This window comes from Dendrobates tinctorius, unplaced genomic scaffold (assembly GCF_039654945.1).
Source record: "Dendrobates tinctorius isolate UK_male_01 unplaced genomic scaffold, ASM3965494v1 ptg000059l, whole genome shotgun sequence".
In the NCBI taxonomy this organism is placed as follows: Eukaryota; Metazoa; Chordata; class Amphibia; order Anura; family Dendrobatidae; genus Dendrobates; species Dendrobates tinctorius.
The window spans coordinates 25,229,221-25,301,309 of record NW_027361727.1 but is presented as its reverse complement, the minus strand read 5'-3'; positions in this window follow the sequence as shown (position 1 = coordinate 25,301,309).

The following is a 72,089-nucleotide window of genomic DNA, read 5'->3' as shown; positions in this document are numbered from 1 at the left end:
CCCAAAGATAAAAGTTTAATGGGGTCAGATCGCGAGACCTTGGTGGCCGTTCAACTGGCCCACGATGACCAATCCACTTTTCAGGAAACTGTTCATGTAGGAATGCTCGAACCTGACACCCATAATTGATGGTATAGTGTGGTATATGGGGTACAAAGATAGTGGGGCCATTCTTCATCCATGGAAACCTCAATGCCACTGGATATCTGAAATTGCACCATGATGATGCGTTGTGCTCTTTATGCAGTGAAGATGGCACGTTCCCTGAGTTTTTCCAGCAAGATGGAGCACCACCACATTATGGGTGTCAGGTCCGAGCCTTCCTGCAAGGAATCTGACCCCCGTAGACTGTTGCTATCAGTGTGTCAAGAGTGGCAGAAGAGGGTTGCATTGACAAGCCAACACAATGGGCAGCACTTTGAACACATTTTATAAGTGGTCATAAACTTGTAAATAACTCATGAAACAATAAAGTTACGTTAAAACCAAGCACACCATTGTTTTTCTTGTGAAAATGTATGCAAACTGTAAAGCGCTGCGGAATATGTTAGTGCTATATAAAAATAAAGATTATTATTGTGAAATTCTCAATAAGTTTGATGTGTCACATGACCCTCTTCACCATTGGAAAAAATAAAGTTGGATCCAAAATGGCCAACTTCAAAATGGCCGCCATGGTCACCACCCATCTTGAAAAGTTTCTCCCCTCCCATATACTAATGTGCCACAAACAGGAAGTTGATATCACCAACCATTCCCATTTTATTTAGGTGTATCCATATAAATGGCCCACCCTGTATTTATTCTGGATAGCTCTAAAAGTTTGTGCAGATTAATTTATTATTGCGGCATAAAAATGAAATCACTTTTTCTGAAACAGATTTCCAACTCGCCCACATATACATAGATGCAAATGCTAAAATTTTGCCTGTTTGGAGCTACCACTAGAGGGAGCAGAGGAGCTGACTGCATACTGATATCAAAATATTATGTAATGAAATCGTTAAAATAGAAGTTGTTTATGTAGGCGATTGGAAGCTGAGATGCAGATATTTTAAGAAGTTAATTAGCATCTAAATTAGGACCTAAAAATGACATTGCTTTGAAAGACAAAGAGATCCATTTTGCATAGTCACTATCATTTTAGGAATTTTTCATATAATTGATAGTAAAAGCAAATATAAGAACCTTAATAACACCTTAACAACCAGAGGTATTTTTGGTTTTGCATTTTCATTTCTTGCTCCCCTTCTTCCCAGAGCCATAACTTTTTTATTTTTCGGTCATTGCATTTTAATGCAATGTCGCAGCGACCAAAAAAACCATAATTCTGGCGTTTTGACTTTTTTTCTTGCTACGCCCTTTAACGATCAGGTTAATCCTTTTTTTATTGATAGACCGGGAAGTTCTGAATGCGGCGATACCAAATATGTGTATGTTTGATTTTTTTTTTTTCATTGTTTCATTTTGAATAGGGCGAAAGGGGGGGGTGATTTAAACTTTTATATATTTTTTTTATATTTTTAAAAACATTTTTTTTTACTTTTGGCATGCTTCAATAGTTTCCATGGGAGACTAGCAGCTACCATAACCTGATCGTCTCTGCTACATACAGGCAGCGTCGGACTGGCCCACCGGAGAACCGGTGGATTCTCCGGTGGGCCCTGGCATCTGGTGGGCTCTGGCACCTGCTGGCATACAGGGCCAGCAGTTGCCTAGGGCCCCTGCTGCTCCAGGGGCCCCCAGTCAGTGGTGTGTCGCACACCATGCAGCTGCTATGGGGGCCCCTGCCAGTGGAGCAGCAGCGGGTGACAGGAGGCAGGAGCCCCTGTCCCCGCTGCTAAAGAGAAATGAATATTCACTGCGAAGCAGTGAATATCATTTCACAGTCTCCACCCCCAGAGGCCCCGCCCCCAGCCCAGTAAGCCGCTCTGCATCTGTAAATCAGGGCCGGCGCCGCCCTCAGTCCTCTCTGCTCCTGACTCACAGCCAGTGCGCGATGACGTCACTACATCGCGCACCCGCTGTGTGTCTGGCAGAGGGGGCAGCTCCTGACACTGAGGCCGGGATCAGCGTGGGAGCGAGGAGGAGAGGTGAGTTATCTCTATCTCTATCTCTATCTCTATCTCTCGTTTATCTATCTATCCATTATCTATTTTCTATCTATCTCTATATCTATCAATCTATCTCTATATCTATATTTCCATCTATATCTATCTTTATATCTATCTCTATCGATCTCTATCTATTATCTATCTCTATATCTATATTTCCATCTACTATCTATCTTTATATCTATCTCTATCGATCTCTATCTATTATCTATCTCTATCTATCCATTATCTACTATCTATCTCTATATCTATCTATTTCTACATCTATCTTTCTATCTATATCTATCTAACTCTATATCTATATAGCATTATACCCTATGAAAGGGCTATATTCTATGAGATGGCTGCATTATATTCTATGAGGGGGCTGCATTATATTCTATGAGGGAGGCTACCCCAACTCCTGCTACATAATTAAGATTTGTACTACTTTATATTATACCCTGATATTAGTGTTTTACCACACAATTGGTGGTCTTGTATTTATTTCTATGTAGCTACATAGTGGGCCCCAAGAATGATTTTCTCTGGTGGGCCCAAGGTGTTCCAGTCCGACGCTGCATACAGGTGATGCTCAGATCCCCTGTATGTAGCAGAATACCTCACTTGCTATAAGCGCCGACCACTGGGCGGCACTCATAGCAATCAGGCAGTGACAACTATAGAGGTTTCCAGGAGATCTCTAGTTGTCATGTCGATCCATCGGTGACATGCGATGACGTGACAGGGTCACCGGTGGGCAGGATTGCTGGCACGGTTGCAGGAAGCGCATGTTAAACGCCTCTGTCAGCGGCATTTAACGGGTTAACAGCAATAGGTGGATCGCAATTCCACCCGCGACTGTTCCAAGCACATGTCAGCTGTTCAAAAGAGCTGACATGTGCTGGAAAAGATGTGGGCTCACCGCCGGAATGCAGATCAAAGGGAGGGTGTCTAACATCGGCGTACTATTACGCGCTATGTCTTAAAGGGGTTAAAGTTAACCTGACAGATGATGGATGCTGCATGATTTCAGCCACATATGTTTAAATCTGAAACAATGCGAGGTTTCAGAGAAAAAATATAGTTAAAAGCCACTGTGGACTGAGCTGCACAGAAGATTAGTCAGGCAGGAGGAGGTCGCTGGGGGTTTCTCCCCGCCCTCTCCATTTGAGTGATAGGTCTCTCCCTAAACATGCACAGCGGGAAAGATCTGTTACTCCAGGGCAGCGAGTGGAGAGAAGACATCAGGGACCCAACTGTCTGACTAGTCTCCAGTGCAGCTTGGTCCCCGCCAGCCTTCAGTTGTTTCAGAGTTAAAGGAGGTCTGTCCCAGGTTTTTGCTATGTAATATGGAGCAGCATGATGTAGAGGAAGAAAGCCTGATTTCAGGGATGTATCACTTGCTGGATTGCTTGGTGTCGTTTTTACAGAATCCGTGTTTTCTCTGCTGTACATGTAGCGGAGCTCGGAATGCTGAGCTGCACATATCCCCACCCACAACACTGATTGGCATATTCCTGTGCACACTATGGATTGTCAGCAAGCTCCCCATCAGTGGTGGGGGCAGGGTGACACAAATTAGCTGGACTGGCTTGCATGTGGGAACTAGTCCTAATTTCCTGTTGATAAAACTGATTGTATTGAAAATACAGCACACAGCGCAATTATTGACACATTGCTGGAATCAGGGTCTTTGCCCCTGTGTCATGCTTCTCTCAGATTAAGGCCAGGGTCACACTTGCAAGTGCAATGCGAGAAACTCGTGAGAGTCTCTCGCCTCAATACCCGGCACTGCTACCGACACTCGGGAATGGAGAGTGCGGCTGCATGTCTTTCTATGCAGCTGAACGCTCCGGTCCGAGTTCCGGCGGCAGTGCCCGGTATTCAGGCGAGAGACTCTCGCAAGTTTCTCGCATTGCACTCACAAGTGAGACCCCGACCTTAATAGCAAAAACCTGCTGACAGATTCACTTTAAACATACTTGGCTGAGATTGTCAAGAAAAAAGAGGGGGAGAAGCCAGCGCTGCTTGTGGTCAGAACGTAATACATAAAGTGTGAAAACACACATTGGTTTCTATCTGTATTCAAAAATGAGACATTTAGCAAAAAATTGATCAATTGTTTGAGCTACCCCGCCACGTCAAGGCAGTCTCGTATGGGGAGTCCTACTCTACGTTTTTTATGTTCGCTGTGCCATAGCGGCCTCCTAAATGTATAAAAGCAAGACCTCATTACATGCACACTGTACCTCAAGCATTTCAAAATCGTTCCTATTTCATTTCAGGTCCAACCTCCACACTGCCTGACCAGCACCACAGATAAAGGACGATCCAGGCCCAGATACAGGTGCGTAATCAAATACATAAAGTGTGAAAACACACATTTTCTTAGTGATTGATCTAGGCTGCTGTTCACATTAACAGCGGCCCTGCCCTGCCCTAGGCTTTATTTGATTACGCACCTGTATCTGGGCCTGGATCGTCCTTTATCTGTGGTGCTGGTCAGGCAGTGTGGAGGTTGGACCTGAAATGTCTGCATGGACCTGGCTAACCTTTATCTGCGCTTGTCCTCTGGTGCCATAGGAACGATTTTGAAATGCTTGAGGTACAGTGTGCATGTAATGAGGTCTTGCTTTTATACATTTAGGAGGCCGCAATGGCACAGCGAACATAAAAAACGTAGAGTAGGACTCCCCATACGAGACTGCCTTGACGTGGCGGGGTAGCTCAAACAATTGATCAATTTTTTGCTAAATGTCTCATTTTTGAATACAGATAGAAACCAATGTGTGTTTTCACACTTTATGTATTACGTTCTGACCACAAGCAGCGCTGGCTTCTCCCCCTCTTTTTTCTTGATATTGGTTTTGTGGCTGACCACCACTGTAGCCGTGCGCGCTGGGTCATGTACGCTATTCTTTCTGTTTTCTTAGTTATTGATCTAGGCTGCTGTTCACATTAACAGCGGCCCTGCCCTGCCCTAGGCTTTATTTGATTACGCACCTGTATCTGGGCCTGGATCGTCCTTTATCTGTGGTGCTGGTCAGGCAGTGTGGAGGTTGGACCTGAAATGTCTGCATGGACCTGGCTAACCTTTATCTGCGCTTGTCCTCTGGTGCCATAGGAACGATTTTGAAATGCTTGAGGTACAGTGTGCATGTAATGAGGTCTTGCTTTTATACATTTAGGAGGCCGCAATGGCACAGCGAACATAAAAAACGTAGAGTAGGACTCCCCATACGAGACTGCCTTGACGTGGCGGGGTAGCTCAAACAATTGATCAATTTTTTGCTAAATGTCTCATTTTTGAATACAGATAGAAACCAATGTGTGTTTTCACACTTTATGTATTACGTTCTGACCACAAGCAGCGCTGGCTTCTCCCCCTCTTTTTTCTTGATATTGGTTTTGTGGCTGACCACCACTGTAGCCGTGCGCGCTGGGTCATGTACGCTATTCTTTCTGTTTTCTTAGTGATTGATCTAGGCTGCTGTTCACATTAACAGCGGCCCTGCCCTGCCCTAGGCTTTATTTGATTACGCACCTGTATCTGGGCCTGGATCGTCCTTTATCTGTGGTGCTGGTCAGGCAGTGTGGAGGTTGGACCTGAAATGTCTGCATGGACCTGGCTAACCTTTATCTGCGCTTGTCCTCTGGTGCCATAGGAACGATTTTGAAATGCTTGAGGTACAGTGTGCATGTAATGAGGTCTTGCTTTTATACATTTAGGAGGCCGCAATGGCACAGCGAACATAAAAAACGTAGAGTAGGACTCCCCATACGAGACTGCCTTGACGTGGCGGGGTAGCTCAAACAATTGATCAATTTTTTGCTAAATATCTCATTTTTGAATACAGATAGAAACCAATGTGTGTTTTCACACTTTATGTATTACGTTCTGACCACAAGCAGCGCTGGCTTCTCCCCCTCTTTTTTCTTGATATTGGTTTTGTGGCTGACCACCACTGTAGCCGTGCGCGCTGGGTCATGTACGCTATTCTTTCTGTTTTCTTAGTGATTGATCTAGGCTGCTGTTCACATTAACAGCGGCCCTGCCCTGCCCTAGGCTTTATTTGATTACGCACCTGTATCTGGGCCTGGATCGTCCTTTATCTGTGGTGCTGGTCAGGCAGTGTGGAGGTTGGACCTGAAATGTCTGCATGGACCTGGCTAACCTTTATCTGCGCTTGTCCTCTGGTGCCATAGGAACGATTTTGAAATGCTTGAGGTACAGTGTGCATGTAATGAGGTCTTGCTTTTATACATTTAGGAGGCCGCAATGGCACAGCGAACATAAAAAACGTAGAGTAGGACTCCCCATACGAGACTGCCTTGACGTGGCGGGGTAGCTCAAACAATTGATCAATTTTTTGCTAAATGTCTCATTTTTGAATACAGATAGAAACCAATGTGTGTTTTCACACTTTATGTATTACGTTCTGACCACAAGCAGCGCTGGCTTCTCCCCCTCTTTTTTCTTGATATTGGTTTTGTGGCTGACCACCACTGTAGCCGTGCGCGCTGGGTCATGTACGCTATTCTTTCTGTTTTCTTAGTGATTGATCTAGGCTGCTGTTCACATTAACAGCGGCCCTGCCCTGCCCTAGGCTTTATTTGATTACGCACCTGTATCTGGGCCTGGATCGTCCTTTATCTGTGGTGCTGGTCAGGCAGTGTGGAGGTTGGACCTGAAATGTCTGCATGGACCTGGCTAACCTTTATCTGCGCTTGTCCTCTGGTGCCATAGGAACGATTTTGAAATGCTTGAGGTACAGTGTGCATGTAATGAGGTCTTGCTTTTATACATTTAGGAGGCCGCAATGGCACAGCGAACATAAAAAACGTAGAGTAGGACTCCCCATACGAGACTGCCTTGACGTGGCGGGGTAGCTCAAACAATTGATCAATTTTTTGCTAAATGTCTCATTTTTGAATACAGATAGAAACCAATGTGTGTTTTCACACTTTATGTATTACGTTCTGACCACAAGCAGCGCTGGCTTCTCCCCCTCTTTTTTCTTGATATTGGTTTTGTGGCTGACCACCACTGTAGCCGTGCGCGCTGGGTCATGTACGCTATTCTTTCTGTTTTCTTAGTGATTGATCTAGGCTGCTGTTCACATTAACAGCGGCCCTGCCCTGCCCTAGGCTTTATTTGATTACGCACCTGTATCTGGGCCTGGATCGTCCTTTATCTGTGGTGCTGGTCAGGCAGTGTGGAGGTTGGACCTGAAATGTCTGCATGGACCTGGCTAACCTTTATCTGCGCTTGTCCTCTGGTGCCATAGGAACGATTTTGAAATGCTTGAGGTACAGTGTGCATGTAATGAGGTCTTGCTTTTATACATTTAGGAGGCCGCAATGGCACAGCGAACATAAAAAACGTAGAGTAGGACTCCCCATACGAGACTGCCTTGACGTGGCGGGGTAGCTCAAACAATTGATCAATTTTTTGCTAAATGTCTCATTTTTGAATACAGATAGAAACCAATGTGTGTTTTCACACTTTATGTATTACGTTCTGACCACAAGCAGCGCTGGCTTCTCCCCCTCTTTTTTCTTGGCTGAGATTGTGTAGCCAATATCTGATAAATTCTGCCTGTTGATTGGTCCATATATTACAGCTGCTAGGTTCCCTTTAATGTATCGGATCAGGAAAATGTAATTTTTTTCTCACCCCCCCCTCTGGCTCCTGAACTCTGTAAGCTCACTCAAAGATTAATTTACAACTATCTGTTAGGGAAAGAAAGAGAAAAGCAGAATGAAAAAGAGACAGAGATGCACATTGTTACATTCTAGTGTTTGATCTAATCTCAGAGATGGATTTACATCTACACTGCTCAGTACTGCTGTCTAATGTCCTCCATGCTGCATCTTCTGAACATCTTCTACATATAGACAGGAGAGCAGGAATTTCTCCTGTCTGTCTGCTGTGAATGGGAGACATCATAGCAGCTCCTCTCCACCCACTAGCTCAAGGACAACTGAAAATCAGAGCTAGAGCCTGCAACAGAGGAAAACTGGCGAAAAATGCAGGATACAAGTTATATAATGGCTATAAATACTGTTATTCCTCTTGTATTCAGTGAAGAAGAGAACCGGAACTGTTGTGTCCCCTATTGCAAGTAGCAATCTTAAAAGTCAATATTGACTCTTTCTTGACTTAGGATGAGATTCAAAACCAAAAACTCCATTTGCCGAGATGCGTTTTAGGGCATTTTCCTTAATAGTTATCTAAGGGGTAATGTTTGTCCTTGTGGAGAGTGATATATAAGGAGGCTTGTAAGCCCTGCAATGCTCCTCTGGGAAATTTAAATATACAAATTGCCCATTCAGAGAGGAAGAGGACAGAAACTCTAATGCCACTTATTGGAAGCAGGAATCCTAAAAGTCAATATCAACCCTTACATGAGACTAGCAATATGACTCAAGGTTCAAGCTTGGCTTTTATTCTTAGTCATTTGACAAGGCTTGTTAAAGGCTCGTTAAAGGGTTCATAATGACTTTTAGGATTGCTACTTCTTATAGGTGGTGCTAGAGTTCAAGTAATCTTCCTCCCTGAAGAGACAATTTGCATATTCCCCAATAAGTGGGCAATACAATTTCTATCCTTTTGATCTCTGAAGAAGATATTTGCCTATTTAAATTCCAAGAGGTGCATTGCATGGCCTATAAGTCTCCTTACATTCTCCACAAATAGAAACATTGCTATAAGTCTCCTTACATTCTCCACAAATAGAAACATTGCTATAAGTCTCCTTACATCCTCCACAAATAGAAACATTGCTATAAGTCTCCTTACATCCTCCACAAATAGTTTAACATAGTCCAACATAGCAATGAACATAGTACTTTTTCCTATCTAGAAAAAAGGAAGTTCAAAATGGAATGAACAAAAAGGCAACTCCCTTAGAAATATATGGACCTACATAGAAGACGGAGTATGACGCCATGGAGTCAATAACAATAATTAGTTAATGTCAAAAATTATTCGCTCTTTATTAATACAGGTGCATAAAAAGTGTACATTACATAATACAATTATATGATCAGATGTCGGATATGACACTACAAAGAGAAGGGGATGGATGCACCGCACATGTATGGTAAATGCAATAGTACAAGAAATGAGTTTTCAAAGCCCCAAAAAAATGCATGAAAACTAGTACCCACGCAAAAAAGTCTCACACTTAAACATCTAGTGTTGCTGTCGGAGTAAAGTGCATGGCACAAGGCATGGGGAATTCATGCAAATGCTTTACAATAAAGTGCTGTGTGCAAAAAAAGCATGGGGGGTTTTGCAGAAAAGTGATCATGCTTACCCATAAAGAAAGTGCATGTGCGTGGCGTCCAGCCCCAAAGCCCCTACGCACGTTTCGCGCTAGGCTTCATCGGGGGGCATGTGTGGTACTGCTAGAGGTGCGGGGTATAAATGACTAAAGACCAGGTGTCCGAAATTAGCATCACTGCGGGAGGAAGTGAGCGCATGAGAGGCGGGCCCCGATCGCGGCGCGTCACATCCGGCCGTCATTGCCTGTGGGAGGGACAGGGAGAGATGCAGCTCTCCTGACGTCATTGTCCCGCCCCAGGCAGAGCTGACGCCTTCAGAGACGCCCACTAACCATGGGACCAGCCGCGCATGCGCAACCACGCAGCGGCCATTTTAAGTACTGGCCAGAAGAGAGGGCAGATGGGAATAAAAGCGCGGAACAAGCGCAATATAGAAAAATGAAATCACAAAAATATCTAAGCAAATCTTCTGTATAGATAATGTCTGATAGTGATTATAGCACCCTCTTATTCTTTCAATGTAATGTCATCATTAAACTGGGACACAGCCCACTTAAGATTAAACATAATAATCAGTCAATCATAGATCATAGTATCTAAGGGGTGCAATATATCCTGCTATCAAAAATCTCACTTAATATATTATAAAACTGGACAGAAGATTACAAAACTAAGGTAATTTGTAAAATCAAGGAAATACAACATTGAAATATAATTCCAAAATTTATATAACGAGCAAGGAAAAATAGCGATAACATATCCTTCCGCGCAGGAAAATGAGGTTCCACGCAATTGAATATCCACAATATCCTCCAACATTCCAGATAAACTTGATAAGGACATATGGTCAAGAGTAACCCCGCATAGAGCATCCAATAGCTCAAACTGACTGTACACTGAGGAAGGATGAATAAAAACAAAAATTAAAAACAAGAACAAAAGCAATTTACACACGAAAGTGTATGTGGCAGCAGAAGGACATAATGAGACTAAAGAAAGGGGGCAAAAGATAGCTTTTCATTGAGTCCATGAGGTGTCATGGAACCCAAAGTGACTATCCATCGGCACTCAAGTTGGGCTAAAATCTTCTTGTAATCTCCACCCCTAGTCCCCAAGTGTACTCGATCGATCCCCTTGACTTTAAATGACCGTGGGTCACAATTATGGACTTGCTTGAAGTGCCGAGGGATAGTCTTCAATGTTGTGACATCCAAAGTCTCCTTAGCCACCCTTATATCCCTAACATGTTCCCTAACTCTAGTACGAAGCTCCCTGGAGGTGAGGCCCACGTAGATCAGGTTACATCCACATACAGCATAGTACACCACATAAGTGGTGCTGCAGGAGATATAATTTGTAATGTGGTATTCCATACTACCATCAGCCGCCTTGAAGGTGGTTGCCCTAACGATGTTTTGGCAAGCCACACATGAGCCACATGGGTAACACCCCCACCTCTGGGGCCTAGCACCGAAAGGGTTAGTGGGTTTAGCCACATAATGACTTCTCACAAGAAAGTCTTTCAAATTCCTGCCCCTTCTAGCACTCAAAAGGGGTCTTTCAGGTAGAATTCCCTTTAATGTCATGTCTGTTTGTAAAACAGACCAGTGTTTACCCATGATCTCTCTAATCCTGTGCCACTGATTGTTATAAGTCATGATGCACCTCAGTGGTTGTTCTCTAGATGTATTGGCACGCTGTTTAGAATCAAGGAGTTGTTGGCGGGGGGTCCTCCTGGCACGAGAATAGCCCGACTTAATGTTTCTCATACTATATCCACGATCTCTGAATCGCTGGACAAGGTCCCGAGCCTGATCCTCAAAGATCCCATCAGTGGAGCATATTCGCTTCATTCTCAAAAACTGGCCCACAGGAATGGCCCGAATGGTTGAAATATCATGGGCAGATGATGCATGTAGTAAGGAATTGACAGACGTGTCCTTCCGAAATACATCAGTTTGAATTGCACCATCCCCACATAATTTGATCTTAACATCCAAAAAATCAATCTCACCCGCCGCCACCCTGTGGGTCAGTTTAATATTACGACAATTTTGGTTTAAACCACCGATGAAATCGAGGAGGCCAGATTCGGTTCCCTGTCAGATTATAAAGACATCGTCGATATAGCGATACCAGCACTGCACATGGGACGCGGCACATGCACCATCTCCGAAAACCTCGCGCTCCCAGTGTCCCAGGAAGAGGTTAGCGTAAGATGGCGCACAGGCCGCGCCCATTGCAGTGCCGCGTCGCTGTAGATAGAATTTGTCTTTGAATGTGAAATAGTTGTGAGTTAAAATAAACTCAAGCAGTTCTAGGATCAATGATCGTAGAGCCAGGTCTAAATTACTCATGCCAAGGAAGAACCCCACAGCTTCCAATCCATCTTTATGTCCAATACATGTATACAGAGATTCTACATCAATCGTAGCGAACAGCATATCTGATTCAAGATGGAGACCATCTAATTTCTTCAGGACGTCCGTAGTGTCTCTGACATAGGAGGGCAGCGTCTCCACTAAAGGGTGAAGATAATATTCAATGAACTTACAAATGGGATCGCAAAGCCCTCCCATGCCAGAGACAATCGGACGTCCAGGGGGATCCACTGGATCCTTATGTATCTTCGGCAGAAGATAGAAGGTGGGGACCACCGGATTCTTGACTAACAATCCGTCAAAATTTTTTTTAGGAATAATACCCTGATGAAGTGCAAAATCCAAAATATCATAAATGGCTGCACTGAATGAACTAGTGGGATTATACGGAAGAATGGCATACGACTCTTGATCTCTCAACTGCCGAAAGGCTTCTTTTTCATACTTTGATGTTGGCCAAATGACCACATTCCCCCCTTTATCTGCTGATTTTATAACAATATCCTTTAAGGATTTAAGCTCTTTTAGGGCAACTCTATGGGCCCTTGTCAAATTATCCCCCTTATGTGTCCTTGTCAAAGCTTTTATATCCTCAACTACCAATTTATTGAATATCTCGATCGATGGACAGAGGGAAAAAGGGGGGAATGTGGTGGCCTTTGGCACAACAGAAGTAGGAAAAATACCTGAAGGGTTGAGTGATCCCTCCTGTTCTAATTCCTCCAATATGCCCAACGCTTCCTGTTCTGCCGACGAACATAAGGTGGTACTATCAACCGATTTCGTGTGAAGTTTGCGTAGTAAGACTTTTCTTAGGAATAATTGTATGTCCTTCATAGCTGAAAAAAAGTTAAAATCATTAGTAGGAACAAAATTCAGACCCAGACTCAGAACCTCAAGTTGATTTTTAGTCAAAGAATGGGTGGAAAGGTTAATTACCTCTAAGGCATTCCCAGATTTGGTTTTTTTCTCCAGTGATTGTGGTGGAGTCATTTTACGTTTATTAGAGGATTTACCCCTAAAATGCCCTTGTCTCCCCATAGCAAATCTTTCTTGATGAATATTAACACGATGGCCACTACTTTGTGGCTCCTCGTCCATAGACGAGGCTGACGAGAATGAATTGTGATGAGTTCTGGGCATGGATTGAACTGGCATTTGTTTCTTTCTCCATCGATATACCTGATTGTTCTTATAATCTAACTGATCCCGCTGATACTTTTTAGTTTTTGAAGCCACAATCTCCTTCTCCCACTTCGAAAAATCATTTTCGAGCTGTTTTAATAATTGTGAAGATTCTTCTGTAGAAAGTGTGCTATTAAGGGATTCCTGCAGATTATTAATCTCCAATTCAATTTCTTGAAGGGAGGTTGTATTGGATTTTATGAGTAACCCCATATATCCCTGTGAACAGCCCGAGGACAGTTCCTCCCACTGTTTTTTCAATGCTTCGTCTTCAATAGAAAAAGAAGGAAAAACTTGTACACGGAGGCCTCTTGGAATCAGACCCTTATCCAGGTATCTTTCTAGGAATGCCTTATTCCACCACAAACGTATTTTCTTATTACATAGGTATTTGAGTCTAGATACTGATTCATCCGTTACTCTTGTATTTAAAACCACACTAGTGTCATCACCAAAAACCTGATAAAGTTTAGAAAGCCACGTCTTTTCACGTGCCTTGTAATCCATGCTGCTGGATGAAGCTGTGAATACACACAGAAAAATAGACAGTTTAACATAGTCCAACATAGCAATGAACATAGTACTTTTTCCTATCTAGAAAAAAGGAAGTTCAAAATGGAATGAACAAAAAGGCAACTCCCTTAGAAATATATGGACCTACATAGAAGACGGAGTATGACGCCATGGAGTCAATAACAATAATTAAGGGTGGCTAAGGAGACTTTGGATGTCACAACATTGAAGACTATCCCTCGGCACTTCAAGCAAGTCCATAATTGTGACCCACGGTCATTTAAAGTCAAGGGGATCGATCGAGTACACTTGGGGACTAGGGGTGGAGATTACAAGAAGATTTTAGCCCAACTTGAGTGCCGATGGATAGTCACTTTGGGTTCCATGACACCTCATGGACTCAATGAAAAGCTATCTTTTGCCCCCTTTCTTTAGTCTCATTATGTCCTTCTGCTGCCACATACACTTTCGTGTGTAAATTGCTTTTGTTCTTGTTTTTAATTTTTGTTTTTATTCATCCTTCCTCAGTGTACAGTCAGTTTGAGCTATTGGATGCTCTATGCGGGGTTACTCTTGACCATATGTCCTTATCAAGTTTATCTGGAATGTTGGAGGATATTGTGGATATTCAATTGCGTGGAACCTCATTTTCCTGCGCGGAAGGATATGTTATCGCTATTTTTCCTTGCTCGTTATATAAATTTTGGAATTATATTTCAATGTTGTATTTCCTTGATTTTACAAATTACCTTAGTTTTGTAATCTTCTGTCCAGTTTTATAATATATTAAGTGAGATTTTTGATAGCAGGATATATTGCACCCCTTAGATACTATGATCTATGATTGACTGATTATTATGTTTAATCTTAAGTGGGCTGTGTCCCAGTTTAATGATGACATTACATTGAAAGAATAAGAGGGTGCTATAATCACTATCAGACATTATCTATACAGAAGATTTGCTTAGATATTTTTGTGATTTCATTTTTCTATATTGCGCTTGTTCCGCGCTTTTATCCCCATCTGCCCTCTCTTCTGGCCAGTACTTAAAATGGCCGCTGCGTGGTTGCGCATGCGCGGCTGGTCCCATGGTTAGTGGGCGTCTCTGAAGGCGTCAGCTCTGCCTGGGGTGGGACAATGACGTCAGGAGAGCTGCATCTCTCCCTGTCCCTCCCACAGGCAATGACGGCCGGATGTGACGCGCCGCGATCGGGGCCCGCCTCTCATGCGCTCACTTCCTCCCGCAGTGATGCTAATTTCGGACACCTGGTCTTTAGTCATTTATACCCCGCACCTCTAGCAGTACCACACATGCCCCCCGATGAAGCCTAGCGCGAAACGTGCGTAGGGGCTTTGGGGCTGGACGCCACGCACATGCACTTTCTTTATGGGTAAGCATGATCACTTTTCTGCAAAACCCCCCATGCTTTTTTTGCACACAGCACTTTATTGTAAAGCATTTGCATGAATTCCCCATGCCTTGTGCCATGCACTTTACTCCGACAGCAACACTAGATGTTTAAGTGTGAGACTTTTTTGCGTGGGTACTAGTTTTCATGCATTTTTTTGGGGCTTTGAAAACTCATTTCTTGTACTATTGCATTTACCATACATGTGCGGTGCATCCATCCCCTTCTCTTTGTAGTGTCATATCCGACATCTGATCATATAATTGTATTATGTAATGTACACTTTTTATGCACCTGTATTAATAAAGAGCGAATAATTTTTGACATTAACTAATTATTGTTATTGACTCCATGGCGTCATACTCCGTCTTCTATGTAGGTCCATATATTTCTAAGGGAGTTGCCTTTTTGTTCATTCCATTTTGAACTTCCTTTTTTCTAGATAGGAAAAAGTACTATGTTCATTGCTATGTTGGACTATGTTAAACTGTCTATTTTTCTGTGTGTATTCACAGCTTCATCCAGCAGCATGGATTACAAGGCACGTGAAAAGACGTGGCTTTCTAAACTTGATCAGGTTTTTGGTGATGACACTAGTGTGGTTTTAAATACAAGAGTAACGGATGAATCAGTATCTAGACTCAAATACCTATGTAATAAGAAAATACGTTTGTGGTGGAATAAGGCATTCCTAGAAAGATACCTGGATAAGGGTCTGATTCCAAGAGGCCTCCGTGTACAAGTTTTTCCTTCTTTTTCTATTGAAGACGAAGCATTGAAAAAACAGTGGGAGGAACTGTCCTCGGGCTGTTCACAGGGATATATGGGGTTACTCATAAAATCCAATACAACCTCCCTTCAAGAAATTGAATTGGAGATTAATAATCTGCAGGAATCCCTTAATAGCACACTTTCTACAGAAGAATCTTCACAATTATTAAAACAGCTCGAAAATGATTTTTCGAAGTGGGAGAAGGAGATTGTGGCTTCAAAAACTAAAAAGTATCAGCGGGATCAGTTAGATTATAAGAACAATCAGGTATATCGATGGAGAAAGAAACAAATGCCAGTTCAATCCATGCCCAGAACTCATCACAATTCATTCTCGTCAGCCTCGTCTATGGACGAGGAGCCACAAAGTAGTGGCCATCGTGTTAATATTCATCAAGAAAGATTTGCTATGGGGAGACAAGGGCATTTTAGGGGTAAATCCTCTAATAAACGTAAAATGACTCCACCACAATCACTGGAGAAAAAAACCAAATCTGGGAATGCCTTAGAGGTAATTAACCTTTCCACCCATTCTTTGACTAAAAATCAACTTGAGGTTCTGAGTCTGGGTCTGAATTTTGTTCCTACTAATGATTTTAACTTTTTTTCAGCTATGAAGGACATACAATTATTCCTAAGAAAAGTCTTACTACGCAAACTTCACACGAAATCGGTTGATAGTACCACCTTATGTTCGTCGGCAGAACAGGAAGCGTTGGGCATATTGGAGGAATTAGAACAGGAGGGATCACTCAACCCTTCAGGTATTTTTCCTACTTCTGTTGTGCCAAAGTCCACCACATTCCCCCCTTTTTCCCTCTGTCCATCGATCGAGATATTCAATAAATTGGTAGTTGAGGATATAAAAGCTTTGACAAGGACACATAAGGGGGATAATTTGACAAGGGCCCATAGAGTTGCCCTAAAAGAGCTTAAATCCTTAAAGGATATTGTTATAAAATCAGCAGATAAAGGGGGGAATGTGGTCATTTGGCCAACATCAAAGTATGAAAAAGAAGCCTTTCGGCAGTTGAGAGATCAAGAGTCGTATGCCATTCTTCCGTATAATCCCACTAGTTCATTCAGTGCAGCCATTTATGATATTTTGGATTTTGCACTTCATCAGGGTATTATTCCTAAAAAAATTTTTGACGGATTGTTAGTCAAGAATCCGGTGGTCCCCACCTTCTATCTTCTGCCGAAGATACATAAGGATCCAGTGGATCCCCCTGGACGTCCGATTGTCTCTGGCATGGGAGGGCTTTGCGATCCCATTTGTAAGTTCATTGAATATTATCTTCACCCTTTAGTGGAGACGCTGCCCTCCTATGTCAGAGACACTACGGACGTCCTGAAGAAATTAGATGGTCTCCATCTTGAATCAGATATGCTGTTCGCTACGATTGATGTAGAATCTCTGTATACATGTATTGGACATAAAGATGGATTGGAAGCTGTGGGGTTCTTCCTTGGCATGAGTAATTTAGACCTGGCTCTACGATCATTGATCCTAGAACTGCTTGAGTTTATTTTAACTCACAACTATTTCACCTTCAAAGACAAATTCTATCTACAGCGACGCGGCACTGCAATGGGCGCGGCCTGTGCGCCATCTTACGCTAACCTCTTCCTGGGACACTGGGAGCGCGAGGTTTTCGGAGATGGTGCATGTGCCGCGTCCCATGTGCAGTGCTGGTATCGCTATATCGACGATGTCTTTATAATCTGGCAGGGAACCGAGTCTGGCCTCCTCGATTTCATCGGTGGTTTAAACCAAAATTGTCGTAATATTAAACTGACCCACAGGGTGGCGGCGGGTGAGATTGATTTTTTGGATGTTAAGATCAAATTATGTGGGGATGGTGCAATTCAAACTGATGTATTTCGGAAGGACACGTCTGTCAATTCCTTACTACATGCATCATCTGCCCATGATATTTCAACCATTCGGGCCATTCCTGTGGGCCAGTTTTTGAGAATGAAGCGAATATGCTCCACTGATGGGATCTTTGAGGATCAGGCTCGGGACCTTGTCCAGCGATTCAGAGATCGTGGATATAGTATGAGAAACATTAAGTCGGGCTATTCTCGTGCCAGGAGGACCCCCCGCCAACAACTCCTTGATTCTAAACAGCGTGCCAATACATCTAGAGAACAACCACTGAGGTGCATCATGACTTATAACAATCAGTGGCACAGGATTAGAGAGATCATGGGTAAACACTGGTCTGTTTTACAAACAGACATGACATTAAAGGGAATTCTACCTGAAAGACCCCTTTTGAGTGCTAGAAGGGGCAGGAATTTGAAAGACTTTCTTGTGAGAAGTCATTATGTGGCTAAACCCACTAACCCTTTCGGTGCTAGGCCCCAGAGGTGGGGGTGTTACCCATGTGGCTCATGTGTGGCTTGCCAAAACATCGTTAGGGCAACCACCTTCAAGGCGGCTGATGGTAGTATGGAATACCACATTACAAATTATATCTCCTGCAGCACCACTTATGTGGTGTACTATGCTGTATGTGGATGTAACCTGATCTACGTGGGCCTCACCTCAAGGGAGCTTCGTACTAGAGTTAGGGAACATGTTAGGGATATAAGGGTGGCTAAGGAGACTTTGGATGTCACAACATTGAAGACTATCCCTCGGCACTTCAAGCAAGTCCATAATTGTGACCCACGGTCATTTAAAGTCAAGGGGATCGATCGAGTACACTTGGGGACTAGGGGTGGAGATTACAAGAAGATTTTAGCCCAACTTGAGTGCCGATGGATAGTCACTTTGGGTTCCATGACACCTCATGGACTCAATGAAAAGCTATCTTTTGCCCCCTTTCTTTAGTCTCATTATGTCCTTCTGCTGCCACATACACTTTCGTGTGTAAATTGCTTTTGTTCTTGTTTTTAATTTTTGTTTTTATTCATCCTTCCTCAGTGTACAGTCAGTTTGAGCTATTGGATGCTCTATGCGGGGTTACTCTTGACCATATGTCCTTATCAAGTTTATCTGGAATGTTGGAGGATATTGTGGATATTCAATTGCGTGAAACCTCATTTTCCTGCGCGGAAGGATATGTTATCTCTATTTTTCCTTGCTCGTTATATAAATTTTGGAATTATATTTCAATGTTGTATTTCCTTGATTTTACAAATTACCTTAGTTTTGTAATCTTCTGTCCAGTTTTATAATATATTAAGTGAGATTTTTGATAGCAGGATATATTGCACCCCTTAGATACTATGATCTATGATTGACTGATTATTATGTTTAATCTTAAGTGGGCTGTGTCCCAGTTTAATGATGACATTACATTGAAAGAATAAGAGGGTGCTATAATCACTATCAGACATTATCTATACAGAAGATTTGCTTAGATATTTTTGTGATTTCATTTTTCTATATTGCGCTTGTTCCGCGCTTTTATTCCCATCTGCCCTCTCTTCTGGCCAGTACTTAAAATGGCCGCTGCGTGGTTGCGCATGCGCGGCTGGTCCCATGGTTAGTGGGCGTCTCTGAAGGCGTCAGCTCTGCCTGGGGCGGGACAATGACGTCAGGAGAGCTGCATCTCTCCCTGTCCCTCCCACAGGCAATGACGGCCGGATGTGACGCGCCGCGATCGGGGCCCGCCTCTCATGCGCTCACTTCCTCCCGCAGTGATGCTAATTTCGGACACCTGGTCTTTAGTCATTTATACCCCGCACCTCTAGCAGTACCACACATGCCCCCCGATGAAGCCTAGCGCGAAACGTGCGTAGGGGCTTTGGGGCTGGACGCCACGCACATGCACTTTCTTTATGGGTAAGCATGATCACTTTTCTGCAAAACCCCCCATGCTTTTTTTGCACACAGCACTTTATTGTAAAGCATTTGCATGAATTCCCCATGCCTTGTGCCATGCACTTTACTCCGACAGCAACACTAGATGTTTAAGTGTGAGACTTTTTTGCGTGGGTACTAGTTTTCATGCATTTTTTTGGGGCTTTGAAAACTCATTTCTTGCACTATTGCATTTACCATACATGTGCGGTGCATCCATCCCCTTCTCTTTGTAGTGTCATATCCGACATCTGATCATATAATTGTATTATGTAATGTACACTTTTTATGCACCTGTATTAATAAAGAGCGAATAATTTTTGACATTAACTAATTATTGTTATTGACTCCATGGCGTCATACTCCGTCTTCTATGTAGGTCCATATATCCTCCACAAATAGAAACATTGCTATAAGTCTCCTTACATCCTCCACAAATAGAAACATTGATATAAGTCTCCTTACATTCTCCACAAATAGAAGCATAGCTATAAGTCTCCTTACATCCTCCACAAATAGAAACATTGCTATAAGTCTCCTTACATCCTCCACAAATAGAAACATTGCTATAAGTCTCCTTACATTCTCCACAAATAGAAAAATTGCTATAAGTCTCCTTACATTCTCCACAAATAGAAACATTGCTGTAAGTCTTCTTACATCCTCCACAAATAGAAACATTGCTATAAGTCTCCTTACATCCTCCACAAATAGAAACATTGCTATAAGTCTCCTTACATTCTCCACAAATAGAAACATTGCTATAAGTCTCCTTACATTCTCCACAAATAGAAACATTGCTATAAGTCTCCTTACATTCTCCACAAATAGAAACATTGCTGTAAGTCTTCTTACATCCTCCACAAATAGAAACATTGCTATAAGTTTCCATACATCCTCCACAAATAGAAACATCGCTATAAGTCTCCTTACATCCTGCACAAATAGAAACATTGCTATAAGTCTCCTTACATTCTCCACAAATAGAAACATTGCTATAAGTCTCCTTACATTCTCCACAAATAGAAACATTGCTATAAGTCTCCATACATCCTCCACAAATAGAAACATTGCTATAAGTCTCCTTACATCCTGCACAAATAGAAACATTGCTATAAGTCTCCTTACATTCTCCACAAATAGAAACATTGCTATAAGTCTCCTTACATCCTCCACAAACAGAAACATTGCTGTAAGTCTTCTTACATCCTCCACAAATAGAAACATTGCTATAAGTCTCCATACATCCTCCACAAATAGAAACATTGTTATAAGTCTCCTTACATTCTCCACAAATAGAAACATTGCTATAAGTCTCCTTACATCCTCCACAAGTAGAAACATTGCTATAAGTCTCCTTACATCCTGCACAAATAGAAACATTGCTGTAAGTCTTCTTACATCCTCCACAAATAGAAACATTGCTATAAGTCTCCATACATCCTCCACAAATAGAAACATTGCTATAAGTCTCCTTACATTCTCCACAAATAGAAACATTGCTATAAGTCTCCTGACATTCTCCACATTGCCCCTTGTTCCTCATGACAACGTATTCTGAAACGTTGCATGTAACTACAGGTATGCACTAAATACTTCTATTTTGTGTACAGTCCGTGGGATGTGAACAGTAAATTCACTGCTAGAATTTGTCATAATTACCTAATAAATACTCTTTATCATTTTGAAGTCGATGGAATTTGGCAAATTCGCGCTCACATTTATATTCTGTCAGGGTGATTTAAAGATCCGCAATATTAAGGCGAAGATGCTATCGCTTGACAAGTTATAAACACAATATAAATAATACAATGTCTACACGCCGGGTATTGTTTGTATTATCATCCCACGGTAAAATGATGATTAGATTTTATCGGAAACGCAATATTAAAAGACGTTCCATATATATTTTCTCTAGGCTAAGGTTACAGGTATTTATCTGCAATATTTTTGCTGGCTCTTTTGTTTTTCTTGCAGAGTAGTTTTATTATGTACTGGGAGACTTGATTTAATATATTTCATCCTATTAGGTTTATTATTTACACCTTGTTCGCTTCTAGCATGACAGAAGGCATTGATTTTTCTAATAATATTATTATTACGACTCTTTGCTTTGTATTATTTTAGATGATTTCTTCCTTTGGCTGTAAATCTGCTCTGCAATTACTTTACATGTTTACATTTGTAGCTGCTGTAGTGGAAATGTAGCATTATTTGGTATCCCCAAGGGTGTAACTACACTAGGCACAAGGGATGCAACTGCACTCGGGTCCTGGAGCCAAAGGTACCAAAATTAGGTACAGCTGCGTCGAGGTAGAGGCGTGACGCATAACTTGTCTAATTTATGATGAGCTGTAGTGTTCCTGACTGGAGTAAGATTGGCAGCAGATCCCACGGAGGCACTCGGCACATGTCAGATACACATGATTCATTAAGAATCGGAAGCCTTTAAAGGGAGTATGTCACCCCATTTTAGCGCCATCAGCTGCCGGCACTGTAAAGTACTGCAGTGCGCAGGAGTCGGACCTCTCTGACCTTTCCCGCCACCTGCACACTGCAGTACTTTACCCTGCCCTTTTACAGATACCTTGTAAAAATCCCTGAGTTCCCCTGATTCTGCTGATATTTTCTTTTATGTTTTGTGTTACTCCATTGTAGAATTATTCATATCTGTTGCTTTTATGGCACAATATGTGAAATCTCTGCTTGCAGTTCAACTGGCCATTTCTTCAGTGCTTTCTTTAGGGTCATGTGCCTACACACATATCTCCCAGATGTTGCCAATCACCGCTCAGCACTTGATCTATTAGTCTCAGATGTTGACAAGCTGTAGTTGTCAGTGTCTGAGAGGACTGGGTGTAAGCGGATGACCTCACCACTCAACACTTGATCTATTAGTCTCAGAAGTTGCCAAGCTGTAGTTGTCAATGTCTAAGAGGACAGGGCGTAAGACGATGGCCTCAGGGAAGACTCAGTGTCCCAGATGAACTAAAAGCAGAGATTTCACATGCTGCACTCCAAAAGAAACAAATGAAAATATCTCTACAATGGAGTGATGCAGCGAAAAACAAAAAAAGAGCAGCAGAATCAAGGGAGCTCATGGATTATTATATGGTATTTTTTTTTTGCAGGAGACAGGTCTTTAACAAGGTATATAACAAAGAATTATCCTCCTAGGACAACCAGGGATACAAAGTCAATAAACCAAACATCTGACTCCAACAAATCTATTTTTTCACAGATTAATGGCGCATATATAAAAATTGATCAGCAATAATAGTCCATTTAAAGTGTAATTCATGGGTTTCTAGAACAGCACTTCAACACATAGGCTCAACAACCACTGCCTGAGAATAAGTAAATCTCAAGGAGATAGAAGTGTGCACTTATGGCCAAAAAGTAGTACATCTTTATTAAATAGAAATAAAATGCCAAGGTAATATTCACTAAAAAGGTGCCTCACAAAGGTGACACAGCAATCAGTCCGAGGAACTATGCCGTAGTACAGAGAATCAAAGTGGGAATCATATCAGACAAAAATTACACCGGATAATCCAGACAAACATATGAATCGCTGTGCTGCCAAAGATAGTGTTATGGAAGGCGAAAGTGGCTAATTAAGAAAGAAAATACTACCTTTAAAAGATGTTAGCAGCCGCAATAAGGTCTATCACCGCATGCTTCCACCCTGACGCGCGTTTCGCCCTGCTTCTTCGGGGGGCATGTCAACATTGCTACTATTTTTGTTTAGGTCCTTATCCTCAGATTCAAGCTGGGACTATCGTTCACAATGCAGATGAATAATACAATTGTCCAACACTGGCCTAATTAATCTTTTTGGATCCAACCCCTTTGAAAATGATTTTCAAATAATGTCTTATTACAGACGCAAATAATAAGGCCACCTAGAAATCCAATTGTCTAGTAACCATTTTAATCAATATCAATCCAAGTGCTCAAAATCCTACCAGAAAGCCAAACTAATCTTAAAAAGCATTCCTCTCAATGCAAAGTCTGTTTTTTGCTCTTTCCATTGTTTTACGGCACTTTGTTACATTAGCTATCTTACGAAAGCTGCTGCGAGTCTTTCTGCATCACAGTCTACAAGAGTAGCTGGTTGATTAGGGATTTTAGCTTAAACCCTTGTGAGGGCTATAAACTTCTGTCCGGAGTGTTTACTGTTCTCATAATCTCTAAAAAACCACATCGGGAGAAAGTTGTGAAATCATCCTCGGAAAAAAATCGCCTTCTATATCCCCCATTGGCTTCCTCCAGCCCGGCAGACTCGTCACATACACTTCTTGTCACACACCAGAGTTTAAATGCATTTCATTTTTGCCCAAGGCTAGTAAAGTTTGCTTGTTTTGCGGTGTACGCTCCCATTCTCCAAGCTCCCAACTGTACTCTTAATCAGAAGCAAGGTGTTGCATTGAAATTCTACCGTGCCGCAGGCAAAGTAAGACCCCTCAGCTAGAAGAAATGATTTATCTATCCGGTCTACTTTAATTAGGGCCCCTGTCACATTCATCATGCATTCTTCTTCATCAAGCTTTCTAATAAAATTGTTTCTACATTCAATACATTACTATATTGATTGGGTGGAGGCAGACGATCCAACACGAGTATCATATGGTACCAAGAGAAATAGTAGATTTTCATCAATTGTGCTTCGTTTTGATAGATGGTAAGGGCTGGCTACAAAAAAAAAAACAAAAAAAAAATATGGCACATGGTTTTAATTGTTTCAGGTTCATTGATACCTCCAATTTTATTGCAGCAGTGCTTCAATGTTTGTAAATTAAAAAAATGCATTACTCACAAGTCCAATGCTGGACTCCTTCGCTCCCCACCGGTCTTTGTCGAAATGGCTGCAATCCTGACATGACGTCGAAATCTTATACTGTAACCACTGCAGCTTACCCATAGGAAACTAAATTTGATCTGGTTGTCATTGTCCACCCCTTTTTAGATTATCCAGTGCCCAACTTGTCTTTGAAAATAATAAAAAGCCCATATTAACCTTTCCATCACCTGTTGCCACTCAGTATTGCTGCCTAGGTCCCATGCCGGTCTCTTTCTCTTCAGTCATTGTTTGCCCCAGATCTCAGCAGAGGTTGTCCATGCATTAACCATTCTGGAACAGAAAAAAAAGAAGCTTCGAGGTGGATCAAAGTGGTAGATCAAAGAATCCAGAGCGTTTAGCAAGTGTTTTCTAAAATTGCTGCAGAGGTGACTAGTGAGTAGAGTTGAGCGAATTTTCGGTTCCGATTACGTTCGATGGCGAATATTGTTTTTGCAATATTCTACGAACGTCATTGGAGTCAGTGGAAGTAGAAATGTCCGGACATGTTTGGAAACGATCATCAAACTTAAATTTGGCAAGAATACGGTACCAATATGGCACGAATATGGCAAATTCAGATTTGGCGACCGATTCCGAACATAATCACTCAACTCTACTAGTGATGAACGTGCTCGGATAAGGTGTCATCAGACCATGCTCGTGTGCTAACCGAGTTTCTTCGGCATGCTCGAAAAATTTGTTCGAGTCCCCTCGGCAGCGTGTTTTGCGGCTGCTAGACAGCTGTAACACGTGTAGGGATTGTCTAACAAACAGGAAATCCATGCACGTGTTGCAGCTGTCGAACAGCCGCGAAACATGCAGCTGTGCGGACTCGAACATAGTGTTGGAGCACGCCAAAGACACTCAGTTACCACCCAAGCCTGCTCAGATAACATTTCATTCGAGCATGTTCGCTCATCACTAGAGGTGACCTCACTTCGACAAACCACAGTCAATCACAGGTCTCACGTCGTCTGCATTGGCATGAGGCCAAGTAGTTTGTTTATGTGTTTCGGGATTGGACCAGACCCTTTATCAAAATCAACTGCATAAAAATGTAGTTTCATGTATTTTATTTTGATAAGGGGTCTGGTCCAGTCCTGAAACACGCAAACAAACTATTTGACCTCTATTCTTGTGCCTGGAATAAGTCTACTCTGTAGTGTGGTCACTTCAAAAACCATCATCCCTTTACATTCATCTCATGCTGAAAATGTGAGCGCAATTTATGTCAGGCAAATATTCTTAGTAGGAAGCCGATGAATCTAACAGTTTGTAATGTGGAAGGAAACTGACGATCACCCAGATGACCATACAAAGTCCATGCAGATGATGTCATGTGTCGGACATGAATACAGGACCCCAATGCAGAGAGACATCATTGCTCATCATTATACTGCATCCCTATGTATATATCGTTTGCTGAAAGTTTTAATATTAAGAGGTTTTTTTTAATTCTTTTTAACTTTTTGGATTCTTTTTTATTATTTTTATTTAAACATACCAAAGTTGTGTAAAACTTTTTTAAGAGTACTTGCATGCGTTAATTATTTGCAGCAGAATTTTCTGCATCTCTTGGCAGGAAAATCGTTGCATAAAATAGGTGCATTTTGGTGCATTTTGTTCCTTTTTTTTTGAGTTTTTGTTGCAGATTTTTTTGTCCCACTAATTAGTATGGCTCAAATCTGCAGGCAAAAAACACTGAAAGAATTGATAGGCTGCAGATTTAAATCTGTTGCAAATCTTCATGGAAAAAAATAAGCAACGTATGTGTCAGGAAGGTGACTTGACGGACAGACTTGACTGGAAGCAGGAGGAGACGATGTGTGCACTACAGGCGGAGATTGGTAATGACAGAAAGGTAACAGCAGGGAAAGACAGAAAAGGGAGTGCAGTACCGAAATTTGACCACAAGATGGCAGGGGGGAGTGTAGTTCAGGACTTAACATCAGCTTACGGCTATAGAAATTGCTTAGTCATGGGAGGCGGGGAGATAGGAACCCAGGAGGGAAATTCCCAGTGAGGGAGGGGATAAATAGGACTGGTTGGGGTTCCAGAGGTTAGGTTAGTCCCGGGAGGAGCACAGCAGGGGAAGACTCAGGACAGAAGATGGAGAACGGTGAAGAGCTCTACCAGGTGACTGACAGGAGAAGACAGTCAGGGGGGTGGCACTGACACTACATACCTCAGGACAGACGAGGCCCCGGGAGTACCGATTGGACGACAACCTCGGGCAGGTGAAGCGCTGGCGGTAGATTGGTCTAGGACAGCCCCAGCGAAAGGTCCGTGAGGGACGTCATCACGACTAAAGGAAAGGTGAAAGGTACCCGGGCCTGGAAATGGAGAGCTGTAAAGGAACTGTGGTGCATGGCTAAGGTCGTCAGGAGGACGGCCAGTAAACCCGGATCTGTTACAACTGAATTCAGCCTCCGTCTCGTCTTTGCCGCGTCCGGTCGTGGTAAGCAGTGGACCACCCCCCAATCTGGGCCACCACCACATATGCACGAGACTTCATTGATGCTATGCACTTTGCTGAGACTAGGAAATTCTTCAGGGTTTGAAACAAAATTGAACAGGAAAAAAAATACAAGAAAGTGCGATAAAACTGCAATGTGTGAAACAGCCTCGAAAGGTATATGCACACATTATATATTTGGTGCAGGAATTTCTGCATTATTTCTGAAACACTTGGCAGGAAATGTTGCATAAAATAGGCGCATTTATTCCACATTTTTTACATGTTTTTTTCTGAGCTTTCCTTGCAGATTTTTCTTCACTCAGTATGGGCGAAATCTGCAGCAAAAAACGCTGAAAGAATTGACCTTCTGCAGATTTAAATCTGCAAGTCACAAATAAGCAACGTGTGCATGAGACTTCAGGTTTTTTATTCACTTTGCCGGCGTCAGGAAACTCTTTTTTGGTTTTGTGTCATATTTGTGCCGAAAAAAACACAGCAAAAATGCAACTTGTAGGCCAACTAATGATAAAGCTGACAATACACAAATGTAAAGTGTTTGACAATTTCAGTATCTCTCCCTGAATGTTCACGTCTTTCTTCAATGAATAGAGGGAAGAAGTTTTTATCTTCTCGAATGGGTGAAATTTGAGAGTTGGAAAGTTTGATATTTCCCCAAACACATCAGTGTTATGATTGAGTCACCGTAGGAGGCAAAAACAGAAATGCTAGCTAAGTCCAGAAAACCAGAGAAGTTGGCAACTATCAGATTGCAGACCCCTGAACCTATCAACATAACTAGCAGTAGCCGTGGGGGGTTCCTACGATGACCTAGACCCCTCGATCACAGCCGGAGAGATACATAGGCCTAAAGAAGGAAAGGGGAAATCTAACTGCCCCAGAGCAGACCCCAAAGCAATAGGCAGCCCCCCACATATAATGACGGTGAAGCAAGATGAAAACACTTACACAGACAGAAAGACAGGCTGAGCAAAGACGGGGCCCAAAACTACCTAGATAGGAACGGATAGGAAGGCTGCTGTCTGCAATCTGCCAAAACCCTATCAGAGACCAAAGCCAACAAGCTGATATAAAAATGGCCCTGAAGCAACTAAGCTTCAAACACTAAATCAGCACTCAGGTACTTTCAGAAGACAGAGCTAACGGAACACTGCACACTCCAGCAGGGAGTGGCAGAATCCAAAAAGCAAGAAAAACCAAAACAATTCTTAAATGCAAAAAGGCAAAACAGAAAACTTAGCTTTAGGAGAGCAGGAATCAGACTGGTGTCCAAGAGTACACAGAGAAATCACCCGCACGGCAGAAAGGGCGTAGGCTGCCTTAAATCCAGTCAGTGACTCCACTCGGCCAATCGTCTTCATTAGTCCCAGGTGCCTGATAATCAGGCTCACTACCTTCTTTCACTAGAATAGGGAGTTCACCAGGCCTTAGTGACGGAGGGGAAAATGAACTCACAACACATCAGATTGTTGGATTCAGCCAACTTTTGTCTAATGTGCTTGGGAGTCTTACATCTCAATTAGTGTTGAGCATTCCGATACCGCAAGTATCGGGTATCGGCCGATATTAGCGGTATCGGAATTCCGATACTGACTTCCGATACTTTTGTCATATCGGATACCGGAATCGGAAGTTCCCATCATGCTATGAGCCTGCTTGCTTTGATTAAGCCATTGGGAATCCTCCGAAGTGTGGGCACATCCTGTTAGGCATGTAGGCATGTTAACTATTGGCATGGCTGTGATTGGCTGCCGAAATGATGTCATGATGCACTATAAAAGCCACCGCAGCTGCCATTTCTGGTTCACTCTGCTGTGAATTCAGTTAGGGACAGGCTGCTGTAGAAGACTGTGAGGGACAGTTAGAAATAGCGATTCCACCAAACATCTAGTGCTTTACCCAGGCTACATAAACCACCACAGTAGCCTTCTTTGCCCTAGCAGCAGTGTTCACAGCTGTCTGCAAGGGCTGTGTGAGTGCAGCTCACGCTGTGGAGTGGGTCCTGCAGCCACGTCAGGTTGTAGGCTGCCCAGCGTGCCTCACTGCTGCCTCATACATCTTTTAATTTTTGAGCTGCATTTTTTACATAATTTCAATCTAGTGTGCTTCCATCCGTATCCATATACGTTGGTTGCAAACACTAGTAGTAGACAGCGGAGCCTTTCTGCAGCCTTTCAGTGCTAGTGTCCACTTTGCTGCACTGTTCACGGCTGTCTGAGAGGTCTCTGACTGTGTGTGAGTGCAGCTCACGCTGAGTAGTGTGTCCTGCAGCTACGTCTGGTTGTAGGACGCTCAGCGTGTCACTGCCTCACACATATTTTTATTTGAGTGCAGCTCATTTTTTCTTCTATTAGTGTGCATCCATCCGTCTCCATCTACGGTGGTTGCAAACACTATATAGGAGTACACAGCGGAGCCTTTCTGCAGCCTGTCAGTGCCAGTGCCCACTTAGCTGCACTGTTCATGGCTGTCTTGAGAGGTCTCTGACTGTGTGTGAGTGCAGCTCACGCTGAGTAGAGTGTCCTGCAGCTACGTCTGGTTGTAGGACGCTCAACGTGCGTCACTGCCTCACACATATTTGTCTTTGAGTGCAGCTCATTTTTTCTTCTCCTATTAGTGTGCATCCATCCGTATCCATCAACATTGGTTGGTTGCAAACACTATATAGGAGTAGATAGAGGAGCCTTTTTTTCTGGCTTGTGCCCTGCCGGCGCAGCCAGATTAGTATTACCCAATTTTTTTGGAGCCTCATCTTTTGCATTGTAGGTTACCTGCCTGCATTGTAATAGCTCCAAAAAGTTGGTGATACTATCAGTTTCAATTCTTTGTTCACATACTTTGAGTTTGTTTCCAACAAAGAAACCACAAAAAAAGTTCACCAAACACTACATTTGGAACTTGTGTAGGCCACATCAGCTCCTATTAAAGTGTAGTCCACACACGCACACTTCATAAAATTAGTGTTTCTTGTACCTGTAACCAGCTGTTCAGGAATAAGCACACTAAGGCCCCCCTTTGTACTTTTCTGCCTATCTTAAGCAGTCTGGCAAGATGAAGAAGGCAGGGAGTAAGGCGCGTGGGCGTGGAGTTTCAGCAGGCAGAGGACGTGGGGATTCTGCAGGGAGAGGATGTGGGGATTCTGCAGGTAGAGGACGTGGGGATTCTGGGCCTGCTGCGGGCACCAGTGGATCAGCATCTCCCAGTTTTAGCAGGCAACAATCCTTTATGCGCAGCTTTGTAGGACCTCAACGTACCCCACTGCTGCGGGAGGAACAAATTGAAGCCGTTGTCGGATGGATGGCAGCTAACGCATCGACTTCAATTACTTCCACAGCCTCTCAGGACCAGAGCACCGAAGAGCAACCATCTGTCTCTTCACCACCTGCCAAAGTGCCCAGGCAGTCAGAGAGACATGGACAGGAGCCATCTCAGTCTCTACTTCTGTTCTCGGAATCTGTTGGCTTGGAAAGAGGGGGCCAGCCAAGCAGCATTCCTGAATGTGAAGAAGAGGGAGTATGCAGTGATGCGCAACTTCTTTGTCCCTCTGAATCTGAAGAGGCGAGTGGGCGAGGGCCTATGGTCAGCACACCTCAGTACGCATCAGATGATGACGAGACTCAGTTGCCACTTTCTGGTGCGTACGGTGCTGGTGAGACAACCCCGGAGAAGCAGCTGTTTGAAGAGGGGAGGGAAGATGATGAGGTCCTTGACCCATCATGGCGTGAGGAACAGGAAGGTGGTGGGAGCAGCTCGGAGGAAGAGATTCCCCTACCGGCCAAAACAGGAGGCAGAGGGAGGGGGAAGACTTGGTTGCCTGTACCCTCCACTTCGGCACCCGTTAGGAGCATTCCTCATTCCAAAGGCAAAACGGGCGCTCCCAAGACTTGCAGTGCGTGGTCCTTTTTTGACACAGTTGCAGATGACATTTGCTTTGTCAAATGCAAGCTGTGTCATCAGAAAGTCAAAAGAGGGAGAAATGTCAGCAACCTCAATACCACAAATATGTGGAAACATGTGCGCACCAAGCACGAGTTGGAGTTGCAGAGACACCCTGAAGACGTAGGCCAACGTACAGCACCACCTACCACCTCTTCAGTTCGTGTTGGGGCCTCTTCCTCCAGCTCACACACTGCTGGTTCGGCTTCCTCACAGGATCGCCAAGGAAGAACCTCTGCCACTGTTGTCTGGAGACCCTGTCAGATTCCACCCATAGCAGCACGTTCCCATCCATCACAGCCATCGGTAGCACAGGCATGGGATAAAAGGCGCCCTTACTCGGCAAACCATCCCCGAGCACAGTCTCTGAATGCTGGCATTGCCAAACTTCTGGCAGTTGAAATGCTGGCATTCAGGCTGGTGGACACTGACACCTTCCGGGACTTAATGGCATTGGCAGTCCCCCAATACAACGTGCCCAGCCGCTTTTATTTCAGCAGGCGAGCTGTCCCTGCCCTGCAGAAACATGTTGAGGGCAAAATAAAACATGCGCTACTAAACACCGTTAGTAGCAAGGTCCACCTGACCACCGATGCGTGGACCAGTAACCATGGACAGGGACGATACCTTTCCCTCACTGCCCACTGGGTCAATGTTGTGGAGCCGGGTACAGATCTGGAGAGTGGCGCTGTACGTGTTCTTCCAACGCCACGGATTGGAGGACTCCAGTCTGTACACATAGACTCCTCCTCCTACTCAAGTTCCTCAGAAACAGCAGAGCAGGAGCCTGTTACGACCGATATGAGCACAGCCGTGGCCAAACGTCAACAGGCTGTACTCAAATTAATTTCTTTGGGGAATCGAAGCCACACAGCGCAGGAGCTCTGGAATGCTATCAAGCAGGAGAGCGATGTGTGGTTTGGGCCAGCGAATCTCCAGCCGGGCTTGGTAGTGTGTGACAATGGCCGAAATCTGGTGGCAGCTCTTGGCCTAGGCAACCTCACACACATCCCATGTCTGGCACATGTGCTTAATTTGGTCGTGCAGAGCTTTCTGAGGGACTATCCGGATCTTGATGCACTGTTGCACAAGGTCCGCATAGAGTGCGCTCACTTGTGGCGTTCCAGCACGGCAAGATCGCGCCTCGCTGCTCTGCAGCGACGATTTGGCCTTCCGGAACATCGCATCATATGTGACCTACCCACCCGGTGGAATTCAACGTTACATATGTTGGAGCCGTTGTGTGAGCAGCAGGCAGCAGTCATGGAGTACCAGCTGCATCAGGCGCAAACAAGTCGCACTGTGCGCCGTTCACACTTCAGCACCATTGAGTGGGCCTCTATGAAGGACATTTGCCTCGTTTTGCGTGCCTTCGATGAATCCACGCGGATGGCGAGTGCAGATGATGCACTAGTCAGCATGACTGTCCCCCTTATCTGCCTGCTTCAACAAACACTGCAAGCACTAAGGGATGAGGTTTCGGAAGAGGTGGAGGATGAGGAGTCCCAAATGCCATCTGCTTCTGGACAGTCTGCGCTACGTGTTTCCTCACAAAGGCCTAGGCAGGGGACACTTTGTGAGGAGGATGAGGAGGAGGCGATGGAGGAGGAAGACATCTCTCCAGAGGAGGGAGGTACACAAACCTCTACTCAGTATGTACAGCGAGGGTGGGGTGATGCAGAGCAGGCCGAGGTCACGCCTCAAACAGGGGACAGCGGTTCTTTGGCAGTTGGGAGTCTGCAGCACATGGTTGATTTCATGCTGCAGTGCCTGAGAAACGACCGCCGCATCGCCCACATTCTGTATTGGGTGTACACCCTCCTAGATCCTCGCTACCGGGACAGCGTACAAAGGCTCATACCAACGTTGAACCGGGAGCGTAAACTGCGGGAGTACGAAGAGTCACTGGTGCAGTCCATAATGTTTTCCATTCCACCAGACAGCATTGTTGCTAGTGCTTTACAAAGCAGCTCTGTGCGTCGAGGCAGCGGAGGAAACTCTGCACAAAGAGGGAGCAGAGGCAGCGCCGCAGCACAAGGCAAGACCACTATGGCCCAAATGTGGCAAAGTTTTGTGTGTCCACCACAATTGTCTACACCATCAGCGACGCCTCGAGTCAGCAGGAGGCAACGCTTCCGTCAGATGGTGTCAGACTACATGTCTTGCCCTGTCACTGTACTCCCAGATGGCTCTTCCCCCTTCAAGTTTTGGGTCTCTAAGCTGGATACATGGCCAGAGCTTAGCCAGTATGCATTGGAGGTGCTGGCTTGCCCTGCTGCCAGTGTATTATCGGAACGCGTCTTTAGTGCCGCAGGTGGTGTACTAACAGACCGTCGCACGCGACTATCTTCCGATAATGTTGACCGGCTGACTTTTCTGAAAATGAACAAGGCCTGGATCTCCAAAGACTTTGCCATTCCTCTTACAGACTAAATTAGTGGTTGCAACTGTATCCAGGTCTGCTGGTGTGTTCATTTTTCTACCACCTAAACTATAATCCCTGTGCTTCAACACAGCCAGTTGTCGCTCAGATGTGTCGTCTGCACAGAGAAACACACTAGCTCCTGTGTTAGTGTGGTTCAGTAACGCCAGCTGATCCCCTGCTGTGTGGACGGCAAAGTCACCAGCTCCATCAACATTCAAACCACTACTGATTTTTAACCGTGCCCAACTTAGGTCTCTGGCTCCACTGTCTCTACTATTTCCCCTGGCCTCCAACCCCGCCATCTACATCTCTGAAGTGGCGTCAGCACAATCTACACTTGTTCCTGTGTTCCTGTGGCTCAGTCCCATCAGTTTATCCCCTGATGTGTGTCCGGCAAGGTCTCCTGCTCTGTCCACATTCCCATAACCAGTAGTGGGAATGAGGACAGAGCTGACGAACTTGCCGGACAAACATCAGGGGATGAACTGACGGGACTGAGCACCAGTAAGACAGGAACAAGTGTAGATTGTGCTGACGCCACTTCAGAGATGTAGCTGGCGGGGTTGGAGGCCAGGGTAAATAGTAGAGACAGTGGAGCCAGAGGCCTAAGTGGAGCATGGTTAGAATCAGTAGTAGTCAACAACCTCCATAAAAACCGCTGCCCATTGGCCTCTGCATGCGGCATGCGTAATCCTGGGCTCCAACAGCGTCACTTGGTGTTCAGAAGTGTCGTCTCCACAGAGCCAAACACATTCATTCAAGTGTTAGTGGGGTTCAGCACTGCCAGCTGTTCCCCTGCTGTGGAGATGGCAAGTCTCCTGCTGCCTACACCTGCCAAAATCCAGTAGGCCCCAGCCTGCTCCTCGCCTGATCCTGGGCTCCAACAGCGTCAGTTGGTGTTCAGAAGTGTCGTCTCCACAGAGCCAAACACATTCGTTCAAGTGTTAGTGGGGTTCAGCACTGCCAGCTGTTCCCCTGCTGTGGAGATGGCAAGTCTCCTGCTGCCTACACCTGCCAAAATCCAGTAGGCCCCAGCCTGCTCCACGCCTGATCCTGGGCTCCAACAGCGTCAGTTGGTGTTCAGAAGTGTCGTCTCCACAGAGCCAAACACATTCGTTCAAGTGTTAGTGGGGTTCAGCACTGCCAGCTGTTCCCCTGCTGTGGAGATGGCAAGTCTCCTGCTGCCTACACCTGCCAAAATCCAGTAGGCCCCAGCCTGCTCCTCGCCTGATCCTGGGCTCCAACAGCATCAGTTGGTGTTCAAAAGTGTCGTCTCCACAGAGCCAAACACATTCGTTCAAGTGTTAGTGGGGTTCAGCACTGCCAGCTGTTCCCCTGCTGTGGAGATGGCAAGTCTCTCCTGCTGTCTCCGTATTCCAAAGACAGTAGGCCTCTGCCTACACCCTCCTATTTCCTGGGCTTCAACACAGCCAGTTGTAGCTCGGAAGTGCCGTCCACACGGAAAGAGACACTTGCTGCCGTGTCTCAGTGGGGTTCAGTAACGTCAGCTGTTCCCCTGCTGTGTGGATGGCAGTCTCTCCTGCTGTCTCTGCATTCCAAAGACAGTAGGCCTCAGCCTACACCCAGATTTTGCCTGGGCTTCAACACAGCCAGTTGTAGCTCGGAAGTGCCGTCCACACGGAAAGAGACACTTGCTGCCGTGTCTCAGTGGGGTTCAGTAACGTCAGCTGTTCCCCTGCTGTGTGGATGGCAGTCTCTCCTGCTGTCTCCGCATTCCAAAGACAGTAGGCCTCTGCCTACACCCTCCTATTTCCTGGGCTTCAACACAGCCAGTTGTAGCTCGGAAGTGCCGTCCACACGGAAAGAGACACTTGCTGCCGTGTCTCAGTGGGGTTCAGTAACGTCAGCTGTTCCCCTGCTGTGTGGATGGCAGTCTCTCCTGCTGTCTCCGCATTCCAAAGCCAGTAGGCCTCTGCCTACACCCTCCTATTTCCTGGGCTTCAACACAGCCAGTTGTAGCTCGGAAGTGCCGTCCACATGGAAAGAGACACTTGCTCCCGTGTCTCAGTGGGGTTCAGTAACGCCAGCTGTTCCCCTGCTGTGTGGATGGCAGTCTCTCCTGCTGTCTCCGCATTCCAAAGCCAGTAGGCCTCTGCCTACACCCTCCTATTTCCTGGGCTTCAACACAGCCAGTTGTAGCTCGGAAGTGCCGTCCACACGGAAAGAGACACTTGCTGCCGTGTCTCAGTGGGGTTCAGTAACGTCAGCTGTTCCCCTGCTGTGTGGATGGCAGTCTCTCCTGCTGTCTCCGCATTCCAAAGACAGTAGGCCTCTACCTACACCCTCCTATTTCCTGGGCTTCAACACAGCCAGTTGTAGCTCGGAAGTGCCGTCCACACGGAAAGAGACACTTGCTGCCGTGTCTCAGTGGGGTTCAGTAACGTCAGCTGTTCACCTGCTGTGTGGATGGCAGTCTCTCCTGCTGTCTCCGCATTCCAAAGCCAGTAGGCCTCTGCCTACACCCTCCTATTTCCTGGGCTTCATCACAGCCAGTTGTAGCTCGGAAGTGCCATCCACACGGAAAGAGACACTTGCTCCCGTGTCTCAGTGGGGTTCAGTAACGCCAGCTGTTCCCCTGCTGTGTGGATGGCAGTTTCTCCTGCTGTCTCCGTATTCCAAAGACAGTAGGCCTCTGCCTACACCCTCCTATTTCCTGGGCTTCAACACAGCCAGTTGTAGCTCGGAAGTGCCGTCCACACGGAAAGAGACACTTGCTGCCGTGTCTCAGTGGGGTTCAGTAACGTCAGCTGTTCCCCTGCTGTGTGGATGGCAGTCTCTCCTGCTGTCTCTGCATTCCAAAGACAGTAGGCCTCAGCCTACACCCAGATTTTGCCTGGGCTTCAACACAGCCAGTTGTAGCTCGGAAGTGCCGTCCACACGGAAAGAGACACTTGCTGCCGTGTCTCAGTGGGGTTCAGTAACGTCAGCTGTTCCCCTGCTGTGTGGATGGCAGTCTCTCCTGCTGTCTCCGCATTCCAAAGACAGTAGGCCTCTGCCTACACCCTCCTATTTCCTGGGCTTCAACACAGCCAGTTGTAGCTCGGAAATGCCGTCCACACGGAAAGAGACACTTGCTCCCGTGTCTCAGTGGGGTTCAGTAACGTCAGCTGTTCCCCTGCTGTGTGGATGGCAGTCTCACCTGCTGTCTCCGCATTCCAAAGACAGTAGGCCTCTGCCTACACCCTCCTATTTCCTGGGCTTCAACACAGCCAGTTGTAGCTCGGAAGTGCCGTCCACACGGAAAGAGACACTTGCTGCCGTGTCTCAGTGGGGTTCAGTAACGTCAGCTATTCCCCTGCTGTGTGGATGGCAGTCTCTCCTGCTGTCTCCGCATTCCAAAGACAGTAGGCCTCTGCCTACACCCTCCTATTTCCTGGGCTTCAACACAGCCAGTTGTAGCTCGGAAGTGCCGTCCACACGGAAAGAGACACTTGCTCCCGTGTCTCAGTGGGGTTCAGTAACGCCAGCTGTTCCCCTGCTGTGTGGATGGCAGTCTCTCCTGCTGTCTCCGCATTCCAAAGACAGTAGGCATCTGCCTACACCCTCCTATTTCCTGGGCTTCAACACAGCCAGTTGTAGCTCGGAAGTGCCGTCCACACGGAAAGAGACACTTGCTCCCGTGTCTCAGTGGGGTTCAGTAACGCTAGCTGATCCCCTGCTGTGTGGATGGCAAAGTCTCCTGCTGCCTACACAGTCCTACTACTACTGATTTTTAACTGTGCTCCAATTAGGCCTGTGGCTCCACTGTCTCTCGTATTTCCCCTGTCCTCCAACCCCGCCAGTTACAGCTCCGAAGTGGCGTCTGCACAATCCACACTTGTTCCTGTGTTACAGGTGTTCAGTCCGGTCAGTTAATCCCCTGATGTGTGTCCGGCAATGTAACTGGCGGGGTTGGAGGACAGGGGAAATACGAAAATCAGTGAAGCCACAGGCCTAAGTGGAGCTTGGTTAAAATTAGTAGAAGTCTACAACCGATCTTAAAATTTCTTCAATGCAGCCTCAGCCTGCTCCGTGCTTGTCCCTGGGCTTCAACACAGCCAGTTGTTGCTCGGAAGTGCCGTCTTCACAGAGTAAAACACTAGCTCCTGTGTTTGTGGGGTTCAGTAACGTCAGCTGTTCCCCTGCTGTTTTGATGGCAATCTGTCCTGCTGCCTCCCAATTGACAGCACATCAGGCCTCAGCCTGCTAAGTGCTTGTCCCTGGGCTCCAACATCGCCAGTTGCTGCTCATAACTGACTTTGGCACGGGTAGTCCCTCCTGCCCAGCTTGGTTCCAGCCCTGCCTGCTGTTTCCGAGAAGTGTCAATGTCAGTTTGCCACCCCAAGTTGCCATGTCGTGTTGCGGTTGGGTTAGCCAGCAGTTTAGGTGCTTCCTATGTGGACTGCGGGTTCTGGTAAGAAAGGCTTGTTCCGTAGTGCCAGTAGGACAAGCACCCCCTGTAGGACTGTGTGATTCGGTAACTGCGGCCAGCTTGCGGCATGCCAACTTTGCTTTTCAGGGGTAACTTCAGCTGCTCCTCTGGGTTCCAGCACCGTCAGCTGGTTCTCGGCAGAGCCTTTGGCCTAGGTGCCTCCATCTCGGTATCCGAGTTCCGGCAACGTCTGCTGGTCCTTGGTAGTGCTTTGTAGCACAGGTACCTCCTGCTTAGTAACCGGGTTCCAGCACCGTCAGCAGGTCCTCGGTTGTGCCATTGGCTCTTATTCCTTCTGCTGCCCCTCCGGGTGCCAGCACTGTCAGCTGGTCCTCGCTATTTCCATTTGCTCTTGCAGCTTATGCTACCCATCCGGGTTCCAGCACCGTCAGCTGGTTCTCGGCAGAGCCTTTGGCCTAGGTGCCTCCATCTCGGTATCCGAGTTCCGGCAACGTCTGCTGGTCCTTGGTAGTGCTTTGTAGCACAGGTACCTCCTGCTTAGTAACCGGGTTCCAGCACTGTCAGCTGGTTCTCGGTTGTGCCATTGGCTCTTATTCCTTCTGCTGCCCCTCGGGTGCCAGCACTGTCAGCTGGTCCTCGCTATTTCCATTTGCTCTTGCAGCTTATGCTACCCATCCGGGTTCCAGCACCGTCAGCTGGTTCTCGGCAGAGCCTTTGGCCTAGGTGCCTCCATCTCGGTATCCGAGTTCCGGCAACGTCTGCTGGTCCTTGGTAGTGCTTTGTAGCACAGGTACCTCCTGCTTAGTAACCGGGTTCCAGCACCATCAGCTGGTCCTCGGTTGTGCCATTGGCTCTTATGCCTTCTGCTGCCCCTCCGGGTGCCAGCACTGTCAGCTGGTCCTCGCTATTTCCATTTGCTCTTGCAGCTTATGCTACCCATCCGGGTTCCAGCACCGTCAGCTGGTTCTCGGCAGAGCCTTTGGCCTAGGTGCCTCCATCTCGGTATCCGAGTTCCGGCAACGTCTGCTGGTCCTTGGTAGTGCTTTGTAGCACAGGTACCTCCTGCTTAGTAACCGGGTTCCAGCACCGTCAGCTGGTCCTCGGTTGTGCCATTGGCTCTTATTCCTTCTGCTGCCCCTCCGGGTGCCAGCACTGTCAGCTGGTCCTCGCTATTTCCATTTGCTCTTGCAGCTTATGCTACCCATCCGGGCTCCAGCACCGTCAGCTGGTTCTCGGCAGAGCCTTTGGCCTAGGTGCCTCCATCTCGGTATCCGAGTTCCGGCAACGTCTGCTGGTCCTTGGTAGTGCTTTGTAGCACAGGTACCTCCTGCTTAGTAACCAGGTTCCAGCACCATCAGCTGGTCCTCGGTAGTGCCATTGGCTCTTGTTCCTTCTGCTGCCCCTCCGGGTGCCAGTACCGTCAGCTGGTTCAAGAGGACAAAGAACAGGAAGACAACCACCAAGATGCAGAACAACAAGAGAGAGAAGACAAAGAAGCATAAAAAAACAAAGCAGAAGAACATTAAGCATAAGACTAATACTCTGAGCAAATGATATTATCTTATTTATAAGCAGAAGAAGACTAAGCAGTGTATGGGGGTGAGTCCGTTCGTCCTCGTGGTGCCCCTGGAAAAGGCCTGCTGCTGCAGGCCAAACTGAACGCGGACAAATCCTGTTGTAAATCTTTTGTGACAGGCAGAACGGAAGGTGTAAACTTCTAACTTTTCTACATAACAACTACAGGAATGCCTGACACAAATAAGAATATGATGAAGAAGAATAGGAAGAAGATGAAGAAGTTGAATATGTAGAATAATAATTGTTGAATAAGAAGAATATGAAGAATGTAAGAAAAGGAAGAAGAAGAAGAATGTAAAAAAAGGAAGTAGAAGAATTTAAAAAAAGGAAGAAGAAGAAGAATGTAAAAAAAGGAATAAGAAGAAGAATGTAAAAAAAGGAAGTAGAAGAATGTAAAAAAAGGAAGAAGAAGAAGAATGTAAAAAAAAGGAATAAGAAGAAGAAGAAGGTAAAAAAAGGAAGAAGAATAAGAAAGAAGAAGAAAGAAGAAAGAAGAAGAAGACATACATGTCTGGCAAAATATAAATGAGGCTAACATAGTCAATATCTTTGTAACTCCTAACGTCTTTAAAAAAAAAGTTTAATTCCTGCTATTCCATTTGATTGGGCTAATCCTCTATGGCTTTAATGTCTCCTCCACCTCCCACAATACATTCTACATTATTCTTAGTTGTTTTTCTTCATGTAGAATTAACCTACAAGGAAAGAAAGGTTTTTTTTTAATTCCGATATTTTGGCCCCATTGACTTGCATTGGTTCCCGGTATCGGAATCGGTACCGATACTTTTTTTTAAGATCGGCCGATCCATTCCGATCCGATATTTTCAAGTATCGGCTGGTATCGCTCAACTCTAATCTCAATCCAACGCGAGCCCTACAATGTCCTTCAATAGAAGCAAGTCTGCAAAAGTCCATATTGTTCCCATATTCTCTACTTTATTTTATATATCCCTGTTGCTGAGAAGCTCCAGAGAAGATTCCACTCATGGTTGGGAATGAGTATCTCATCGTACAGAATTCCACTATGTCTCTTCATTTTCATTCCACCAACACTGTCTTATGCATTTGCTTTAAGAGCAGTCATGAAAGTCATTGCATTAGGGCAAAAAATCCCTTTCAGTACTTAATATATTGTACACACATTGCTTTACCTGACAGATGAAGGACGGCTTGAAAAGAATGAACAACTCAATTCAGATACACAAGTTCTCCAGGACATAAGGTATTGATAGCCTACAGTAGCGGAGGGCACCCCCTCACCCTATAGTACTCAGTACTTGCTCATTATCTGTTGACTTTATTACATGTTTTTAGCCTCATTAATGGAAGAGCGGATCAATTCTCGGAAGATTCAAGTCCAATTTCCTGAAATTCATGCAAGTTAGAATATTTTGCATTCAGATTCACAGTTCAAAAAAAAAAAATATCCTAGCACCATTTCCCAAACTGCTGAAGCATCAGAGATCGGATAATGTCATTTTGTGTTGCCCTATGGGCTTCCCTATAATCCCCTGCAGCTATGACAATTTACGGGTATCACATCTTGGACAGAGGTGGTCAGTAGCAGGGACATAACTGATCAGCAGCTCCCAGCTGAGCACAGTGTGCAAAGTGGTTATTTTCCATCTTCAAAGTCAGTGGATAAGTCACTCTCTTCTTTAGAGTATAAGCTCTTATGGTCTTATGGTTAGTGAGGTCCTCTCTCTCTCCTGTAGAGTGTAAGCTCTTGTGGTCAGTGGGTCCTCTCTCTCCTGTAGGGTGTAATCTCTTATGGTCAGTGGGTTACTCTCTCCTGTAGAGTGTAAGCTCTTATGGTCAGTGGGTTCCTCTCTGTCCTGTAGAGTGTAAGCTCTTATGATCACTGAGGTCCTCTCTCTACTGTAGAGTGTAAACTCTTATGGTCAGTGGGGTCCTCACCTGTAGAGTGTAAGCTCTTATGGTCAGCAGCATCCTCTCTCTCCTGTAGCGTATAAGCTCTTATGGTCAGCAGTGTCCTCTCTCTCCTGTAGAGTATAAGCTCCTATGGTCAGCAGTGTCCTCTCTCTCCTGTAGAGTGTAAGCTCTTATGGTCAGCTGGGTCCTTTGTGGTGCCCCTGAGGGTCCAGTTGCCACAGAGTTACTGCACCTCAGCCAGAGGTGTGGTACTCTGATCTCGGGTAAGGAGAGGGCACTACCCAGGACCCACACACTAACATCCAACACAACACCTCTTTAGGCCATGGAGGAACTAGGAAGAAGGTGTGGGTGGAGGAAGTAGATAAGGGTAGGACAGCTGGAGAGAAAGCTGACAGTTGGTAGTGGAGAGCTGTCATGGTAACAGGAGTCTTTTGGAGGAGGAGTCAGGAAGAGAAGACAGTTTGTTGAAGGGACTGGAGGAGTGAGGAACTTGTCCCAAGACTAGAGAAGAGTGAGAAGAGAAAGAAGGGGTCCTAGGGGTACGGGAAGTGAAGAATCCATCTGTGGTGCCCAAATCCTCGCCGACTGTAGTCGGGTGGAGGGACGAGGTCGTAGTAGGGGACCAGCCACAAACTGGTGGAGAAACTGAGGACTCAGCTAGCAAACTGGAGGCTGTGGTGACTGTATGTGCAACAGCCAAATCTGCACACATTTGCTGAAAAGGTAGCCAGATAGGATCAAGGGGACCAAGACAATGTCACCCGACAGGATCCGAGGCTGCTGGCTTGGGACACTGTGTGTGAGGTGCAGGGCAGGAGAGGTGTGAGTCAGCGCAGTGAGACTGCTAGGGAAGGAATATCAGAAGGGGGTTCTGGAACAGGGTACCCCAAATTACCTGAGAGCTGGCTGGACCACCTACCCAAAGGACACAGCACCCCGGCTGGGGATTGTAAATGGAAGAACTCTGAGTAAATGTGATGAGGTCAGCTTACGCTGAGTCAACTTTTTCTTTAGAGTGGTCCCTCTGGGTAGTGGCACCCACCCACCTAGGGCGAGCTGACCTTGTGAGGGACCACCCCTATACAGGGAGTGTCAGGGGCAAGACCAAGGGGGTGAGCCACCACGACTGCTGGCACCAGACGGCCGGCTCAGGTAGACACTAGGTACGAGTGTCTGATGACAAGGATGTGCAGGAAACAAGACAAGACAAGACGTAAGTTCAAAGTATCTTCATTAAGACAAGTTCAGGATAACATTCAGTGCAAAGCGTGATAACAAGCAAACACGGCAAGGTGTGTGCGTGGCACGCCAAGGTCCATGGAATAGTACATGCTAGAAGGCAAGCCTGGTTACTGGCAAGGACACGATGGCATCGGACTCCGGACAGCTGACAGGGATCAGGGCATCAGGCTGTAGACTTCATGCTTACGATCTCTGGCAGTGATGGCATGTTCCGGGAATCCAGCAGGCAAACCAGGGTACAGGCACGGAGGCACGACAGATCTCCAGGCATGGTGCGTGTTAGGGAACACGCCGATGTCCAAGGCAGGATTCCAGGCAGGGTGCGTGCTAGGGGCACACCAGGGTCCAGGGCAAGGTGCAAGGCAAGGTGCGTGTGTAGGGGACACGCCAGATTCAAAGTGCGAAACACGGTGCATGTGTAGGGGACACGCCAGGGTTCAAAGTTCAACATACAAGACAGGGTGCGTGTGTAAAGACACGCCAAAGCACAAGGGACAAGGCAGAGTCCTGCACGTGCAGAGGGCACGCCAGAGTCATAGTTCAAGACAGAGTCCTGTGCGCGGAGAGAGGCACTCCAGGGTCAGGGTTCAAGGCAGGGTCCTGCGCGTGCAGAGGGCATGCCAGGGTCAGGGTTCAAGGCAGAGTCCTGCGCGTGCAGAGGGACACGCCAGGGTCAGGTTCAAGTCAGAGTTCTGCTTGTGCAGAGGACACACCAGGGTCAGGGTTAAAAGCAAAGTCATGCACGTGCAGAGGGCACGCCAGGGTCAGGGTACAGGCTAGGACCTGTGTGTGCTAGAGGGCATGACAGGGTACATGGCAAGACCTGCGCGTACTTTTACAGAAGCACGGGGAGGTATGCCACGGGGCAGGCGAGGGGAACGTGCGCGTGCTAAGAGAAGCACCCAAAGCACAGTGCAGAGACAGCATGGGTGCAAGGAAGCACAGTGTTATGCCGTGCTCACCAGGAGGCGGGGTTTCATCTCCGACGTCACTCCCTCCGGTACGGCGGTCCCTCAGGGGTCCCCGTCGGGTGCGCACGCGCAGCTCTCGTCCCCGGGTCTCCTCCTCCATGTCACGTTTGTGCTTGCGCGCTCCTGTCAGTGCTGTATAGGGCTCGGTCCTCTCTATGCTATTGGAGGACCTGACCCGGAACCACTAGTGGTCATGTGCTTTCTGGCTAGGTCCTGACCCGGAACCGCTAGTAGTCATGTGCTATATCAGACGACCTCCCCCTAGGGGAGGTGCCTGATTATTGTTGTGCTTCCTGGCTGGGTCAGCTGTGTCCCAGCCTGGCTGTGCGCTGTTCTCAGGTCCTCTGCTCTGTCTGCTATTCTGTGGTGCTCCTAGCACTTGCTCTGAACCCTTGTTGCTTCATGCTCAGTTGTGCCTCCTGGCACATCCTCTCGTATCCTGTCCCTTGTTTCTTGTTCAGCCGTGCCTCCTGGCTTTCACTCTATTCCTGTGTTCTGTTACACCACCTGGCACGACTGTTGCCTCATTCTGTACCCTGTCGTGCTCCTTGCACGCGTCCTGCTTTGCCTATCTCCGGATGGATTACTTGCTACACGCCTTATGTGCCCACGTGTACCCGTCTAGCACTATCCTGTATTCAGCGCACTCTCGTGTACTCTCCTGTGTTCCCTAGTATCCTGCACCCTCCAGTCACACAGTCTCGCATCTCCTGTGAGCCGGCCACCTGGTGCCAGCAGTCGTGGTGTCGTATCCCCTGGGGCTTGCTCCTGACACTCCCTGTATAGGGGGTGGTCCTCACTAGGCTAGCTCGCCCTTGGAGGGTTGGTGCCTCCAGGAGTCGCTAACACTCTACCACTCTAACACACAGAGAGCTCGGCTGGGGCACTGGCTAGCTGGACGGGCTGCAGCACAAACAGATGGGTAAGACACCAGCGAACCCGATTGGGGCATAGCAGGCGACACAGCTGTCACTGACCGACGAGCACTGCTGAGGCACAAGCAAGCGGGCACGGCTAGGGCAGGCATGGCTGAGGCACAAGCAGGAGGCTAAGAAGGCCAGGCGCATGCAAAGGGCACATGAAGAAACAAGGTGAGGCAAAGCGAGAAGCAAAGCAAGGCTAGACAGAGTACGGAACATGGTGCGGAACATAAGCAGAAACACAGAGTCAGGTCAGAGCGAGAACAGAGCTAGCAGTGGAGCGTAGGCCGAAGCCCAGAGCCGGGTCAAGGGATAACCTTGAGACTAGCCATGAAATGTGCTAGAGAGCACAAAAGGTAAGAGAGGAGGAATGGTGCGTGTGCCAGGAGGCACAACAGAGCACCATAGGTAAGAGCAAGGAAGAACAAGCAAAGACAGAGAACATAGGAAGGACCACAAGGCAAAGCATAGCAACGGCAAGACATGGCAAAGCAGGCAAGGCAGAGAACACCGGAAGGACTACAAGTCCAAGCATGACAAAAACAAAACATGGCACAATGGACAAACACAAGACAAGGCACGAGACAAGAGGCAGAGTACAAGCACAGAGCGTGTGCAGAGACGCACGACAGAGCAGAGTGCAGGGGCACAGAATACAGGGAGTGACCGAGCAGACCAAGCAGCCATGCTGGGAAGCAACACGATACTCAGGCCCCGACCATAGGAAGGGGCGGTCAGATATAGCACCATAGCACCTGCAGTTCCGGGTCAGGATCAGGGAAGGACTTCCAGTTCAGATCCTCCAGGATCATAGAGAGCGTTGCTAAATCAGACTGGGCTGAACCATAGAGAAGGTCACATGATCAGGGGCTCCAGGAATACATAGAGGATTGCAGAATCAGACAGTGCTAGAACATAGGAAAGGTCACATGATCAGGGGCTCCAGGAATACAGAGGATTGCAGAATCAGAGCAGAGACGGATGGTTAACTAGCAACGGCGTGCAGCCAGGAGGTAAGGCACGCGTGCACACCGCTCCAGGCATCTTGCAGCACAAGACATAACGGGCATGAGAATTCAGTACACGTGCACACCGCTCCAGGGGTCATGCAGCTTACCAGACATGGCAGGAATGATAGTTCGGTGCACATGCACACTGCTCCAGGGGTCATACGGCATAACAGACATGGCGGGCATGACAGGCATAACGGACATGACAGGCATAATGGACATGGCGGGCATGACAGTAAAAGTGTGAAGACTGCACTCCACTGTGTCCTCTGATTTATTTGCAGGGTCACCTGCCTTGCACTATGACCACCACCATCACATTTAACACTATAATTGCCCTGGGGCCTAGCTTTACCCATGGAGAGCTGTACCAACTTTGCTGCATCACCAAATACCCCAGTGGATCTGAATCGCAGCATCGGCCATATTATCATTGCCGAATACCACGGGTAGCATCACGACTTTATTTCAACTAACTTCCCCATCTCAATTTGATTGGGCTCCCAGGGCCACGGACCGGGTCACTGCTGCCGTGACAAAACCCCTGAAGAACTGACTAAGGCCCGGACCGAGTACCCCATGGCCCTAGAGGGTGTTGCACCTCTCTCTCCTGTATAGTGTAAGCTCTTATGGTCAGCGGAGTCCTCTCTCTCCTGTAGAGTGTAAGCTCTTATGGTCAATGTGTTCCTCTCTCTCCTGTAGAGTGTAAGCTCTTATGGTCAGTGGTGTCCTCTCTCTCCTGTAGAGTGTAAGCTCTTATGGTCAATGTGGTACTCTCTCTCCTGTAGAGTGTAAGCTCTAATGGTCAGTGGAGTCCTCTCTCTCCTGTAGAGTGTAAGCTCTTATGGTCAATGTGGTCCTCTCTCTCCTGTAGAGTGTAAGCTCTTATGGTCAATGTGGTCCTCTCTCTCCTGTAGAGTGTAAGCTCTTATGGTCAGTGGAGTCCTCTCTCTCCTGTAGAGTGTAAGCTCTTATGGTCAATGTGGTCCTCTCCCTTCTGTCGAGTGTAAGCTCTTATGGTCAATGTGGTCCTCTCTCTCCTGTAGAGTGTAAGCTCTTATGGTCAGTGGTGTCCTCTCTCTCCTGTAGAGTGTAAGCTCTTATGGTCCCTGTGGTTCTCTCTCTCCTGTAGAGTGTAAGCTCTTATGGTCAATGTGGTCCTCTCTCTCCTGTAGAGTGTAAGCTCTTATGGTCAGCGGAGTCCTCTCTCTCCTGTAGAGTGTAAGCTCTTTTGGTCACTTGGGACTAGAGATGAGCGACTTTGCCCTTTTTCCGGTCGAGTCGGGTTTCATGAAACCAGACTTTCTCAAAAGTCGGGTCTAACGAAATCGGCCGATTATTGTGAAAATTCGAAGGCCGACTGAAACACGAAACTCAATGTAAGTCAATGGGGAAGAAAAGTCGGCAGTGAGTGGAGGACAGAAAACACACCTACAGTCCCCATTTTAATGCCAAAAACATAAATTCTTATTACTTAAGCTTGTCAACCTTAATTTACTTTATAATAATAGTTAGGCATTGAAAACTGGGGGTTATTTGGCTGAAGTTTTTTTGGGGGGGGTAGGGCTGGCTCCAGATTTTCGTGGGCCCAGGGCCAAAGAATGTCAATGGGCTCCTTTAACACATGCCACAATTCATGATCCTCTGATACGGCAGAGAAATAGCGGTATAGTACAATGAAAAATACTTCACTTCTTACATCTCATGACTGATATCCATTTTAAATTCTCCAATAGCTCCAAAAACGGACAGTATATTACTCCATACAGTATTATGGCCACCGCATAGTGCGCTATACAGAGTAATGAGGCCCATATATTTCTCCATACAGAATCATTGGTCCCATATAATGTTTGAAACAGTATATGATGAGCTCCACATAATGCTACAGTATATGTTGGTCCCCATGGATGAAGCTCCACTGTCTTATGGGCCCAAATAATGCTCCATATATAATGGGCCCCAATTCTAATGCTCCAGTGCATAATGGGCCCTGTAAATGCTGCTCCAGTGTCTGATGTCCACCTTTGGAATGAGCCAGTGAATGGTGGGCTCATATATCATTCTCCAGAGTATAGTGCTCCCCAAAAATTAGCTGTCCCAACATTTAAAACAATTAAATAAGTCTCCTCGCTAGGGAATCCCTGTACTAGTCTGGACTCCTCGTCGTCGCCATCTTCCATCTCGCTGCACTTGGACTGTTTAGGCAGAGGGCATACAGACGTGATGTCATCACGCTCTCTGACCAGAATGTCACTGTCAGGAAACGCGGAAAACGTCACGGCGGTGGAGCAGGAAGAGGTAAGTTCTGTATTTCAACTTTGCAAGTGCTGTGATCCTGAGCAAGCAGGGGGGGGCCACTCCTTGGCGACAGCACTGGCACAGGGCCCCTCATAGTACGCCGGTGTGTCTGACGGCGGGTGTGCACCCCCACCGTCAGAGACACTTGATTCTACTATGAGGGACCTTGTGCCAGTGCCGTTGCCAAAGAGTGTGCCCACTCACCTGTCCAGGGCAACGGCACTCGCACGGGTGTGTGCGCCAGGTGGTGACCCCGGCCCTGTGGGGGGAGGCAGCCCAGTTAGGGAGGTTTAAAAAATGGCATATGTTGATGTTGGACATTCAGCAGCTGCAAATGGAGGAATTGGAGAAGTCCGAGGAAGAGGAGGACAATAGCGAGCCATTTTTCTGGCAACCTATGTGTCATCAGGGGAAGGTGGGATAAAATCCTTTGAAACCAATGCATGGTTCATTTTAATGAAGGTTAGATCATCAACATTTTGGGTCGACAGACGGGTCCTTTTTTCTGTCAGGATTGAGCGAGCAGCACTGAAGACTCTTTCCGATAGCACACTAGCAGCAGGGCAAGCGAGCTCCTGTAAGGCATATTGTGCCAATTCAGGCCAAGCGTCCAGTTTAGAGGCCCAGTAGTCAAAGGGGAATGACCTGTGAGGGAGAACATCGATATGGGACGAGAAGTAGTTTGTAACCATAGTTGACAACTGCTGTCTCCTGTCACTTTCAATCGATGCAGTATTACCAGTCGTGTGAGCGAGACTTGAAAAATCAGTCCACAACATGGTCATGAAACCCCTGTCTCCAACGCCACTTCTGATGTGTGCACCATGAACACCTCTTCCATGTTGCCCCCTACGGCTCTTTGGAGAACCATCACCGCTGCTGTGTGCTGGGAATGCCTCAAACAAACGATTTATCAGAGTTGCTTGTTTGTTAGTCAATATTAGGTCAAGGTTCTCCTGTGGCATGATGTTTTTGAATTTGCCTTTATAGCGTGGATCCAGGATGCTGGCCAACCAGTAGTCGTCATCGTTCATCATTTTGGCAATGCGGGGGTCCCTTTTTAGGATCTGCAAGGCATAATCTGACATGTGGGCCAATGTTCCAGGTGTCAATGATGCACTGCGAGTGTTGGGTGGAGGAGCACTTTCTGGCAAATCCACATCCCTCCTGTCACGCACAAACCCTGTACCAGACCTTGTCACGCCAACATTTTCTCTTGCCCCATGAGAAACATCCTCCTCCCCTAAATATTCATCCCCATCATCCTCCTCCTCCTCTTCCTCTTCTTCCTCCACCTCATCCAGGAGTGGTCCTGGAGCAGACAATGGCTGACTGTCATCAAGGCTTCCCTCCTCCTCTTCCTCATCCTCCTCGGCTGCAGACGCCTGCTCCTTAATGTGCGTCAAAGTTTGCATGAGCAGATGCATAAGTGGGATGCTCATGCTTATGATGGCGTCGTCTGCGCTTACCAGTGGTGTGCATTCCTCAAAACACTGAAGGACTTTACAGAGGTCTTTCAGCTTCGACCACTGCACACCCGATAACTCCATGTCTGCCCTCAAAGTGCCTGGCCGTGTATCCTCCCACAAATGCATTACAGCCTGCCTCTGTTCGCACAGCCTCTCAACCATGTGCAGGGTGGAGTTCCACCTTGTTGCAACATCGATAATTAGGCAGTGCTTGGGAAGTTGGAGCAATCGCTGCAGCTTATGCATACGACTGGAGTGTACGGGCGACCGGCGGATGTGCGAGCACAGTCTTCTGACCTTCTGGAGCAGGCCTGTTAACTCCGGATAATTATTGAGGAAGCACTGCACCACCAGGTTCAAAGTGTGAGCCAAGCAAGGTATGTGGCTGAGTTTTGAAAGGGCTATGACTGCCACAAAATTCTGGCCGTTATCACTAACTACCTTGCCTGCCTCAAGATGTAGACTGCCCAGCCATGACTCAGTTTGTCGCTGCAAGTAGTCGGCCAGTACCTCCGCGGTGTGTCTGTTGTCGCCCAAACACATCATCTTCAACACAGCCTGCTGACGCTTACCACTAGCTGTTCGATAGTGGGACACCGAGTGTGCAACACTGGCAGCTGCGGATGGAGTGCTAGTGCGACTGCGCTCTGTGGACGAGCTTTCGCTTCTGGAGGAGGAGGAGGAGAGTCGAATGCCTACACCCAACTGTTTCCTATACCGTGGGCTAGGCAGCACTGTCCCACCGCCTCTGTCCCCTGTGGACCCTGCATCCACCACATTAACCCAGTGCATGGTGATGGACACGTAACGGCCCTGGCCATGCCTACTGGACCATGCATCTGTTGTGAGGTGCAACTTTCCACTCACTGATTGCTTGAGTGCATGGACAATGCGGTCTTTCACATGAAGGTGGAGGGCTGGGATGGCTTTGCGAGAAAAGAAGTGCCGACTGGGTAGGTCATAGCGTGATACTGCATAAGCCATTAGTTCACGGAAAGCTTCGCTTTCAACCAACTGGTAGGGCATCATCTCTAACGAGATTAGTTTGGCAATGTGGGCGTTCAAACCCAGTGTATGCGGATGAGAGGATGAGTACTTTCTTGTCCTACTCATAGTCTCTGATAGGGTGAGATGGACTTGAGAGCTGCATATGGTGGAACTAGCGGTGGACATGGCGGACTGCGAGAGGGTTGATGATGGTGATGGAGTTGGTGTTCTTTCTGATGGCCTAGATTCTGTCTTTCGTATCAATAACATTGTGATTCCCTGACTGCTTTGGCCTTGCGACGACACCTCAACATTTGCTGCTGGTGGTGTGCGAACCGGTGGGCTTACAGTGGGCGAAACGATGTAGCGTTGATGACTACCTGCATTGGGAGCAGTTGCACATGTGGTACGTGAGGTTTGGTAGTCCGTCCATGCTTGCAAGTGCATGGTGGTTAAATGTCTAAGCATGCAACTGGTATTCAAATTTCTCAGATTTTTCCCTCGGCTAAAGGGCGCACTTCTTACAGATAACCTTTGCCTGATCATTAGGATTTTGTTCAAAAAAGTGCCACACTGCACTCTTCCTACTATGGAAGGCATTTTGAGGCCTTGCACGCTGTGCTAATTTGACCGTCTGGCCTAGCTGTCCTGCAACTCTTTTGGTTTTTGCAACCCGTTTTTGGACTGCTCCGGGCCTGCCAGATAGCAGCTGTTGCGATGTCGATGCCTGCTGTGGATACTCCTCCTCCTCTTCTGAGCTATTGGCAGCGGCACCCTCTTCCCCCAATGGATGCCAATCTGGGTCAACAACTGGGTCATCCATCACCTCCTCTTCAATGTCATGTGCACCTTCCTCTGTGTCACCGTGTAAGGTGGTATAGTATGCGGGAAGGAGCACCTGAGTTACATCAGGGTCAGATTCTGGCTCAGTACAGTGCGAGGGCAATGTAGTGCTCTGAGTGAATGTACCAGCAGATAAATCTAGCAGTGGCTGTGCATCAGTGCACTCCATGTCAGATTCTTCTTGGACTGGGTAATTCACGATTTGACTTGATAACCCAGGCATGGTATGTGAAAAGAGCTCCATGGAGTAATCTGTAGTGTGGCCTGCCGCATCCTTTACTTTTGGTAGGGGTGAAGGACACAAGGAAAGGTGTGGTTCCTGACCATGAGCCTCCAATGACGACTCAGTGCTTTTATTTTTTGACAGTTCAGAAGAGGAGGCAATAGAGCTGGAGGCTGTGTCAGCAATGTAAGCCAAAACTTGTTCCTGAAGCTCCGGCTTTAAAAGCGGTTTACCTACTCCCAGAAAAGGGAGCCTTCGAGGCCTTGTGGAGCTAGACAATGATGCAGGCTCAACACCTCCTGCATTAGGTGCTATTGTGCTTTTGCCACTTCCAGCAGATCCACCACCAACACCATCATTACCAGCTGGGAACCCCCGCCCACTTCCATGGCCTCTTCCAACACACTTCCTCATTTTTGGGAAAATGTACCCAAAATACCACCAGCAATATGGTACTGTAAAACAAGGTACAAGGTGTATATAGTATTGGTGAGAATTTGAATCTCCCTACAGACTTGAGGACACTGAACTAATATCTCAGACCCAGTGTAGATTACACCTCAATATAACAGGCTGAAATTGGATGGTATATAAAATGTCTATATAGGACTGGGGAGAATTTGAATCTCCCTACAGACTTGAGGACACTGAACTATTATCTCAGGCCCAGTGTTGATTACACCTCAATATAACAGGCTGAAATTGGATGGTGTATAAAATGTCTATATAGTACTGGGGAGAATTTGAATCTCCCTAGAGATTTTAGGCAGCTGACAATGATGCTCTCAGTCCCAATATGGCAGCAGGCAGCCTAATAAGCAGGACTGCTGCACACAAAAGTGTGGAAAAATGAACGCTTGGTAACTGTGCAGAAAAGAGGATGAAAAGTATTTTTGCTTTTAAAAAAGCAGTTTGCACAGCAGTGTGCGAACAGCAATGCAGTTATCAGGGAGCCTTAAAACCAACAGAGCTGATGCACCAAAATATAGCCTCCCCTTGCACTGCACACTAACTGGTGTGTCGTACAGGCAAAATCGCTAACAGCAGAAGCAGTTTTTTGTATCTTCTTCCCTGCCTAACGCTCTCCCTACAGAATCAGCAGCAGCAGCAGCTCTCCCTATTCTGAGATCAGCATAAGTAACATGGCGGTTGGCGTTCACGTCCTTTTATAGCCCCTGTGACGCCACACAAAGCAAGCCAATCACTTGCATGCCCTTCTCAAAGATGGTGGTGACCGATACCTATGTCATCGTGTTTCCCACAGTGTGCGTCCTCCATCATTGGCTGAAAAAGGGCGCTGAAGCATCATTTCAAACGCGACTTTGGCGCCATGGTCGCCGACCTCGTGGCCGACCTCACACTATGGTCGGGTTTCGTTTCATGAAACCCGACTTTTGCGAAAGTCGGCGACTTTTGAAATTGACCGACCTGTTTCGCTCAACACTACTGGGGACCTCTTTTTCACTTTGTCTCTCTCTCTTTCTCACCACCTCTTCTACCGCTAGTGAATTTTCTGAACAATTACAAGCTTTACAGTTTTGAGATTTGTGCTAATTTTATGGCCCCAAATCGAATTTTTTAGGGAAATTATGCAAAGTGGCAAATTACAATTTGAATAGATTCGCTCATCTCTAATTAAATTGATCAATTACTCATATGTTAATTCAGGATTCATTATTGTTTTATTGTGTTTTTTTCACTAATAATTTGCTGCTTTATTCATTCATTTGTTTATTCCTCCATTCAATCAATCTATCATGATACTTTTTTTCACTCATTCATTCTCTCATTTGTCATTTTTGTTCACTATTTATTATTTTGCTGATCAATCATTCCTTTATTAATTAATTCATTCACTTTTTCAGTCAATCACTCAATCAATAAATCAATCGTTTGTCGTTTGTTTTTTCTCGGACTTATTTGCTCCTTCTCCTGTCCCTTAAGGCAGTGATTGAATGAAGAAAGTAGCTGCGAGTTCCTACGATTATTGTTCTGATGTTAAATGCTTTGTATGTGATATTGGTTTGTAAAGTTGCCAACATCGTCGCCTTCAGCCAAAAAAACACAATTGGATGTTCTCTAAAGAGCTGTTTTGTAGCGTTTATCCAGTGCCTGCCAAATCTGAGCAAATATTGGTCGTTGCCTTGACAAACTAGACAAACACGTGCGTTGCGGTGGATATTACAGGGTGCATTCAAAGCCGTCTAAATTGAATACCTGCAATTTTACTGCCAACTTGCTCTATTTTTTTCTCAGGTTAAATACATACACCAGAGAGCCTTAATTTTAGATCAAAGCGTAAAAATGCACCTGTACATACTGCAATATTCCTATCAGGATACATAAATATATATAAAGTTTTAGCTTGTAAAATGACACATTATTCCAAGCAGTTCACACACTTCTCATTTTGTTTGCAGAGTTCTTCATCTTTATTTTCCTCGTAGTTGAGGTGTCCTTTACATGTACTTTATCCACAGATGTGATTATGCCTAAAGTCAAAGAGATCAAGAACTAAACCTACATGCAGGTGCGGCACACATAGAAATCATAGGACCCCTTAACAGAAGTTCTAATTGGCCCATCAAATTTGGTGGAGTCATGTAGGAACATATCTCACAACTTTGTAGCCTTTACAAAGTATTTAGTTTCTCCTATCCAAGTTCCTAGATTGATGAATTGCCCTTTCATTGCCTTCAAAAGTATGTTGCCCACTATAGTGTCCCCCCCACCCGAAACGTAGTATGATGCCTCCATAGTGAATTCTTCCATAGTACCCTCCACACACGGCATGGTAAACCTACTGTTCCGCTCCCCCCATTGCTCCCCCAGGCAAAATATGATGACCCCAACACAGTGTGATGTTCCAGTTGTGATCGCCACCCAGTCTTCCATACAGTAGGATGGCCCCAGCTCAACCATCCACACTATATAATGGCCCCACTAGCCCTCCAAACAGCATTCTGGCCCTTACACAGCCCTCCACACAGTATGATGGACCCCACAAAACCCCTCACATTATATATTTGCTTACACACAGTATAATTTCTCCCACATAATAATAATTTATAATAATCTTTAAATAGCGTCCACATATACCGCTTTACAATTCAGCAGTTAAAATGCAACAGTCATAAGTAACAAATCTAATATAATAATTAAAGCTATGAAAATGACGACCCTGCTCGTAAAAGTTTACAATCTACAATCCACACAGCCCTCAAAACAATATAATAGTCCCCACATAGCCCTGCAAACAGTATAATGGCCCTCGACATAGCCCTACAAACAGTATAATCCCCCACTAAAGAGACCTGCAAACATTATAGTGGCTTCCCACATAGTCGTGCAAACAGTATAATGTTCTGTACATAGCCCTACAAACTGCATAATGGTCCCCCAAAATACCTGCAAAAAGTATAATGCTTCCTTACATAGACCTTCAAAATGTATAACGGCCCCGATATAGTCTTGCAAACAGTATAATGGCCCCCACATAGCTATGCAAATAATATAATGGACCCCACATAGCCCTTCATATAGTATAATGACTCCCAATAGTCTTCCATACAGTATAATGGAACCCATATAATCCTCCATACAGTATTATGGGTCCATATATTCCTCCATACAGTATTACGGGCCCATATAGTCCTCCATACAGTATAATGGGCACTGTATAGATCTTCTTACAGTGTTATGAGCCTCACATAGTCCTCCATACAATATTATGCACCCCATATATTCCTCCATACAGTATTACGGGCCCATATAGCCCTTTATACATTATTATGGGCCCATATATTCCTCCATACAGCATTATGTGCCCTTATATTCCTCCATACAGTATTATGCACCAGTTATAGTCCACCATACAGTGTTAGGGGCCCATATATTCTGCCATACAGTATTATGGACCCCAAATAGTTCTGCATACATTATTTTGGGTCCCATATAAATATTCATACAGTATAATGGGCCCCACATTAATAATAGATAAAAAAATACTCTCCTCTCCCCATTCCCCTGCTTCTCCGGTCTCTGCAGTGCATCTTCTGATCCACTGCACTGCGCTGAGCTTTCACAGAGCGCAGACACAGAAGAGGAATGATGAGAGGAGCATCATTGCTTTCAACTGTATTGGCATCTAGAATGCCAATACAGTTGAAAGTGCTATGCTGGGTAGAGGGGGGCTGGCTCCAGGCCCCCCTGACTCGCGTGCCCCATAGCCGCTGCCTGGTCTGCCATCATTGGCAGTACACCATTTAAATACATATACAATATAAAGACTAATGGAAAAAGTAAATTGCATTCTCAACTGACCCACCAAATCTCATGAATGTTATGGCTCTACCTAGCAATGACATGACCAACATCCCTTGACCTAAAGCAGCCATGACCCTTGTTTCTCAAACTCCAAATTTCCATGTCAACTTTTGGACTGCAGAAAATATTGTTTCTCATGCTTCAAAATCCAGAGAATATATTTTAAACTCCATAATCCAATAAATGTCATATCTTTTATCTGGAAGTTTCATTCCCACCTATCAAAAAACCATGACTCTCTATTTCAAGCTTCAAAATCTCAAAAATATCTCATCTCAATCTCCAAAACCTCAAGAAGATTACATTCAACTTTCAAAAAGCCAACGAATGCTTTAACTCCAACTAAAAAATCCTGTATCTCCCTCTCCTTCTCCTCCCTGTCCCTCCCCTTCTCACAGTCCCTCTCCTCCCTCTCAGTCTTCCTCTCCTTCTCTCTCTCACTGTCAATCTCCTTCTCACTGTCCCTCTCCTCCCTCTCAGTCTCTTTCTCCCTCAACATCTCCTTCGTTCCTCTCCTTCTCCTTCTCCCTCTCCCTCTACTTCTCTTCCTCCCTCTCCATCTCTTACTCCCTCATCCTCTCCATCTCTTACTCCCTTTCCTTCTCTCTCCATCAATCACTTCCTCTCGCCCTCCATCTCTTACTACCTCTCCATCATTTACTCACTCTCCTCCATATCTTACTGATTCTCCCTCTCCTCTGCACCTCTTTTTCCAATGTTTTTCATGCAATATTTAAAGCTGCAAAGTCCCATAAATCTCATAAATCTTAACCTACAAATTCAATAGTTGACATATATCCAAAAAAGACCCCATGTGCTTTGTTCTCAATCTCCAAAGTCCAACAAATGTCCAACTTCCAAAATCTCATGACCTTCCAACCTAAACTTCAAAATTAGTTGTGTACTATCTTATTTGACCCTCAAAATCCCACTGACATCATATCTCAACCTAGAAATCACAAGACACAGACATATGTCAACTAAGAAAGCCCCATGATGAGCCTTCTTTCTCAGCATCTAATACCTCACAAATGTCCCACCTTAAGTATGAAAAGTTCTTGCTATTGAAGCCAAGGGTTGTATCCATATCTCCAAAATTCCACCCGTGTTATGTTTCGATATACAAAATCAAAACAAATCTTACCTCATCATAAATAATGACCAACAGCACTGTACATACTCCTTCCTTGTTCCATCAGCTCATCATGTCACTATGGTGAGCCATTTTGAGCCATTTTGATACCCCGATGGTCTTCCTTCCAATCCGTAATTTAAGGCAAGGAAATATTCTACAATTGCAATGAGCTGTTTTTATAAATGAAATTTCTAGTACAAACATTTGACTTCGTGAATTAAATGTGAAAGCTGGTGTGCGGGAGTCCATGGGAAAAGCCTGAAAGACATTACTGTAAAGCTTTCTAAGAATAAGTTCCAGGCCTGGCTCGGCAGATGGTGTTCTCATTCACCTCCTGTCCCCTAGGAACAGCCTGTCTTTATCTCTTAGTGTTTATTGCCATTTACTTCCCATTTTTCTCCTCTGGGTAATAGCTTGTTTTAAAATTTAAATCTATAATATTTTATTTACTGCTTTCTATCAATTTTCCGTTTGTGCCTTTGGTTTTCTTAGTGTTTGGTTATGCATGTCAATGGTACGATGAAGAGGCCGGTGGCAGAGTTACATGGTTTAACACAAGACTACAATCGGGAATTTCGGGGCTTCGTAGCACCAATGACACTTGACCTCCGCCTCTGATAGGCCCGTATGTTGGAAGGGTAATACAAGGTATCGGGTGTTTGGGGGGGCAGCAGTACAGACACATTAGGTGGCACGGCATCTTTTTGTGGAGAAGGCTGGATAAATAGAAAGTAAGGAAGAAGTAAACTACATGGAGTTTAATAGATGGCTGAGGGCAATTTGGACCAAATGGATGAAATACTAATTGGCAAGACTCTGCAGGTGTCAGGGTATGGGGAAAAGATAGTGTGAAGTACAAGGGAAGAGGGGCAGTGGCAAGATATAACCTGTCAGGGTAGTCTTTTGAGGGAAGCAAAAGATAGCAGATGGACAGGGACACAATGAGGCAAGGGATAGACCATGGGTTGACGGGTATATCCAGTGCAAGGGTGAGACAGTCGGAGTGCAGAGGCTCTGTGGTGTAGTAAGACGGGGCTATCAGTTTCTTCGGGTCGTTTTTGTTAAAGGGGCTATCCAAGACTAATTAATATTTTTATTATGGGTTTAAGAACTAACAGGCATGTAGTGTTTTTTTATCCCAGCTCAGATCAGTCACAGACTGCTCCTTCTGGCCATTTTGTGGCTTCCTCAGATGTCACGTTAACACAGCAACTGCTTCTCTACCTCTCTGATCTGTTAATGGCATATGACTGTGTAGGGAAGTGGACTGACCTATGGACCTGTCTGCAGCAGGAAGGTGAATGCAAGATGTACCGTAAATGTACTTTACGTGGACTGGTGTATATATGTGGGGAAACAGCTAGAAACAGGGACAGATGGTAAAGTACTCGGTTTTGGCCACTAGGGGGCGACAGAGAACAGCAGGAAAAGAAGACGGTGCAGTACTCAGGTTTGGCCACAAGATGGAGGCAGGGAGCTGTGAGAAAATGGCTTAACAGCAGCTTGAGGCTAGGAAACCGCATAGTCACGGTGGGAGGAGTTACGGGAACTCGAGAGGGGAATTCCCAGGGAGGGGAATAAATATGGAGAGAGAGTTCCAGAAGGGAGCCAATTCAGGAGAAGGAGTTCAGCTGAGAAGGAGACTGAAGGAGGAAGAGACAGAGAGTAAGAACTCCAGGAAGGACTGGAAGGACAGGCGGTCAGGGGGTGGCCCTGACAGGAGAGCCGCAGGACAGAGGAAGCCCGGGGGTACCAGACAGACAGACTCTGACAGGTGAAGCACTGTGGTGGTAGGCCTAGGGCAGCCACAGTGAAAGAATCGCGAGGGACATCAATTTGAGGAAAGAGAAAGAGATGAAAGGTACCCGGGCTTGTGTGTATGGAAGCTGTGGTGCTGCTGTGGTCGTCGGGAGGATGACCAATAAAGAAGACCTGTTGAACACACATTTGTTTCTGTCTCCAATCTGTTTGCTGCGAAAAGGGACCACCCCCCAGTCAGCACACGTACCTACAATTGCTGATATCATGCTGATTGACAGTAAAGAAAATTACTAAATATAATCCCGTAAAACCCTTTTAAGCTTGATAAAAGAAGTGGGTCCTGCAACATAGCAAGGCTTGCTAATTTTACTAAAACAACATTTATCTTTTGTGGCTGAGCCCCTGTCGTGAGCACTGCCCTATTGGGTTTATATAGATGTTGTGATGTTAGACTACAAATCAAGGCAAGACCAAAAACAGGTAGACAAGGTTCCAACCAGTGGCGGATATGCCACCGATGTGATCTGTGCAGCCCCATTGGGGCCTGAGAAGTAAGGTCACCTTCATCCATTTCCAAAGCATCAAGCCGCTTCTTGGACACATAAACAGTTGCATCATGGCTGCAAAGGGCTCATAACTGTTGTAAAGGGACCCTCTAATTTGTGCCCACTGCTGGTCACAACACATAGTAAAGATAAAAAGAAAAATTGTGTTATGTTTAATAGAAGATACTTCATCGCTATTATGTATTAAGCATAATTAAACTTTCTTCTTCATTACCCATTGGGATAATCCTCTGGCCGTCTCACTGTGCTGATTGTCACTTCTTTTACTTCGCGCCTTCACAGTGTCCCTAAGTCTGCAGCCCTGGACCTTGTCGGGCGATGTGGGTCAGGCCCTGGGATCCTCTATGGCTGCCTTTTCAAGGAATAGTTATGGATGTGGCTGAGGTACTTGAAGTCACCTCAGCCTCCGGCTTGCTAGCTGAGCCTTGTAGTTCTCCACTAGTCTCAGGGGCCGGCTCCCACACTGTGACCTGGTCCCTCCAGTACTGGATATGGGCCCCACAGGTGGCTTCCGCACTTCCCGTGCCCCAAGGACCCATTCTCTCTGTCTAGGAGCTTCCTTCCTATGTTCTTCATGCCTCTCAGACCCTCGCTCTCCCTACGTCAGTCCTGCCCCTCCGCTGTTCCGTCACGACTGACTGACTTTTCTAGAACAATCCTTTTACCTCAGCACTAACTCCTCCCACTAACTGTCACTGATTGGATGTCCTCTCTCACGCCACTCACTAAGCTCCGCCCCTTCTCTACATTTCACACTCACCTACCAACACCCTTTCCTAGCCAGCCTTGGATGAGGCCATCTTCCTGAAGGGTACAATTAGAAGCCCTGACTGAATTAGCGTGTGTTGGGTGCAAGTGTTGGAGTCCCGGGTGGTGCTCCCTCCTTACCTGAGGGTGGGATACCACACCTCTGGATGAGGTGCAGTACCTCTGTTGCGACTGGACCCTCAGGGTCGCCACAATAACTTCATTCTTTTTGCCATTTGGGATATTTACCATGTGGGATTCCTCGATTTGTGATCTCTGAGAGATCGCTACTGACCGCTCCAAATGGCTCAAGCCAAAATTCTGTCTCCGGTCATTAAATATTTCTGTTACAATAATTATTCAGTTTCAGTTTTATTTATCAACATTGTTCGTGTTTTATCCTATTGTATTTCACAAGCGAGCACTCCAAGCGCAAACACTCATTGGAAGCCAATGACATTTTATGGCTACAGTAAATAAGGTTTAGTTCTTGTGGAATAAAAAGGTTAAAGAATAAAATGGGTAAAAAAATATCAGCCTAAAACCCTTCCACTCTCGTCATCGAGGAGCAGCTCTAACCTAGAAGGGTCAAAAACTTCTTAATACATAGAAATCTCTAGAAGTTGCTGTATACTATGGTACATGCTCAAAGTATTCACTATTACATTGTAATACATGACACAATATTATTCCGTATTTTTGGTCTGTCGTGGCAACACAGATGTCTGTGCCGCTAATGGTTGTGGAGCATATTGCCCATATGTTATCCCTCTTGGCATTTTTTCAGCTTCATCTCTGGCTTGTGAGGTGACATCAAGTAACGGTGTATGGACTTTAAGACCAGACATATAGCGACAACTTATGAAAATGAATGCGGGAGGCCAATGATTCTATGAATTCAGCTGTGGGCAATGCGATGTTCACAAGTCACATTATAGAATGAAAGGAATAAATAATAAATGAGTTCTCATTATTATTAATGCAAATAATTTAAATATATATATATACATGCAGTGTTGCGTATGCATAAAGGAAGCTTGTCACACCCTGAAATTCTATTTCTCAATTCTTTGCAAATTAATGGAAATGAGTGGCTGCAGGGAGAATGTTACTTCATTTTTTCCCTGCAGCTGAGCTTCCAGTATCCCGTCCCCTGGCATGATTTATTTATTTTACTCATTTATATAGCACCATTAATTCCACAGCGGTTTACAGACATTATTGGCAATGTCCCCAATGGGGCTCACAATCTAAATTCCCTATCAGTATGTTTTTGGAATGTGGGAGGAAACCGGAGAACCTGGAGGAAACCCACGCAAACACGCCCAGAACATACAAACTCCTTGCAGATATTGTCCTTGGTGGGATTTGAACCCCAGTGCTGCAAAGCTGCAGTGCTAACCACTGAGCCACCATGCTGTTTACCTGCAGATTAGCCCTTTAAAGGGATTAGCCAGGACAAAATTATTTTTTTTAGTATGAGTTAAAAGAAAAAATAAAACTAACAGGCAGGTAGTTGCTAGTTATCATACTTGGCTTCTCTGTCCTGCCCCTGTTCATGTCGGCGATTCAGGTGCTCCACATGATCAGAGCAGCTCTTCTGCTCTGCTCTGTTGATGGGGCGTGACTGCTGACATCATGCTGATTGACCACTGATTCCCTGCAGTGAGGCAGCATGGAGCCGGCTGTCAATCAGCATGATGTTGACAGTCACGCCCCATCAACAGAGCAGACCAAAAGAGAAGCAGATGTTCTATCAAAGTGACGTCATCGGAAGCCACAGATTCAGTGAGAACTTTGTGTTGTTAGAGATCTGTGCTGGGCAGTACAAGTAGGTAGTTAGCATCTGACTGCCTTTTAGTTCTAGTAAAAAAAAAAATTAATATAGTCCTGAAAAACTCTTTCAAAGAGGGTCTCTCAAATCTCCCAAAATATTAATTTTGGTAAATATTTGAATTCTTATAAAGGCATCTTTTCTTAGTTCATTCTGGTAATGAATATGAATACAAATACTGTATAAAGTTGACAACTAGTTACTACCAAATGGGGAGATGTCCCCTATACAGTGTCAGTGCCCAATCAGGGACCAGTAGTGTCATACTTTGTGGGGACACATCCCATTCTCATATGGAATGGCAACATTTCTTCTTCTCCTTCTTTGTCTTCGGAAAAGAGTTACTGTATTTCATGAAGAATACTTTACATGTCAGGCCAGGACGGGTGACGGGTACTACATTAATACTGCATAAATGCCTAACTTTTGTGGGCAAATTGCCTCTTCAGAAAGAAAGAGGACTTTTACTCTACAGCGCCACCTATTGGTAGTAGCGATCCTACAAGTCACAATAAACCCTTTAACGAGTCTTGTAATATGACTTAGGATAAAAGCCAAATCAGAATCTCAATTTGCAGACACAGTGTTTCAAGCTATTGGCTCTCGTCAGTGCAAAGTATGAGATCTGATTTGGCTAGGTGAGAGGCTCTGGACTGAGGTCTAAGAGGTAAGGTTTCTCCTTGCGGAGAGTGACATGCCAGCTCTGGCTTGTCAAGGTAAGGAGGCTTATTCGCTGTGCAATGCTCCTCTGGGAAATTTTATATGCAAATTGCCTCTTCAGAAAGAAAGAGGACTTTTACTCTACAGCGCCACCTATTGGTAGTAGCGATTCTACAAGTCACAATCAACCCTTTAACGAGTCTTGTAATATGACTTAGGATAACTTTTGTGGACAACTAGAAACAGATTTTAGGGTTTTTTATCATTTTACTATGTTGGGGGATGGTCTTCTGCTCTAGGATGGGGGATGTTTCATAAGTTTTGATGCTTCACTTTAGCGCAGATCTTGGCTGACCTTGTTCCTACGAGACCTCTGGCATCACAGTCATTAGTTCCCTCTCGTGCCGTATTAGATGAAATAACATGGAACGAGCGCTCATTATCTTCTCCATCTTTCTCCTCCCAGTGCGGATTTATCATCGCCTCCGCCATAAAGGGCCGGACGATTATTGAGTTAAATTAATGTGACTGATCGTCAACAACAAACTCATCATCTTCTCCATAGGAAATCCACGTAATAGTTTCCACTGGCAATCATCTTTATGATCAGCGGCTTCCCATCCATCATCTTTAATGCAGTGCTGAGTTATAAACAGTCCCTCTCCTGCTGCATCGCTGGGACCATTCTCACTGTAATCAGTCATTAGAATTTTGCAGCACCGGGAACATTTTCAGCATGACCAGGCATCAGGATTGTGCATGGAAATGAACAGCTTCAAACATTCACTGCCACAACCGGATTCTTTTTTTTTTCCAACAATGCTTTATAATATACATCAAGTACGGGTGGCTGTGCACACCGTCAATAGGCATGCACGGTCGTCACGGACTCTGTACGTTAGTTGCAATAGGAACAAGAAAGGCTAATCCTATTTCGAGGGTTATCTCTTGGGCAAACTAAGAGGGCAACACCCTTCTCACCATATTTTTGCTGTTTTTTATTGGAGAATTAAAATCCAAAATATACAGTTAGCGCTCCCTAATGGTAGAAGCAGGAAGATGGAATTTTAACGTTTCACCGGATTATTGGGCAAAGAGAATCAAGAATGGCTAATAAATGGATTGTCCGTCACTGATTTAACCCTTCATCAGGGGCAATAGGCCGGACAGGCATAACTCACACATTTATTTCCCCCTCCGCTTCAAGGTGGCAAGGGATCCCGCCTCTCCCAGTACCTTCCTTTCTTTTGGTGCTGCTTTATACCCCCCTTTCCACTTAGTTTTGATGCCGTCCTTGCGGAGAGAAGGTGTGACCTCCGCGGCCTCTCAGGCTCTTTGGGCCTGAAGGTTCTCACTTTTGAGGGTTGGTACTTTTTGGGTTTTTCTTTCATCATGATTGTTTATTTTGCTTATTTTATGAATGAATAATGCAAAGTTTGTGGATATTTCATAGAATTAAGTAGGGTTTTCTGATTTTGTCTACTCTCTTTTAATAAACCCTATGTGGTCACTAGTTACTATTAGGACCCAAAAATTGATATAATTAGATATTATAGGCGGTTTTGTTACGTGTACCTGTCGGGGGCACTGCACCTGACTAAGGAGTGCCAGAGATGCGCCTGACCCAGTGTTAAATCGTTAATGAATTCGGAGCTATAAATCATTTTTGTTATTGGGTTTCATGAAAAATATTTCATTGTTTGTTTGTTTTTTTTCTCACCGTTTGCCTGCTATAGTTTCTGTGTTGCTCTGTGTATTGCTGGCTGCAAAATGAATGAATTAAAAACCCATCAGTGAGATTCTTCAGATTGAGTGACAGGAGCATTTATAACTCTTTTGTGTTTTTTTTCGGAGCTGATTAATGACTACAGATCAGATCACGTCAAAGTTTCATGTACAGGGAAACGAGAAGCATGTAAGAGCAACATTTTTAACAAAACCCAATTTTCAAAATAACTTTTTTAGCCCAAAATATATGCATTTAATTAAAAGAAAAGGGCTCTATAGGTGAAAGGTGAAGAAACAAAATGTTGCAAAATGAAGTAAACATTCAAACTCAACTTCCTGATTTCGCACCTAATGTTTCCGTTTCCTCGATTTCCACGAATATTTGTGTTGCCTGTCCCAGATTGGATGAGAATATGAGCAGTGCAGCAAATTACTGAACACAGCAGTGACCATCTCTGTGGCCAGATGTTGGTGGCAGCCAGGCTTTGACTGGCCCACAGAAGAACAGGAGAATCATCCGGTGGGCCTCCATCCTCTTATATGAGCAGTACTTGGCACATTATACTTAAATCACTATGTATAGACAAAGACAGCGTCTTGTTCATTTAACAGTCTGCCCAGTTCATTATTAATATAAATTTGTGTTTGAGGATAATGTCACTTTTGCATGTAGCTGAAAAGTGGGGCCTTGGTGACTGGTGGGCCCTGGTCCTCCCAGTCCAACACTGGACTGGCAGCTGTCTTGTCATGGGCTTTTCCCTTCTGGAAAAGAAAGCACATAGACTTGTGGTGACCAGGGCAAAATGATGGAGAACATTATTTTAGGATTACTTTTTAACAATTTTTTTATGATGCTGGGTCAATTTTAGCAAATTTGTGCTTGTGATGTGAAGGATAGAATGGCTAATTAAATCAATTATTAAACCTTATTAGCCAGTTCAGATATGGTGTAGCAACATGGCGTCTGTGTCCTGGGACAACACCCTGGAAGGAATCTTTGGAATATGAAAGTGGAGACACACTAAACACACCATATATGGAGTGGAGTTGGCATTGACCTATCATAGACTGAGACTGGCTATTCAGAAGATTGTGCTACACCCACTTCCTCTCTATTGCACGATTCTTTTGTTTTAAGAATAAAGTTCAGTTGTGGGCCAGCCTTTGCTGGGAAAGGAGCATATATCTGACTTCTGTGTCCAATGCATTCTTTCCTTTATATATGCACCCAGCTCATACTGTATTTATTAGGTCAATCATTTAGATCTCATTTTAAGAGATCACTCTGACAGTCACACTATGAGAACTTTTGGCTCTGTAATTAGCTGGGGTCCTGGGTTCAAAATATCACCAAGGGCAATGTCTGTGTAGATGTTTTATGCTCTCCATGTTTTTGCATAGATTTTCTACAAAAAGGTAATTTACTAAAGCGTTTTTGCCAGCGAGCGTGAAAAGGTGTAAAAAAGTTTGAAAAGTCCAGAGGAAGAGGACTAGAACTCTAGCACCACCTATAGGAAGCAGCCATCCTAGAAATCAATGTCAACCCTTTAACGAGCTTTGTTACATGACTTAGGCCCAATTATCCTAAAAAAGTACAAATCAAATCTAAAAAGAAACAAAATCTATCAGTTTAATCCATTTGGCTTCAAAATTCACAAAAAAAATAGATTTGCCAAAATCAGATTTTTTTTTCATTAATTGCTTGATTCAATTATTTTACATTTTGATTGAATGCAAAATATTTCAAGCAGTCAAGCACCATATTGCTGCACAAAAGGACTGATGAGAACCTGGAGAGACCTTGGAGTATAATAAAACATATGTCATTTGTATCGAATAAATTTCATGAGGGAATTTGAGTGTTTTTTCTAAATGCAAATTTGATCAGATTCGCTCATCTATGGTGATCATCAAGTTTACAGGTTCCCGGCAATCATGTCCTAATTATTAAGTTTCTTGAAACTCTAGACATTGGACTTGCAAATTGCGGCACTTTTGAGGTTCCATTTTCAGTTTTTCAGTAAGGAGAGGCTTTATACTCGCATCTTTTGTGTCGTCTGCTTCTCTTCTAGGTTGGACACTCCACATCTTCGGAGACATTTACAAGTCTAGTTCATGAGTTAACCGATATGTGACCTTCCTGTAAAAGGACCGTATGGACCACAAGTCCTCCACTGATGTATTGACTGTGGCTGATTCCATTGGTAATATCTAATGCTGATCGTTCTAATAAATATTCATCTGGTGTTTGATTAATTGAAAAACAAATCTTTTCTACACACTGGAAAAATATCCATATTAATTATTGTCTTAAGAAAGAGACGCGTTAGAGAAATTCTATGATTTCAAATCAAAAACAGAAAATTCCCAGTCAGAGGAGATAATTAGAAAAATTACCATCTTTCCATCTGAAGAGAATACAGAGGCCGAGACATTTACTGGGGACATTAGTGGTTTGTGGTGACGAGGAGCGAACTATCAGATCCATCATCATAGGAGAACACAACACAGCTCTTACCTCCCTTTGGCTTGAGAAAAGCGAAGGAAATAGTTTTAGACAAAAAATTAAGAAACCGTGTTACTCAGGGGATAATTTGGGAACTGTGGAACAAAGCTAAGAAAATAGAATGTTGTATGTCAGCAGGGCAGAGATGTCAAGGGAAGGCAATGACTGCAAGGATGGCATGCTATGTGTCATTCTAAGAAATCGTCTGTCTGTCTATCTCTATCGATTTATCATGTATCTTATATTTTCTTTCTATCTTTCTTCCTTTTTATGCTTTCTCTCAATCTTTTATTTTCACTCTTTTCTTTTTTCTTTGATTTCCTTATTCCCTTTTTCCTTCTTTCTTCCATCTTTTGTTGCTAATCTTTACTTCTCTCTTTTTTCTTTTCTTTCTTCCTTTCATTCATTTGTTTACTCTTTTCTCTTCCTTTTTTTCTCTTTCCTATGTTCCGTCCTTTTTCCTTTTTATTCATTTTTTATTTCTTTTTCTGTCTATCTTTCTTTATTTCTTTCCACCTTACTTTTCTTCCTTTTCTTCTTCTTTCTTGACTTCTTTATTTTGTTCATTCCATCTTTCTCTCTTCCTTCCCTTTTTCCTTATTTATTGCTTACTTATTCCTTTCTTTCTCTTTCCGTCTTTTTCTTTCTATCACGGTCCGGTCAGCGCCGGTGGACAGCCACGGCTGAACAGGGACTCACCCGCACTGCAGAGGGGCTTGCTGTCGGCTACAGCGGGGCAAACTCTGGCAGACAGGACCTGGGATGCGAAGTTAGCAAGCAGCACAGGACCTACGGTCAGAGATATTGCAGAACACAACTATAGGAATCCTCAGGTCAGACAACCGGGGGTCATACACAGAGATAGCAGTACAGTACCAAGGGTGAGAGAGAACGGATAGTCGGGGCCAGGCAGCGGTCAAAGCCAAACAGACATAGAAGGTACAAAAACAGAATCCAACAAGCAGTATCCAGAGAACAGACCTAGTCAAAACAAAAGTATCAGGCAAACAAGAACACAGCACAAACACACTCAGAGGTCAACACACTCTGCCAAGGGCGAAAGTATAACAGACTGGGATTGGCGCTTCCTGGGGCTATAACAAGCTCTCCCCGAACCAAGGAGAGGCCACAATAATAAGCCCCAGGTGTGCAGGTAAGAGCCTGCACTGCGATCATAACATTAACCCCAGGAGTGCAGGTCCACCAGTACTGGGCTTCAGACATTAACCCCAAGCGTGCGGGTCCAGTCTGCACTGGGATCATGACAGTACCCCCCTCTCAATAGGGGGCCTCTGGACCCCCAGGCTTGCCCGGGTACCTAGCATGGAAAGCTCGAACCAGGCGATCCGCATGCATCAACCGCGCAGGCATCCAGGACCTGTCCTCCAGCCCATACCCCTTCCAATGAACCAGGTACTGTACTGAGCACCGTACCAACCTGGAATCCACGATATGATCAATCTCATATTCCATATGTCCCTCAACCAAAACCGGAGGAGCAGCGGACTCGGACTCTCCCCGGACTGCTTCAAAAGGTTTCAGTAGAGATCTATGGAAGACGTTAGGGATCTTGAAAGAGACTGGAAGGCACAGCCTGTAAGCCACTGGATTGATCCTTTCCACAATCTTGTATGGGCCAATGAGCTTGGGGCCCAATTTGGCTGATGGAACCTTCAACTTAATGTTTTGCGTGGAGAGCCAAACTTTCTCTCCAACCTGAAACATAGGACCTGGTGTTCGTTTCCTGTCCGCGAAAAACTTATACCTGCCTTGAGACCTAGATATATTCTGCTGGACTTCCGCCCACGTATTCTTTAACCGCTGAACAGAGCCCTCAGCCCCGGGACACCCTGAATCCAGATGAGAAAACTCACCAAAATGAGGACCGAACCCATAATTGACCAAGAAAGGAGACATACCAGTGGATTGACTCACCCGACTATTGAAGGCAAATTCTGCCAACAGCAGTACATCACACCAGTTATTCTGTCTAGCAGAAGTCAGACATCTGAGGATCTGTTCCAGAGACTGATTAGTGCGTTCCATCTGACCATTGCTCTCAGGATGTTATGTAGACGAAAAGGACAGAGACATCCCTAGTTTTTTACAGAAAGCACGCCAAAACGTAGCCACAAACTGCACTCCACGATCAGACACCACATTCAGAGGTACCACATGCAATCGGATCACATGCTGTACAAACAATCTGGACAAAGTCTCAGCTGAAGGTAATGCGGACAAGGGTACAAAATGAGCCTGCTTTGAAAATCTGGAGACATACCACTGGAGACATACCAGTAGATTGACTCACCCGACTATTGAAGGGAAATTCTGCCAACAGCAGTACATCACACCAGTCATTCTGTCTAGCAGAAGTCAGACATCTGAGGATCTGTTCCAGAGACTGATTAGTGCGTTCCGTCTGACCATTGCTCTCAGGATGGTATGTAGACGAAAAGGACAGAGACATCCCTAATTTTTTACAGAAAGCACGCCAAAACTTAGCCACAAACTACACTCCATGATCAGACACCACATTCAGGGGTATCCCATGCAATCGGATCACATGCTGTACAAACAATCTGGACAAAGTCTCAGCTGAAGGTAGTGTGGACAAGGGTATAAAATGAGCCTGCACTGAAAATCTGTCCACCACAACCCATACCACCGTATTGCCCTTGGATGAAGGAAGATTGGTAATAAAATCCATGGACAAGTAAGTCCATGGTCTTTCGGGGACTGCCAAGGGCATCAGTTCCCCAGCCAGCCGACTATGAGAGTTTTTAGAATGGGCGCAGACCCCACAACCAGAAATGAATTTTTTTATGTCAGAACTAAGGGTAGGCCACCAAAAGATCCTAGCCATCGCCAGACGCGTGGCTGATATACCAGGGTGAGCACTCAGCTTGAATTCATGGAACTCCTGCAGGAGTTTAAGGCGAAGTTGCTCTGGGACAAACAACTTACCCCCTGGCTTGGCCGCAGGGGCCAGCAACTGGGCCCCCTCAATCTCAATGGAGGACGGTGGCTCAGGGAGGGACACCGGATGAAAACTGCGAGATAAGGCGTCCGCCTTGACATTCTTTGACCCAGGACGAAACGTAATAGTAAACTGAAAACGGGGAAAAAAAAAGTGACCAACGGGCCTGTCTGGGCGTTAGTCTTTTAGCAGACTCAATATATGATAAATTTTTGTGGTTGGTAATCACAGTAACCGGGTGACTGACCCCCTCCAAAAAGTGCCTCCATTCTTCAAACGCTAATTTGACCTCAAGAAGCTCTCTATTGCCTACATCGTAATTTCTTTCTGCAGCAGAGAACTTCCTGGAAAGGAAAGCACACGGCCTGAGGTTGGTCAGAGTGGCAGGCCCTTGGGACAATACTGCACCCACCCCCACCTCGGAGGCATCTACTTCCACAAAAAATGGTTTGGACGAATCTGGCTGTACTAACACGGGAGCAGACGTAAAGCATTTTTTCAGAGCAGCAAAGGCCTCTTTTGTAAGTGAGGACCAATTTCTCACATCCGCACCTTTGCGTGTTAAATCTGTGAGTGGTTTGACCACTTGCGAAAACTCCCGAATAAATTTGCAGTAGTAGTTGGCGAACCCCAAGAAACGCTGAAGACCCTTAAGATCTCGGGGTTGCACCCAATCCGCAATGGCCTGCACCTTCTTGGGGTCCATGCGAAAACCCTCACAGGACAAAATCAATCCCAAAAAAGACAATTCCTGAACAAAAAACACAAACTTCTCCAGTTTGGCAAACAGATGATTTTCCCTCAGTCTTTGGAGAACAGTTTGTACATGATTCAGATGAGAATGACTGTCGGAGGAGTATATCAGAATATCGTCTAAGTAAATGACAACAAAACAACCAATGAGATCAGAGAATACTACGTTGATGAAATTCTGAAATATGGCGAGGACATTGGTAAGACCAAACAGCATGACTAAATTTTCAAACAGACCCTCGGACGTGAGGAATGCCGTTTTCCATTCATCCCCTTCTCGGACCCTTATCAAATTATATGCCCCCCGAAGATCCAGTTTAGAGAACCATTTTGCCCCGGATAGTTGGTTACATAAATCAGGAATTAACGGAAGGGGATACGTATTCCGTACAGTAATCTTATTAAGCTCTTGAAAGGTGAGACAGGGACGTAAACCGCCATCTTTTTTCTTTACAAAAAAAACCATGCCGCCACAGGTGAGACTGAAGGACGTACGTGTCCCTTGCAAAGACTTTCAGCAATGTAATCCTTCATAGCTAACCGCTCAGGGCCAGATAAATTAAACAGACAGGCTTTGGGTAATTTAGCCCCTGGGGACTAACTCAATAGCGCAGTCGAAGGGTCTATGTGGCAGCAACGTCTCGGCCTCGCTTTCAGAGAATACATCTTCGAAGTCTTTCAGGTACTCCGGAATACCTTCCAGCTCGACAGATGACACAGACACAGATTTAACAGGTTCAACCAGCAGCGCAGATTTATAACATAACTTAGAATCATTAAACCCCCATTGAACAATCTCCCCAGTTTTCCAGTTAATAACTGAGTTATGGCGTTGTAACCAGGGCATGCCCAACACCAACCCTGCTGGTAGATTGTCCAGATCTAAACAAGTCAGCTTTTCCACGTGAGCGGCGCCCACTCTGAGCGAAAACAAATCAGACATGAAAAGAATTCCCTCTTTTGTGAGGGGAGAGGAGTCAATGGCCACCACCTTGATCGGAACTTTAAGCCTAGCTGTCCCTATCTTGCAGCATGTGACCAATTGAGAGTCGATCAGATTGATGGACGATCCGCAGTCCACAAAGGCTGTAGAGGAAAAAGATCAACCGTCCACAAACAGTTCCACATGAAGCAAAACCCTAGAAAACGAGGAAAAGGGTACCTGAGGGTCTGAGTAGTCTCCCCGCTGACTACCCAGACCTAGTCGTTTCCGGCCGACCGTGTCGAGGACGGGCAGTCAGGACACTCCTTTTTCCAATGTCCCACTTTACCGCAGTAGAAACACAACTGCTTTTCCCTTCGGCGTTTTCTCTCCTTTTCCTTCAGGGAGAGAGCGCCTACGTCCATGGGCTCAGAGACAGTCTCTTTTCCACTGGGGAATAATGGAGTCTCCACCTGCATCACCCCCCTGGCCCGCAACCTGCGAAAACCAAAGTATCAGGCAAACAAGAACACAGCACAAACACACTCAGGGGTCATCACTCTCTGCCGAGGGCGAAAGTATAACTGACAAGGATTGGCGCTTACTGGGGCTATAAGAAGCTCTCCCTGAACCAAGGAGAGGCCACAATAATAAGCTCCAGGTGTGCAGGTAAGAGCCTGCACTGGGATCATAACATTAACCCCAGGAGTGCAGGTCCACCAGTACTGGGCTCCAGACATTAACCCTAAGCGTGCGGGTCTAGTCCGTACTGGGATCATGACACTTTCCTTTCTTTTCCTATTTTTCTTTTTCCTTCTTTCTTTCCACATTCTTTCTTTCCTTCTTTCTTTCCACCTTACTTTTCTTCTTTTTCTTCTTTCTTTCATAGTTTTATTTCTTTTTTTCTTTATTTTCTCTTTCTTTCTCTCTTTCTGTCTCTTTTTCCTTCCTTTCTTTTCCTATCTTTCTTTTTCCTTATTTCTTTCCTTCTTTATTTTCACCTTACTTTCCACCTGTTTTTTTGCTTTCTTTCAATGTTTTACTTCTTTTTCTTTATCTTCTTCCACATCTTTCTATATTTCTTTCCCTTTTTCATATTATATATATCTGTTCTTCTTTATCTCGTTATCTTTCTATCATGGTATCTGTCTCTTTGCCTTGTTTTTCTTGAGTTTGATATGAATTACTGATATGC